Raw genomic sequence first — 57,942 nt, 5'->3', positions numbered from 1 at the left:
TCGAGTCTTTTGTCGAGAGTCATTATGTAACAAAAGCGGCGGAGGCACCTCAAATAAGCCCACTTGGACCACTGGGCGGCAGAGATACGGTTGTTAGTCACGAAATGAATGCTGGCAGGTCAACTCCTTGCGGCCTGACAATCGTGACTCAGTATTCTTGACAAGTGGAGAATTGAAATGTTCTGAGACGTTTCCCGGCATCGAAAAGTCACACTGGAAATACAATTTATCGCCCAAAAGCATTTACGGCAGCAGTTACACCGACAGGAAGTTGAAATGAAAGAAACCGTGTGGGATTTTTTTTTTTCCCCCACACGGTACAGCTCCACTCTTCTGGGAAGACTTCTCACAAAGATTTTGGAAAATCACAGATTTTGAACCTCATCCCGAAGGGGTTTGGTAGGTTTCTTCCACACCAAACCCACCCTAGCACATCTTTATGTAACCCTGGAACACATTCTCTGTCTCTCAATAGGTTTGAGGTCAGGGGATGATAGCGGCCAACCTTTGAGGTTGTTTTCCTTTCGATCCTTTGATTTCCTAAAACCTGGGAACAAGGGACCTCGACAGGTCGCGCAAGACTGAGCTCAGAATGCAAAGGGTTACTGTAATCCGGCTGCAGTATTTGCCAGGAAGGTTGTAAATTGACGCTGAGAATGCTCGTTGGACATCTGCCTGATGCTCGCTCGGTCTTGCAGGAACAGATGTGCCCATCCGAAACTCAGGAATCCACTGTCTCCCTTCTAAAAAGCTTCCTTTCAAAACCAGAAAGATTCTTTGAGTGCGTGCAGTGAGAGACAGATGGTTCTCATTTCTTTGTCGTCGATATAATTATCTCCCTTCATCATCATCATCGTCATTATCATTCCATCCTAATTTTGCACCTCCGCCGCCCGACTGTCACACACGATCCGCACGCACAGCTGGACGGTCCGCGGTCGGGAGTCGGTGGGGCGGGAAGGGTCAAGTGGCTCCCACGGAAGGCCTATCCCGTTACCGGCACCCGGGGGACTCGAACGGCAACCCTTTTTTTCCCCTGCAGAAATAGCCTTGCCCCTTGTCGTTCCTGGATGGACGAGGCCGGCCGTAGCGCACCGAGATGAGGGTGAAGTTCAATGCTGGACTGTGAGGAGAGGATATCCTCTCTGAGTCATGTGAGTGTGTTGATTGTGTTCGTGTGTTGGGGAAGGATCACAGGGGGGAGGGGGGGGGTGCAGTTCCCCTCCTAAATCCCGAGTGGAGGGGTTGTCAGATGACCATGGAGAAAAGGTTCACAAGCATGCGAGTGAATAATTCCTCTATGTGCCAACCAACCACACTTGGAAGCTCACTTGCCCCAAATGAAACCTCAAAAGCACTAACTCCCCAAGATGGGGGCCAAAGAAACCCCAGCGTGTTCACCCTTCCCAAAATGTGAGCCGGCTTTGCTTTGGCAGGCCGGGTTTCACATCCCGTTCTGTTCACAATCAATCTGGCTCGCCGACAGAAGGTCCTGGCCGCGACGCGGCCTTGCGGAGGAACAGGATCCCGCCGGCTCCCTGTCGAAAGGGAACAAAGTGGAAGCCAGGCGGAGAGGCACGCAGCGACGGGCCGCCTCCGTCTCCAACCGGCTCCGCACGTGATCTTTCGAGCTGCACCGTGCGCACGAAAACATTCAGATGCACCTCGTGATGGATTATCATAATAATATAACCATCTCTCTATTTGTTTGGGTTGGGGTGTTATCGATAAGAACTGAAAAACTTTGTGTGGCCTTCTGGTACTTTTAGTGTGAATCGTGTGAATGCTGAATCACTCACATCCCCCATGGGTGTGACACCCCCCACTTTAATTCTTCTTCTTCTTCATCTTCTTTTCCTTTCGGCTTGTCCCGTTAGGGGTTGCCACAGCGTGTCATCTTTTTCCTTCTTAGCCTATCTCGTGGATCCTCCTCTCTAACACCCACTGTCCTCGTGTTGTTGTTGTGATAGCCAGCGTGACAGCGTTGCTGCGTCAACGTAGACAATCGCGCGAAAGCGTTATAGGCGTAGGAAAGCGGCCGTATCGGTCGGTCGCCGCCATAGATCTTCTGCTGTGAGCGTAGTAGGGTGCGCCGGGCAGTTCGACAGGTACTGCGTGTCGCGTGGCCCGGTGCCACAGTCCGGGCAGACGTCGGCAACTGTGTCGTCGAGGCGGTGTTTGTAGCTGTACAGCAGGCGACAGAAGCCCGAGCGCAGTTGGGCGAGGATGGAGCGTGCTTCCCGAGGCAGAGACCGTTCGTCGTCGTGAATTGGAGCCGTCGCTTCCGACCACAGCGTCTCGAAATCCACGACGTCTCTCGTTGGCAAACGGACATAGACCAGTTCGTCGGTACCAACGGACGGCTAGACGACCAACAATACAAGGGCGGACTTACTGAAGTCACACATCGGCCGTCACCGACACCAGGCTGGCCTACAAGCCTAACATCGACTGTCCTCATGTCCTCCCTGACGACATCCATCAACCTTTTCTTTGGTCTTCCTCTCCCTCTTTTGCCTGGGAGCTCCATGCTTAGCACCCTTCGACCAATAGACTCACTCTCTCGCCTCTGGACATGTCCAAACCATCGAAGTCTGCTCTCTCGAACCTTGTCTCCAAAACATCCAACTTTGGCTGTCCCTCTAACTATCTTATTTCTAATCCTATCCATCTTGCTCACTCCGAGCGAGAACCTCAACATCTTCATTTCTGCTCCCTCCAGTTCTACTTCCTGTTGTCTAATCCGGCCTCACCACTGTTTTGTAAACTTTGCCCTTCATGCTAGCGGAGACTCTTCTGTCACATAAGAAACCAGAGACCTTCCTTCTGTTCCAACCTGCTTAGACCCGTTGGACACCCCCACTTTAATCCACCGAGAATATTCCCTGAGTAGCTTTACGGTTGATTGTTATTGCGAAAATTAAATTAATGTCAGAAATGTAAAAAATCCTCCAACTGGTGTTTTGCTCAACTGTTAGCCTGCCGATAGAAGACACATGCTCACAGTCTTCACCCTGCTTCCACTTTATGACAAATGATTCCATCATCCTGAATTTTTTATTGAATAGTATTTTATGAGAGAATTGCTGTTAAGAATTTTACAAGGTCTGACTGTCTGTGAGGCAATGAAGGGTGAAATGCGATTGGACGTTCAACCGTCGGAATGAGATTGGCTGAATGAGTCGGGGGCGGGGCCTGTGCATCAGGGTGGTAGGAAGTGAGTGAGTTTGCGTGTTGGGATAAAAAAAAAGTAAAAAACACACACCTTTGACAATGATGACCGACCAGGTTGTGGGGGAGAGGGTACAAATTCCCACTGACACGCTCTGAAATCTTTTACAAAGTCTTCCAGTAGACGGTTTTCAACTGACGTCACACGCCTTCCGGTTTAGAACGCGATCGCCATTTTGGTGGGGTGAATTTGTGTAAACAAACCGTAACAAAGCAGGAATCATTTCAGAAAGACGTATGAATGGGGGGGCACTGCTTTGTTATCGCTAGCGGGCGTTTGTAAAGCGTCTTTCTTTCGACTCCCAGCTGTGATCGAGAAACCAGTGCGAGAAAACGCAGCAGTTAGCAAACCAAACGGCGACAACGGTGGCTGTCTCGTATCAGCGGAGCCAATCTAGCAGCCAAGCACAATCCTCGAGTGTGAATGAAATGCATGTCTCCAAAATCTGTATTTTCTGTTTTATTATAATAAATTTGCAAAAACGAGTTACCGCACCGCTAGCCGTTTAAGTGAGTTGAGTTAAAAATGTAGCCATGGAAGTGGAGAAAAAGGTGCGGAATCCACTTGGGACTGGTCCCGGTTGAATCTTTCTCTCTCTCCCTCTTGGTGACAAAAATGAAAATAATAATCTACACCACTTTCAATGGTATAATCCACATAATTTAACACAACGCTGACTGTAATCACGCGGTACATATTTCAATTGCATTGTGTGGTACGCTAACCTGAGCGGTGCGCTTCCAATGGATACCACCGCATGACAAACCTAGCCATTGATGAATCGCTTGTAGGCCTCCAGACCTTTGTAATTCTTTAGTTGGTCCACGGTATAAGCGCTTGTCGAGAAGAGGAGATAGTTGACGACGTCTGGATCGGTTACCGACCCCCACAGTTCGAAATTCTTGCTCCATTTGCGTTTCTCTGAGGCATATGGGTCGATATTGTCGATCAAATCGCACTTCTTGTCGTAACGGTTTCTTGAAACAACAGCTAACGAGCCCCGATAACTTTCCAAAAGTCTTTTTTAGCCATCACGCGTCACTTTTAACAGTCGTACGAACATTTGTGTAACTCCGGTCCGTATGCAAAAGCGATAGAGTGAACGGCGCGTCAGTAGAGTGAACCCATCCAACATGGCCGCGTGGCCCGGATGTGGTCACATGGTCGAAGGCAGTCTGTTGGTGTGGAAACTGCCCATCTTCCATTTTCACTTCCTAATAATGCGGTCCATACACGAAGTACTTTCAGGAGGTTCTATGGATTCTCAGGGACCTCGTTTCATGGCAAACGACTTTTCGATTCATTTATTATGTTATAAATTACATTATATTTTGGGAAACATTGACATTATTTGTACCTTAAGAGGCTAATAGCCTTACTGGTGGCAGAATCCACCATCGGTCCCCGCTGGAAATTTAGCACTCTCCATTTCATCAAATCCAAGCTGGGGAGGCCGACAGGAAGTTGAATTTGAAATGCTGACCATCCCAAGGGTTTCCCCCCCCCCCCCCCCCCCGAGCGTTTGAGAAGAAGCGTTCGCACGCATCACAGCAGCGCTGCGTCGAGGCCTCCTCCAGGAAGTGCCGTGCTTGAAATTCACATGCGGGAGCCCCGACCAAATCAAACGAGTGTATCGGGTTATGGATCTGGCACGCATCGAAATGCGCACGAGTGCGCGTTAATGGAGACTCATATTTCTTCTCCTGGGGGAGGGGGGGAACAGGGTTATAATAGGAGGCGGGGCTGGACATTTGACAGTTCTTCATTTCTTCCTACTTTTGATATTTGAGGACTTTCGCACTTTGGTTTCGGCTTTACGAAAAACCCACAGAAACATTTTTTTTGGGAGGGGGCGTCAACTCTAAAAATAAAACATATGTTTCGAGCATGTCTGTGGAAGCAGAGGAGGGGCTCGAGCGTATTGTTTTGGGATATGGGGGGGGGGGGGGGGGGATCTCGTCCAAGAAGATTCTGCCTGCAGAAACTGGGATCGTGTTGGTGTTTTGGGGGAGGGGGTTTATCTTTTGTGCTTTGATGAAGGGAGTCGTAGAAATATTGAATATGGCCGCTGCCGTGCATGTGAAAAATGGGCTTCAGTGTGGGTTATAGCTTAAACTTAGGGGTGAGGGGGGCTGAAAAGGTGCATCAATGAGAATGGATATTGATTCTCCAGCAGCCTCATGGGAGAGGGGGGGGGGCAAAGTGACTAAAGGGTTAAGTGCAGCTTGCTAATGTTAATAATGATATGTGTGTTTTTATAGTGGGTCGGACCTGGTGAGGAAGGAGTTAAAACCAGCTGATCGTGTGTTTCTAGGGAGTTTGCACAGAGCTGGGGAGGGGCGAGGGCGGCTGGGGGGGGGGGTTTGACGGGATATTAAGGGTGGAAATAAGCAAGAGCACTCAGGGGCTGCTTGTATCACGTGTCTGGATTGAGCAGCAGTCTCAACAGGATCCCCCCCCCCACCCCCGCTGCACTGCACACCGTCGACGCCGTCCGTGTTCAAAGAACGCGCCGAGGCATCTTTAAAAATTTGACGCCGTTCGCGTTGCGCGGCGTGCAGACGTCAGCAAAGCAAATTTAACTATGGAAATGGCTCATCCGTAGTCATTTTACTGCGACCGTTGCGCCCTGCTGCTCTCATTTATGATCCAAATATGTTGCAATGTTGAACACGCGTGTGCGATCGACAGCAGACATACCCTTCTGCATGCTTCTTCGCTTACTTTCACGATTTCACTATTATACCAGTGCTATGATACATATTCAGTGTTTATGTAGTTGTGTTATCTGTTCTGATACTTTATAGGGGAAATCCAGTGCTTTGCATGAACAATGTATCCAATAGGTCATGTAATATGTACTCTATTTTGACAATGTGATGTTAAATCATCTGTCATTTAATAGTGTTTTGAGAAGATTTTTAGCGACAATTACGAATTTTCAGGGGCGCTGCCATTTTCGCGCGTCACATGACCTACGTGCGCGGATGTGACGTGTAACGTGCCGCAATAAAGGCACGTTTACCTGGGACCTGCGTGGGTTTTCTCCATGCACTCCGGTTTCCTCCCACATCCCAAAAACACGCAACACGAATTGGACACTCTAAATTGCCCGTAGGTGTGATTGTGAGTGCGGCTGTTTGTCTGTGCGTGCCCTGCGATTGCCTGGCAACCAGTTGAGGGTGTACCCCGCCTCCTGCCCGATGACAGCTGGGATAGGCTGCTGCGCTCCCCGAGACCCTCGTGAGGATAAGCGGCAAAGAAAATGTATTACATTCTGTTTGACTGCAATGTTTTGCAATGTTACCTTGTTTTTTCAAGGGCTTTTATGTATGCATAAAATGAAAATAAGCCACTGAAAAATGTACTGCTCAAAACAGTTCATATGATCATCTTTCTACATTATAATATGCAAGTCTGGGGCCCACGCATCCACGTCACGGTGACGTTCAGGATTTGAAAAGCGCCGTCACTTTTCAGGACACGTGATCCGTTCGCGGGCGGGCGTGTCGCGCGGCCCAGACTGCCCCGGGGAGTGTCCGTTGTCGGCCAATCACGAGCCGCGACGAAGCCAGTGGGCGTGTTTTCCACCTCTGCCATTAGCTCGCTCCGCCGGCGGCACGCGTCACTTGAGCGCAATTGAAGCGGTGGCCGCGTTTGACAGCCAAGCTCTCCCGTGTCACTTATTAACTTTGTCGGCCGGCTTTTACAACCTTTTGGTGACATTCTGAAATAGCAGAAGGAGTTGTATTCGAGCCCCTAGTTCCTCATGCGGGATTAGCTTGACAATTTTGGAGTTTTGCTTTGGGACAAGTGAAAACTTATCGGACGGCCAAGGTGGACTTATTAAATTGACTTTCTAGCGTTTTTTTTTTTTTTTTAAATAATTACTGTGGGCTGCGGCTTCCCATTTTGTGTTTTGTGCCACATTTCCTAAGGGGGAAGAGTCGCACGCTCCCCTCCATCCCCGTCGTCGGGTCTCTAATGGAGTGTTCGCCCCGGCGGAGGCGCGCACGCTGCTCGCGTTCCTACGCCGAGGCCGCCCCCCCCGCCGCCGCCGCCGCTCGTGGATTTCTCGGACCTGGACACGACGAGGCGACACGCTTAACCTCATTTGAATGCCTTTGCAAGGTATCTGCTGGTTGCTGTGCTGCCGCCAGGGCTTCCGTTTGCTGGGGAGGGACTATGGGGAGAAAGAGGAGGAAGAGTCTTTCGAGTTGCGCAATAAGGACGACCTGAGTCCGAATGGGCAGGTAAGGAGTGCCCACCTGCACCCAACACCCGAAAAGCCCTCTGTGCCACTTGTCACTTTTGTATGCTATGCATTGCAATCTCGATCATGCATTTTTTTCATTGCACAAAACACTTTTTTTTTTATATGCACTGCTGTGCTTGTAATTGCTTTAAAATTGCACTTATAATCAAGCAACAGGATTTCAATTTGCTTTGGACCGCAAGTGTTTTTGCAATTGACCCACATTGTGACGCACCGAACTCCCAAGTGTTCACATGTGCTTTGTGGAAATCCACAATTTTGTGATTGGGGGGGGGGGGGAGGGTGGATGCTCGGTTGTGTTTTGTGTGTGCAGCTGCTGAGGTTTGCAATGAGCTTGGGAATCATTGTGCAATCACACACACACACACCGATACAAGCGCCAGTGTGTTGAAGGGATCCTTGTGTGTCGGGCCTCAAATAAGACTGCAGCCTTGTGTCCCCTCTGTAATGTTCGTCATGTGATCGGGGACAGAGAGTCAGTATTGTACGACCCCCCCCCCCCTTATCTTGTGAGGAGGCATTGTTGATGCCCCGTGTTTAGGTGGCGTCTTTTCTGTACGTGCCACCGTATGACGCAAAACCGCCATAAAGTGCATTGGCGACATTTGAGGGATGAAAAAAAGGGGTGGGCAAATTAGTAGGCCTACAGGAACAGGACCACAATGGATTGCAGTGGTGCCTTGAGATATGAGTGACCCGACTTACAAGTTCTTTTTAGATAAGAGCCATTATTTAGCCAATTTTTACTTTTTTTTCCCAAGCATGAATTTGACATGAGCGTTGTATCAATTAATCTTCACAGAAACAATCAGGTTGGCAAATAGTGAACATTTCACCCCAAAAATGATCATTTCACGCTTTTTAATGCCACTCCCTGTTGAAGTGCACTGTCAAACTAAACATCAAACAAAGAGAATTACATCTAGATTTCCAGTAAAACAGCCAAACTATGATGCCGTATGAATGGCCTGTGATCTGAACGATATTTTGGAAAATTAGACTGACATGTTAACCATTAAGGAGTCACTGATGGTATAGTGGTACACACACCCGCCTTTGGTGCGGGCAGCGTGGGAGATCGATTCCCGCTCCCTTATGGTGTCGATATCTGCCCTGCGACTGACTGGCGACCAGTTCAGGGTGTAGTCCCCCTTTACCCTGAAACTAGCTGGGATAAGCTCCAGCTTTCCCGCAATCCTTGTGAGGATAAGCAGCTTGGATAATGACATGACATGACATGTTAACCATTAGTATCCATAGATGTTGTTTTTCATACCTTTAAGCAGCAAATACTTGAACACAAATAGTGAAATAATCAATGCAGACAGATGAGATCACAATATTCACTGGTAAATATTCTTCATTTGAGATGAAAAATGACAAAAAGAATGTACTGTTGCTCTGACGACTTTTCTTTTTGTTATTCGTGACTGTATTATATAGTTCTGCCTCCCGGTGGTCAAGATGCGGCACCGAAAGGAGCAGTACAATGAATTGGATTGCAGCATTAAATCATGATGCGGGAACATTGTTTACATTCTATTTAATCAGATTATTACATAATTGTTTTTTTTATAAAGCACAATATGTTAATGGAATTTGCATTTACTTCAATGGGGAAAGGTTACCTTGAGATATGATTGTTTGAGTTACGGCGCTGATCAATGGCAATTTTTAACCCGTATCTGATTTTTCTTTAGTTGAAAATCTGTTCCATGCACTCACCGAGGAAAAATGTCTGTTTTTACAAGACAACTTCAAATGTGTGGCTGTAGACCACCTCGATGCCTCCCTCCAATTGTTTATGACACTGCGTATGGACAGTGCAGTACAAAATAATAATTTCCCAACAATTACCTGACTGAATGAAATTGGGAACGTTTCTTTCAGTCCTATTGACGCTGTGTGTGTATTTACGCTAAGCGGTTCAATTCGCTTTTGTGTCACAAGTTTGAGATGTGCCATGGCAACATTAATGGCCAAAAAAAAAACCAAAACAAACCATGGACTCGTATATCAGAAGATCTGATGGGCCCGTTCTAATACCGGATACAAATGTGATATGTATCGGATATCTGCCAATGCGACTGCAGCGTTAATCTGCGGATCAGATATACCCAGGTTGACCTTGAAATACACCGAGAGGTGACATGTACAATGGCCTCTGCCAAACCACACAAATACTACTGAACATAACAAAAAAAAACACAATATGCATGCTGCAGAGAAAGAATAGACCAGCAAAAATTCTCTTAAGATATGAAAGTTGTCATCCATCGAGAAAAATGATTGCAGACAGTTGCCACTGGATTAATGTTCAGGTTCCCCTCATTACAATCAATGAGTGTAGGCCAATCAAACCGGAAAATGTTTAATATTTGACATATGTACGCACCGTTTACTTGAATGGAAACACAACCTTGTCTGATATCCATTCATTATCTCCCGCTTTTACGGGTTGGGTCCCGGGGGATGTAGCTTCAGCAAAGATACCCGGACTTCCCTTTCCACAGCCACTTCTTCCCGCTCTTCCGAAGGGATCCAGAGGCGTTCCCAAGCCAGTCGAGAGACTTAATCCCTCCAGTGTGTCCCGGGTCCTCCTCGGTGTCCCTTTCCGGTGGGACATGCCCGGAACACCTCACCAGGGAGGCGTCCAGGGAGGCATCCGAATCAGGATCCGACTGAGGACCATAGTCTCGGATTTGGAGGTGCTGATTCTCATCCCAGCCGCTTCACACTCAGCTGCAAATCGCTCCAGTGAGAGAGAGATCACGGCTTAATGAAGCCAACAGAACAACATCATCTGCAAGGAGCAGAGACAAAATCCCAAGGCCACCAAACTGGACACCCACTACGCCTCGCCTGCACCTAGAAATTCTGTTCGTAAAAGTTATGAACAAACTCGGTGACAAAGGGCAGCCTTGGTGGCGTCCAACTCTCACCGGAAACGAGTCCGACTTATTGCCGGCAATGCCGGCCAGGACGAAAACCACATTGCTCCTCCTGAGTCCAAGACTTGACTTCCCGACGGACCCTCCTCCTGGGGCCCAGTTTGACCTGTAGAGTTGTGTCACTAAAAATGTATTCACCTCTTCAGGGCTGTCAAGTATGAATCAACGATATCCCCCCGGTAGAACACAATAATCGTCATTTTCAGTACATAGTGTACATTGTTCTGGTTATTGTTTTCAATGCCGTGGAACGATACGCCATCATAGCGACAACTCTAAAGTAACCAAATGGGGGAGTCTTGGACTGCAATGAGATGCAAGTGCTCATGAGGTCTACAATAATACCAAGAAACATTAAAACAGTTCTGTTTTTCCCAATCTCTACGTAAGTGTCAAGAATTGCAGGTACTGAAAGTTGTACAACAGTACATAGAACCATTACTTATTGTGGATATATGTATAATAATATCCATCTGTTTTTGACCTCTTGGTGCACTCGCGAAGCAATTTGCATGAAAACGTTGACAACAGATAAGATGTGTAGTGTTATAGCCGCAACTGAAGCAGTGGCCGGCAGATAAGGGCGACATCTGTTACTCGTGGGCGATCAGAAGAGATGCCGCTGTGTCTTCTTGTTCTTGGCAAACGGTGCCCGTCTCGCTCTTAGCAACGTGCCATCTGCTTGGCCGTCCACGCAACGCACATCTGCAATCAATACCGCAGTTCAGACAGCGGTCCTAATTGAGGTGCCTTATGGCTGTTTTAAGAATTTATATCTCTGGGGGTAGCGTTCCCAGATCTGTCAGTAGTAATTTACAGTCTGGATGAAGTTTGGGATTAGAGAGTAACGTCTAAAGGAGCACAATTAGCTCGTCTACCTCTGATTACTTTGGAGTTCGACGTCAAAGGTTCTTCAGTCGTGGTTGACTTGAAGTTCCGTTGCACTGACACGTAATGCTAATGTTTTTGAAATCTCATTTGCAACAAGATTCCTTCTTTTGGTTTTATCAGATTACCTCTCAGTTCCATGAACCATTTGAGTTCCTCTTATATCAGATGGATAATGATACCACCGCAAGATTCTCTTCTGCAAAAATGCAGCAGTTTGTACTTCAAGTTGATCACCGATGAGGATCTTCTCGCGATTGAGTCAATGCACCTCCTCTAATCCACTTTGTCTCACCGTGGATTGCCCCGGATCCCGTATCGGAGTCAATAGTTCACACCGAGCCCTCAATTAAGACCACAGCTGAAGCACTCTGAGCCAATTTCATCAGCTGACCGAGTCTTGGGGCAGCACAATTCGTTGTGCTCCCCGCCGGCCCCTCCCCTCAGAATACACACATCTTAGTTGATAGTGTTTGCCTTTCAATGGTGTCAACGGAGGTGGGGGCGGGGGTGTGTGTTTGCCGGAGGCTCCGGGGCAGGTCCGAGTGACTCTAAGGCACAGTCCCCCGGCCTGTACTCAAGGCTTCATTTCCTGCACAGCTTGACCGCACATTTTTATGCAGCAGGTCGGACCTCCCCGGATTTACTGTATGTATAATGGACCTTGTAATCCTTAAACACTGCAGGGATGACCGCAGCGACCTCGCATTCTGGTGGAGTCTCCCTCTCTCAAAACACCCGAAAAACCCTCACCGCCGTCCGTCTCTGGCCATCTTTGCCAGGGGGATGGCAAGATGTGGAGCAGCGTGTGTACTTTTAAACAAGTCTGACCATAATGAGGCTTGAGCAGCTCGACCCCCGGTTTCTGCATGTTTGCAGTCCTCCTTGAAAGACTCGGCTCTCCGGCAGCTGCCCAAACAGTCACGCTAAGCTCAACACCCACAGTGACGGGGGACAGGAAACGTCTTTTTCCACCACCACTTGCAAAGTGTGACTCTTTTTGCCACTTTCTGAAGCGAATAACTCAAAGACCACTTCACAGAATCCTCATGCTGTCCAGACAGCTTTTGCTTTCTTTCCATTAACATCCGACTTATTACTTGGCACTTACAGGGTACCCTATCCACCCATTTCAGTCTTTATTATTTATCATTATTATTATTATTATTAGGGATTTTTTTTAGGTTTGTTTTGCCTCTGAGTCACTTTATTTTAAGTATCTGCTGATACAGAGTACCTATCTGATACCTTGGCAAGGCACTAAGAAAAAAAAAAAGAGCACATCCCAACAGTTTCTAATGTTTTATTTATTTTTTTTGTTGTGATAAAGGTTTACCAGTACGATACATAATTCTGTGGCTAAAAGTTGAGTTCAGCAATGCCTCAAACTTGCTGTACAAAATGGTGTAAAAAGTGGCAGCTTTAGATGAATAAAAAATCCAATCATAGGATCCTAGAATCATAGCATCTGACCCAATTTCTGATAATGTGATAGGACTGGGACAGCCCTATTGGATGATGACGGTTTTTGTTTATTTTACAGAACCCCAAAAATACAGGTATCCTCCCAAAGTCTAGAACTCCAGTGTACAAAAGTAGAAACTTTGGCGATATCGCCCTAAAAACAATTAACAGTAAACCCGAAATGTACACGGGTGGATTTCTGCCAGAAACGGGTCCAGAGTCCTGCACCCAGGACCTAACAGATCCAATTGGATTGGAAAATTCAAGTGTACAAAATACTTCACATCACTAAACTTTGGTACCCAGCAATAGTGTCCTTTTTGACCCTATGGACAACTGTCTCTCGGTCTCGAGATACCGTGTACTTTTGCCCCCAAGAGTTGTGCAAGCGATACCATTAAAAATGGGCTTCCTGTTGGAACAGGGCCCATTTGGCATGACTGCTGCTGCCCCCTGGCTTCAGCGCTTCTCATCCTGCTCGGCTTTTATATTTGGTTTCCGTCGCGTCTCCGCCTCACCACCTCCAGGCCACACATCTGTTCTTTGGGCCGACACTGGCTGAGCCCAAGCATTTCCTCATGGTTACTCAGCCTCCCAGGAGAGCTGGAAAGAGAGAGCGGGAGAGTAGACTGGAAGGGAAGGAGGAAAGGGTGGGGGTGGGGGGGGGGTACAGTGGAAGCCAGCCATGGGACGAAACACATCACGGCATCTTTCCCTCTCTCCTTCCATGCCCTGCTCTATTCTGGAGTGATTCATCCCCGTCCCGTCCAAGGGCGAGCTTTTGCCAAGGCTCTGCATCGCACGCTATCCTTGTTCCTCATCCCACAGCCCATTTACTCCAGTGACTACATCAAGCATTGTCACGTTCTGTTTGGAGTTCCACACAATAATGAAACCCTTCAACCTGCGACTTCGGTTTTGTTAACGCACGCGTTGGTTTATACTCTGATATTACAGCTTTAAAGTCAGCGTCGTGACTCGCGCTGATTTCTAGTTTTCAGACACGGCTTTTATGCAGGATGGTTTTCTTAACGGCGGTTGTCAGCTTGGCTCAATCTTTTACGGCGAACATGCGTATGGGCAAAGGGAATTTACAGTACACTTAGGTTCAGTTGTTTTTGGCTGTCTGCTTTGACATTTACGGTACTGCTCCATGAGTTAAACATCGATCCAATCTCTTCCTTCAAGATCCCCTTTGCCCCCACAGAGTCCATCAAATTCATAAATGTATTCCATTGTGGCCTATAAATTGACAGTTCTTGTTTAGTCTTAGTTATTTTTGAGCCTCCCACAAAGAAGCAGTGGAGTGTTTTTGCAGGGCAAAGGGCTATACTTAGACTAGTTTGCCCAGTAGTAAAGTGTGGTGTGCGAGCATGTGTATATGAGTGGGCCGAGCGCTGACCTGGATAGTATTTCAGGTAGCCCAGCAACCTCGGATTGAGCCGCGTTGCCCGTGTGAGCCGGCCCAAGGCTGAGGTCCGGGGCTGCGGTTCGGTCGTACAAAGTCAGGCCCTCGGGACAGCGAGCGTGCTGCCCTGCCCACTAGGGAACGGCTCCAAATCGTGAATAAGCCACCACTGATGCCTTGTGGGGTTTTCCAAGGTCACCTTGGGAATTTAGAGGCCTAAACATCGTGAAAAGAAATGTCTGCTTACCAGAATAGTCCTGGGATGAAAAATTTGCTTAGGACGTGAGATCAGAAGCCACGTCAAACTGATGTAAAAAAGTGAGCGTTGGATGTGAAGACTTTTCCGGTAAGTCCTCCCACTAGGATAATTTTGTAATGGGAAGTGTAAAACTGCGCTTGTCAGAGGTATTTTTAGGTAAGCAACCTGTTTAGAGAAATGACCTCAGACGTAGCTCTTTGGAGATTTATTTGGTTTGGACGTGCGCGGCTGTCGCACAAACGCTACCTCTGTTCCCTCGCTACACCCGCTCCCCACATTAATGAGGGTGCTTTGCTTTCGCTAGATTGCCACCCTTGCGAGTGAAAGCCAAGCAATTCATGAGCAGGTTAGAAGAAATGGTCTAGTCCTCCCACTGAACCTAGCTGAGGGAAACCAGTAGCTTTGGCGGTGATTGTCAGGGTTACCTCTGGATCCATTAGCGTGATTGGACGGTACATTCACTTCCGTGAAAGCTACTTGCGGCAAAAACAATGCTATCTGTTATTCAGCTTTAGCAGTGGTCTCGTACACCTATTAAACTTTCCTCTTCCTCTCCTCTTTTGACAGAGTCCAGCCGAGGTGATTCACGTTTCTCAACCGACTTGTACCGCCAACGGGACAAATGGGTAAGTCGCAGAAAAGTGGAAGTAGTTCACCAAACGTGTCCACTTCCTTCCCGAGCGCACGTTATCTCGTGCGGCCTTAAATCGAAGTATCGGCTCATGTGCGTGTATGCGTGGAAACAGTAAATGCACATTTGTACCTCCGTTGGTATCATTTCTCCCTTGTGACGCCCCATTTATTTCCGTTTAAATGCCGGCTTGTCTGTCTGGTCAGCGTCAACGGTATTGTAATAGCACAAGTGTGATGTGTTTAAATGTGAAACTTTTAAACAAATGCCTGTTGCCAGAGCCCGCTGTTTCCTGCATCTAATACAACAGGACAGTGAAGGAAATAAGTATTTGAACACTCTGCGACATTGCAACTTCTCCCACTTAGAAATCATGGAGGTCTCTGAAATTTTCATCGTAGGTGCATGTCCACTGTCACAGAGATAATCTAAAAAGAAAAATCCAGAAATCACAATGTATGATTTTTTTTTTTTTTTTTTTTAACAATTTGTGTGATACAGCTGCAAATACGTATTTGAACGAACACCTGTCTACCAGCTAGAATTCTGACCCTCACAGACCTGTTAGTCCGAGTTTTAAAGGTCCACCTCCACCCCATGTATTATCCTAAATCAGATGCACCTGTGTGAGGTCGTCAGCTGCATCAAGACACCTGTCCAGCCCATACAATCAATAAGACTCAAACTTGTAACATGGCCAAGACCGAAGAGCTATACAAAGACACCAGAGACAAAATTGTACAACTCCACACGGCTGGAAAGTGCTTCAGAGAAATTGCCAAGAAGCTTGGTGAAAAAAAGGTCCACTGTTGGGGAAATCATTAGAAAATGGAAGAAGCTAAACATGACGGTCAATCTCAATCACAGTGGAGTCCCGTGCAAGAAATCACCTCGTGAGGTCTCAATGATCCTTAGAAAGGTGAGGAGTCAGCCCAGGACTTGGTCAATGACCTTGAAAAGAGCTGGGACCACCGTTTCCAAGGTGACTGTTTGTAATCCACTAAGACGTCATGGTTTGAAATCATGCATGGCACGGAAGGTTCCCCTGCTTAAACCAGCACGTCAAGACCTGTCTTAAGTTTGCCAATGATGATTTGGACGATACAGAGGAGTCATGGGAGAAGGTTTTGCGGTCAGATAAGAGCAAAATTGAACTTTTTGGTCATAATTCCACTAACCGTGTTTGGAGGAAGACGAATGATGAGTTCCACCCCAAGAACACCATCCCTACTGTGAAAGATGGGGGTGGTTGCATCATGCTTTGGGGGTGTTTTTCTGCACATGGGACAGGACGACTGCAATCTATTAAGGAGAGGATGACCGCGACCATGTATTGTGAGATTTCGAGTGGGTCTCTTTATTGCACCCGGGACCAAACAGATCCAATCCAGATGCGATCCAGTCAGAGCAATGAAGATGGGTCGTGGGTGGGTCTTTCAACCCGGCAATGACCCGAAGCACACGGCCAGGAAAACCAAGGAGTGAGTCCGTAAGAAGCATATCAAGGTTCTGGCGTGGCCTAGCCAGTCTCCAGACCTAAACCCAATAGAAAAACTTTGGAGGGAGCTGAAACTCTGTGTTTCTCAGCGACAGCCCAGAAACCTGTTTGATCTAGAGAAGATCAGTGTGGAGGAGTGGGCCAAAATCCCTCCTGCAGTGTGTGCAAACTTGGTGAACAACTACAAGAACTGTTTAACCTATGTCATTGCAAACTAAGGCTACTGTATCAGATATAAATGGTCTTCTCAGGTGTTCAAATACTTATTTGCAGCTGTATCACATGCACCGACGATGAAAATTTCAGACCCCTCCATGATTTCCAAGTGGGAGAACTTGCAATACAGCAGGGCGTTCAAATACTTATTTTCTTCACTTCACTTCAGGTAGTGGAGCGACCCAGCCTGCAAGCAATCCGAACATTGCTGGTTTCATTGCCCACTTCGGTTCAGCTTAGCGATGCTGACTCAAAGCCGTCATTGACGGATTTCGCCACCACTGCAGTGAATAAACGTCTGACTAAATGCAACCGCTTTGAAAATGCTCGTAGCGCAAGCGCGGGTGACTCATCGGGATGCGCGAAGGGCGGGTCAGGGAGGGTATCCCGATCTAGACTATTAGCGCCGGGCTGTGATCTCAGACGTCGACGCGACCAAGGCTCTACCGCTGGCATCGTGCCCTAATCTTACACCCCCCACCACCCCACCCCTTAGCCCCCTTATTCCCACCGCCCCACCCACGCATCCCTCATTCACAATCTCAACTGTACATCTGCAGACTCAAACGACGATGAGTCACAAAGCCCAACTTGTGGGGATTATCAAGCTCATCAAACGATAAGAAGAAAGACCATTTTTGGACGCTTTCATGCTGGAAGGGAAGAAAACGGTCTAACTGGTGTGTGTGTGTGTCACTCTTTAAACGTGGCGGCGACAGCCCACGTCATAATTAACTTTTTTAAAGCATTGCGCCGTGTAATCGTGATTAAACAGGCGCCGACGCTCGCGCGCTACCTGGCCAGTGACTGAACGGACTGATAAGTCACCGCGACGCGACGCGCCCATTATCTGCAGTCTCGCAGCGCCCGCGGCGGAGCTCGTGTTGACTTTGGAGTTTGAACTGGATCACGGCGTGGTGTCCGTTTTGCAGCGTTTCCATTTGTTCAGGGAATCGCCCACCCATACCGAAAAAGAAAGTCGGTTACTTTTGCACAAAGTCTATAGTATTCTAGCAATGTTTATTTGTTGATTTCTCTGATTAATAACCCATTAAAAAATTGTTAAAGTGATCATGTTTGGGCGGGTGGTAAAGTGTTGGCCTCTCAGTTCTGAAGTCCCGGGTTCAATCCCGGACCCACCTGTGTGGAGTTTGCATGTTCTCCCCATGCTTGTGTGGGTTTCCTCCGGGCACTCCGGTTTCCTCCCACATCCCCAAAAACATCCAACATTGATTGGACACTCTAAATTGCCCGTAGGTGTGATTGTGAGTGCGGCTGTTTGTCCCGATGTGCGCTGCGATTGTCTGGCGACCAGTTCAGGGTGTACCCCGCCGCCTCCTGCCCGTTGACAGCTGGGATAGGCTCCAGCATTCCTGCGAACCTTGTGAGGATAAGCGGCAAAGAAAATGGATGGGTGGATGTTTCCATTTGGGGCGGCACGGTGGATCAGCTGGGCAGTGTTGGCCTCACAGTTCTTAGGTCCCTGGTTCTGGTTCTGGCCCTGCCTGTGTGGAGTTTGCATGTTCTCCCCGTGCCTGCGTGGGTTTTCTCCAGGTGGGCGCTCTGGTTTCCTCCCAAAAACATGCAACATGAATTGGACCCTCTAAATTGCCCCTAGGTATGATTGTGAGTGCCACTATTGTCTGTCTCATGTGCCCTGCGATTGGCTGGCGACCAGTTCAGGGTGTACCCCGCGTCCTGCCCGTCGACAGCCGGGCTAGGTTTCAGCACTCCCCACGACCCTCGTGAGGATAAGCGGCAAAGCGTCTTGAAGTGTCTAAAAGAAATCTAAAAATAATTCATTGACTTCAGTTTTATTGAAGACTGTAAATTTTCTCCATTCGATTTCATCACTAGTTGTTCGGTTTCTTTTAGATTTTGCCTTTGTAACATGATAATAATATATTCATGCAAGTCACTTCTCATGACTGCAGCAAATTAGTAATAAGTATTTAAAAAAAATAGAAATACAAAGTGTACCGGAGGGGTAGGGGCCACTTCTCCATTGCTCTGAGCGTTTGACCTTCAAAAAGCCTTTTTGTGTGTCAGCTGCCAGGCTGGCTGAAAGAGGCCAGTGTGTGTGTGTGTGTGTGCGTGACACAGCCCCCCCCCCCCCCCCGCTAATTGCCTGTCTGAGTGTCTGTCTGCCTGTCTGTCAGCTATCTAAGTGTCCCAAACATGTTCAGCACATATTTAATTTTTCGATTTTGCTTCTGCTTCCCAATTCCATTTGGACTTCAAATAAAGGCCTCCATCATTTTGCAACCTTTTTTTGTGTGTGTGTGTGTGTGTGTGTGTGTGCGTGACACAGCCCCCCCCCCCCCCCCCCGCTAATTGCCTGTCTGAGTGTCTGTCTGCCTGTCTGTCAGCTATCTAAGTGTCCCAAACATGTTCAGCACATATTTAATTTTTCGATTTTGCTTCTGCTTCCCAATTCCATTTGGACTTCAAATAAAGGCCTCCATCATTTTGCAACCTTTTTTTGTGTGTGTGTGTGTGTGTGTGCTGATCTCTCCCCCGCTGTCCCAAACGCAGACTTCCTGTCACACATCCACCCGCCCTCCCCCCTTTTCAAAACCTGACCCCCCCCCCCCCAGCACCTCTTCCCTGCGTAGAGTCCAGCGATGTCTTGGCTGCGGTCGTGGGTAAACAGTGTATTTTTAGCAGGAAGGTCATATAGGCCCAGTCTTAATCACCACATTCCTCGTTTTCCCACCAGCCCGCTGGACCACTGAGAGTCGGGGGGGGGGGGGGGGGGGGGCAGAAAAGTATTTTCTGCGTAGACAATGTGTAATTATTTCGACTGTATTTACTTTTTCCACCTCCAGCAATGCGGTTATGATCTCATAGCTATTCTCTTTGTTTGTTAGTTATCAGGAATACACACTCAGCTTTTGACCTGAATTTATTTACAGTGAACGTTTTTTTTTTTATTATTATTTTTTATATTGTGGAATAATGTCGTGGACTTCCTTTGCGTGTTGCAAAATGTCAGCATTTCGCAGCGTTGCCAATTCCTTTGAAAAGGAAGGATTTTTTTTTTTTACAACACAGGTGTCCAACTCAAGGCCCGGGGGCCAGATCTGGCACGCCACATGATTTTATGTGGCCCGCGGAGGCAAATCATCAGTGTCCAAATCCTTGTGAAAAGATGTTAAATGGGAGTCGGGACGTACCTGCCACCATTTAAAGTGCCTCTGATTAACCTCTGACGTATTTCTGATATTCTAGTAGGCTTTTCCTGACTTTTTTTCCCCCCTTCCCAGTAGTGTTTCTAACTGCAATTTGGAACTCACATCCACAGCTCTGGTGCACTTCAGCAAGGCACCAAAACCAGAGAACTGTAAAACACACAAAAAAAGAAATAATATAATGGTAATTTCACAGGCGGAGAAGCTGGTAAAGCGTTGGCCTCACAGTTCTGAGGACTCTGGTTCGATCCCGGCCCCCGCCTGTGTGGAGTTTTGCATGTTTTCCCCGTGCCCGCGTGGGTTTTTCTCCGGGCTCTCCGTTTTCCTACAACATTAATTGGACACTCAAAATTGCCCCTCGGTATGATTAGTGAGTGCGGCTGTTTGTCTCAATGTGCCCTGCGATTGGCTGGCAACCAGTACAGGGTGCACCCCGCCTCCTGCCCGTCGACAGCCGGGATAGGCTTCAGCGCTCACTGCGACCCTCGTGAGGATAAGCGGCGAAGAAAATGGATGGCCGGATGGTAATTTCACATCCCCACTTTTTTCAATTTTGTTTCATATTTGTCACAAATTGGGGTCATCACAGCTTGAGTGCAAGGACACCCTTTTTTTTTACATTTCTAACATTAATTAGAGTGTCTGTGTTTTGGTTAAATCTCGACTTAAAATCAATGACTCATTGCCGCAGCAGACAGTCACATGCCAATCGAGTCCGTGCAACCCGCTTAGTTGGCTTCGAGTGTCTCCTTTTATGGTTTATGTCCTCGTTTATTGTAATTGTAACATGGAGAGGAGCCAAAATTTGCACGTTTGTTATGGAAATTCTCCAATTGTGTTTCATATTCTGAAGAGAAGAGTTTTATTTTTGTATGCCAAGAGGAGAGCGATTTGTGTGGCATCCAAACGCTACATGGAGCATACTGAAGCGACAATATGTGTTCTCTTTGTTATTGTGGCATATTATGTCACCTCTATATTATAGTTTATATACTTATGACTATCATATACTTATTTGCTGGAGTTGCATCAAGCTGCACACTAGCCACAACATTACTATCTATCTATCTATCTATCTATCTCTCTATCTCTCTATCTATCTATCTATCTATCTATCTATCTATCTATCTATCTATCTATCTATCTATCTATCTATCTATCTATCTATCTATCTATCTATATCTATCTATCTATCTATCTATCTATCTATCTATCTATCTATCTATTATCTAATTTTTTTTTTTGTAATTTTTTATTTATTTTTTTTTCATTACCAATCCTCGCAGTCTTATCGGATTCAATCCAAACACAGTCTTTGAGGTATTATTATTATTATTATTTTGCTATTTATTGTGTGTAGTTGATTTAAATCATAAACGCAGAGAGTGAGAGTACACGCGAAAAGAGCGAAATTTCCCACCAGTTCCCAAATATGACAATGTGCTCGCGATTTAGCAATGCCTCGCGGTCGCGGTGTTGTAGGGTTGTGCCACGTTCTCGCTCACGTTGCTGCTTCCTCTTCGGTCTCAAGTGTGACCCTTGTCATCGCCTTCCCCTTTTTTTTTTTTCATCCCACCCCGGAGCTCTGCTGCATGGTCATTTTTCAGATGCTCGGAGGGCGTTTAATTTAAGTATGAAAGTCATGTGAGGCAGCGGGAAAAAGTAGGGCATGTGTGCACGAACACACACACACACAACACATAGACACGCACACAGCGGTCGTGGCCCGATTAATAATGAATAGATGATTATTGAGCAGCTTATCTCGTCCCTTCCTCTTTTAAATGACCTTTTTTTTGTGTGTGCGTGTGTGTATTCACATCGCAACTTCCCCTTCGCCTCATTGTGTCTCGGTTCGTGTCGCGTGGGTGTTCCTCATCTTGAATATGAAAGTCATTTATGTGACCTGAGCGGGCCTCATACGGACGTTATGATATGTTTCGGGAAACTGAGATGTCAGAAATGTCCTTTCGGGGTATTTATTTGCGCAGTCATGCAATGGGCGAAATACTCCATTGAGGGATCTTTAAAGTCCTTGTAAACTGATATCACAGGCCCGTCCATGCATTTTCCAAGCTGCTCATCCTCACAAGGCTTGCGGGAGTGTTGGAGCCTATCACAGGGAACTTTGGGCGATAGAACTGAACTAGTCGCCAGTCAGTTTGTCCCTAAATACATTTATCTGAAAGCATGTGCAACTATGTATTAGTGAACTGTGGCGTTATAGGGCTCGTGCACGGGACGCCATATTGCCGGTCAAAATGAGCTGCTCGACATTGCGGGAGACATTGAACCCGAGGGGAATAGTTACAATACCCGAGACCTGTTGTGCTGTTGGTTGTCACAGCAGACGAGACAGATATTCAAAGAGATCATTCTATGAAATACCATCTGAAAATACCAGAAAATATCGATGGATTTTGGCAAACGTAATGGATGGTTCCCGACCAAAATAAACACACGCCTGTGTAGCGATCGCTTCAATTCAGGTAGGAACTCTTCTTCTCAGTCTCAAATTACCAAGAAGTATATGTAATGAGAAATTGGCTCATTTGAGAAAAATGCTTATTAAAAAAATAAATGTCTGTCACGGAGGTTAGGTTTGGCCGCAATCGTTTCCGTGTACGTTCCGTGGAGACGACTCTGTCCTCATTTTTTTCCCCAATCATAGTTAATGAATGAGAGTTTCTGTAAAACCAGGGGTTATTTATTTAAATATTGGTGCTATTTGTATTGAATACTAGCTGAAAAGATCGATGGATTCCGGCAAGGGTTAACGTGTGGCCGAACACGCTTCCGCGTTCACGAGCCGTCAACCCATCACTATGTGGGGTTTATTCCTGATTGAGAACAGATCCAGCAACAAAGTATTTGTATGCGTCCGGACTTTTATACGCTTTCAAACTGCCAAGTAAATCTCAACGACTTACTCACCAGATCCTTGTGTAGATCCAGTTGTCCAAGACAAGCGGAACCGAATTAACATTCCAATTTCTTATCTTGAAACATCGACTTCGGCATTAAATACGGTTCCTCGATGCCGAGTTTATCTAATTTTTTCCACGTACCTTCGTTTATTTTCACCTTCTAAATGTCTTAACGGTGTCGTACAAGACTCTGGGCGTGGTGCTGTAAGACATATTTCCGTGTCGTCTCCGACCGGCTTAGCATTGAACAATGCTTTGTTCGACCGGCAATATGGCCAGTCGCCTGATTTCGGTGACGTAGGTGCACGAGCTCTATAGCATTTTTTTTATTATTTTCTTTTTTTCCTTTTTTGTGGGGAGGTGGTTGCATGGCTAAAAAGACATACTTGGGTGTCCGTCACAGATGAGAAACCAATTGGCAGTTACGTCATGTCCCCTCCAAAGAGTTGCCTCGTGTGCTTATTTTTGATTATAGTCCTAAGGAACTATTCACTTTTGAAGTTGAACCTCCTAACGTGATTTGACACGGCACAGTACGTGTATTTACTGCTATCTGCAGTCGCGGTATTTCATTCGCAGTTGACAGTGGAGTGAACCGCGGTTTCGTCACATTCAGCAAACACGCCTGTGGGGTTTGAACGCAGACGCGACGGATTGATTTCTCACCGTATTCAACGTCATTTTATACACTGACAATTTTTTGTTAATCATTTAAAATTGGCAATTGGTTCTCAACACTCTTTTCTGTGGTGTGCCAAACTTGTAAGATTTTTAATTTTGCTATGCGGGGTCTAAAAAAGAAAAAAATCTATGAGAATGCAGTTCATTGTTGATTAATAGCGCCTTGAAGCATAAATTGTTTTAGTTTCGTTAGTTTGTGGTCTGTCAAGACATTTACTGTGTACTTTGTGACGTTTAAAGTTGTAGAAATTCATCCATCCATCCATTTTCTACTGCTTTTCCGGGTCGGGTCGTGAGGGAAGTAGCTTCAGCAGGGATACTTAGACTTCCCTTTCCCCAGCCACTTCTTCCAGTTATTCCGGAGGGATCCCGAGGCGTTCCCAGTCCAACCGAGAGACAGTCTCTCCAGCGCGTTCGTGTTCGTCCCCGAGGTCTCTTTCCGGTTTGACATGCCCGGAACACCTCACCAGGGAAGCGTCCGGGAGGCTTTCGTGTCAGATGCCCCAGAGTCGTAGTCTCTCCAGTGTGTCCTGGGTCCTGGGTCATCCTCGGGGTCGCTTTCTGGTGGGACTTACCCGGAACACCTCACCAGGGAGGCGTCCGGAAGGCTTTCGAATCAGATGCCCCAGAGACATAGTATCTCCAGCGTGTCCTGGGTCGTCCTCGGGGTTTCATTCCAGTGGGACATGCCCGGAACACCTCACCAGGGAGGCGTCCGGGAGGCATCCGAGTCAGATGCCCCAGCCACCTCATCTTGGTTTCCCTTGCCTGGAGGCGGGTCACCGGGGCCCCCCTCTGGAGCCAGAGCTGGAGGTGGTGCTCGAAGACGACCAGGCACAGCCCGAAAGGGTAACATGGGCTCACCACCTGCGAGAGGGGCGGCGGCCAATGGCGTATACCTTGGCGATCCGATCCCTGGCTACAGAAACTAGCTCTAGAAATGGTAATCAACAAAATAACATTGTCAAGGATATTTGGGCAAATGTCCATCACGATTTTTAATATTTTCCCGTCTGCACGTAAGATTACCAATATCCTGCATTCCTTTACAATTTTGACAGTCGGATGTTGGAAATTTTCTTATTCCCCAATTCATCTCCATTGAAGAAACTATTCCCAAACTTCTCCTACAAGAAAATCGGGTGGAGCCGAGTCTGCTGTTTGATTCCAGAGGCATGTCCCGAGACCTTATAAAAGTACAAAGAGCTTTTCAGGAAATGAATCCATTTACGTCCTCCGTTGATCTGAAAGCCCGGCAGAGCTTTGTTCTCATCTAGTAACAATCAACGTGGCATAAAATCAGCTGAGTCCTCCGAACAAGTTTCCGGCTTTTGTCAAATGCGCTCGGAGTCGCTGGCGCCGACCGACTGGCACCGGCCTTTTATTTTTAAGCTCGCTAACACACCGCAAAGCACATCTTTAAGAAAAAGAAGATGGGGCGTGCTGACAGCCAGCCCGGCCCGCTTGAGGAGCGTTAAAATAAACACAGAAATGCGAGGTCGCCTCTTAGCAGGGATCGTTAATAACCTCGCGTGGACGTAACGGAGACGTGCGCGCAGACCGGTGGAATTAGTCCATACAGTGGCAGGGATTTAGATGTACATGAAAACCGTGTCCAGACAGGACCAGGTCTTCACACTGCTGTGGTTATTTGCAGTGTCTTGGATCATTATGGGCTATATCTGCAACGGGTCTGCATACGAGCGCTAAAAGTACATCAGTGATATAATACAAGTGAGCTGCGTGAGCGATTAGGAATTTAAAGTACCCAAATGTCGAAAGACACTCATTTGGACTTTGCGTTGAACACTTTGTGGATTTAAAGGCGGCCGTGGTCCCTGCAGGAAAAGCTCGCACGCACAGTTTATTTTTAATAGCGGTCCATCTCGGTAATAATATTCTTGGAGTTGAAAAAGCAAACTTGGCTCCGGCGCCGTGCAGTTTTCTAGGAAAATGTGGCCACGCTCCACGCCTGCTAAGTGGAGATGATTCTATTGTTCAAGCCCCGGCGGAGCTTGAAAGAAAAGCGGGTCAACCTCAGCGCCGGCAGGACAACAACCGCACGGTCCCAACCTGGTTTTGACCCTTTTTTTCCAGAAGAGGACACCGGGTTGACCTCCACTGATATCCATCTTGACAACTGTTCCCGCTAAGAGCTCATTTCCCCCAAATCCCTTTAAAATTTCACTCAAGACGACAAAAGTTATGAACTTTTAGTCGGATTTCACACAAAAATGCAACAAAACTTGATGACAGAAATGTATCCAATCCAATTCTTTGACAAAAGGCTCAGATTTCTTTGACTCACAGCGATTTCGATAACATTTTTGCGGTGCTTTGCGCCTTTCTCAAAACAAAACAAACAAAGACTTAAATATGCAAAGTAACTTAAAAAAAATCATGAAGGGCAAATTTGGAGAGACTGAAAAACACAACAGAAAATACATCCCAATAGAATGTATATATTAATTTTATTCTTTCTGGAATCTTATTCAGTGCCGATGCAGGGATCATATTTGTTTTCAATCACTTTTATTTCTTCTTCTTTTTTTAAAACGCATCCTTAAAATGCTTTTCAGCTCAATCTTATCAAATGAAGGAAAAGCTAATGGTTGCTTTACTGTTTAAATCCATTCAACGTTTCTCCGTCACACTCCAATTTCTGTGCGACTAAAGTGAAAGATGGCCGGCAATAATTCTGAAAGCAGACATCTTTTGCAGCTCAGTTCCCCCCACCCCCCACCCCCCAACTCCCCCAACCCAATCCCAAGGGTGACGTGGAGCTTTTTGGATGTGCACAGCTGTCCAACAGCTACATCCACAAAGTCTCCCCCGCCCAACTCCCACCTCTTCATCTTCCATCCAACACACCACGCTACCGCCCCTGCATTCCCAGAAGGCCGGGCCGGCCGGCGGAGGCCGTGCTGGAGGAGGCCCCGCAGCGGGCGATTTCCTGTGGAGAGCAGGAAGCCGTTTGACACGGGGATTAAGACGGCGCAGAGAACAGGGTGGGCGGCGGGTAGCGACGAAGAGGAGCGGCTAGTTAGCCGAGATACGTTGCTTCGTCTCCCAGTCCGCTTACAAATCCTGTCCTTGTTTTTAGAGCTGTTTTGAGACCAAAACCGTTAGGCCCAAGTCAAATTGTCAAATGGTCACGGTACAGTTAAACATTGCCACAAAAAAAAAATTCTGATCATCTTCAAATTTGGTAGACGTAGATGCACGATAAGGCTTACGGCCATGCTAGCCTGAGAACGCTTGATCTCGGAAGCTAAAGCGGGTTTGGGTTTAGTACTTGGATGGGTGACCGCCTGGGAATACCAGGAGCTGTGAGGTTCTCTCCCCGGCTAAATACAGAGGGGTTGCGTCAGGAAGGGCATCCGGCGTAAAACTGTGCCCAACAAATATGCGTTCATCTAAGATGACACGCTGTGGCGAGCCGTAACGGGACAAGCCGAAGGGAAACGAAGAAGGTGGACGATAGGCGCTTAATACTTGGTTCATTTTTTTGGTACCGATTGATCTTCACCTCAAGAGATCGACCCAAGATCACAGCAATGAGGTTAAAAAATAGAAACTGTATCAAGTCACATCTCAAATTAAAGGTCTTGGTAGTAGCTTTTCGGATTCATTATTATTTTGACAATGCACCATCCTATGATGACAAAAAAAATTAAATTGTACGGGTCTGAAATACAACCAGGTTAAAAGTTCGCTGGCCGTCAGCGTAACAGAAGCGCTCCTCAGTCCGCCAACAGATGTTTCTGATGTGTAGCGCTTTAGCTCCTCGCGGCCGCGACCTCTTGAACTTTCCAAAAGCGATACGGCCCGGCTGGCTGGCTGGCTGGCTGGCGGGCTCGGCGTCGCCCTGTCACGTTTATTTTCAGTCACTCTCTCCCGACACGCTAGCGGCGCCGATAAAGTGATGCGAGCCGTCCTCTGTGGCGCAGAGGGGTAATACTTGGGGACGAGATATATACGTGGAACTTCTTCCTCCTAAAAGAAGATCCAAGTCGAGAGTGGTGGGGGGTAGGGCAAAGTGGGGGGGGGGCAGTCTTCAGGCCACTTTGCAGTCCTGCATGTGGGAGTGGTCACAAGTTATTTATTTACATTCTCCTCTCCGACGCAGAGTGGCTGTGTCAGACGCGGCGGATGAGCTGAAGAGCCTTATCTTGGAGAAGAACAAGATGGCCCTGGAAGAAGAACCTGAAATTCTGGTCAAAGGTGAGTCAGACTCGTAAAATAAACCCCGGCGTCAGCGCTCGTCTCGTCCTGCTCGGATGCCGTTCGCGATCGCTTACCGCGCCGCACGTGTCGGCGTTGAGCGACGGCCTTGACCGTATTTACACAACCTGAATCAGCGCAAATAATATCCAGTTTTATGTGACAGTAATCGGTACTTTCAGGAAGCACAGTTGTTAAAAAAAACGCCATGTTTGGTTGTCGGCTGCCAGTAACTGGCTTCAATTAAATGTATTTATATAGCACGAAGGTACTTTGGGAGCTTTAGGAGTATATAAACTCTCTATACTGCATATAAAACAATGTCAACAGTACCCCACATGGCCACATTGTGAACTTGGACAGAACCAAATCTCTTTGTGGGGTGGCCATCTCCCTCAATCATTGGTCATGATACGTTTTTGGTTATAAAAGTGATGAAATAAGAATGAAGAATCAGAATTTTAGATTTTTTACATGTTGTATATCTATGTATCTGCATACTCTGTATATAGTATAAAATAACCTCGAGTTTAAAATAACTTAAGTAATTTTTAACTTAAGATAACGACTTGATTAAATACCGGATTGCTTAGGTTTTTTGGAAATTACAATTTATTCGACATGGACATCACAAAAATATTGGACACATCAGATTAATAGCTTTTTGTTAGCACTTTTCTCAACACTAGTTCAATTCCAACATTTGTGTAGTGAATCTATATTGGCAAGTTAGCTAGTTGTCCAGTTGTTTGGAGAGTAAGTTAGCTAGTTGCTTTATCTAGTTATTTTCAGGTTTCGGTTAGTTATTTGGGTCTTGAGTTATCAAGATAGATGTTTTTTTAGCTAGTTATTTATTGGTTCAGGAGTTAAGTATTTATTACTTAGGTAGTTGGTTATTTCAGTACTTAGTTGAGTAGTTAATTAGCAATCTGCCTAATTCGTAACTAAAAACTACACGTAACTAAATAATCAGCTAACTAATAAACAAACAAGCAAGATAGTTAAGATGGTGGCTATTCAGCTAGCTAGTTCTACTAGCGTGATTACACAGAAAATCATGGTGTAGGATTGCGCTCTACTGAGTGCTATTCTAGTTCAAATTGTGACAGATTTAACCAATCAAATGAACGAAATTAGAACAGTTGTAGTTTAGGTTAGTTTGATCTTGACGACTGACTGAGCGGATCCTGTCCCCCGTTTAATAAGCACTGTGGCAAATTTCCTGCTTCGCTGTCATCCGGCAGCTGCGGGCCACATGCGGCCCCGGCGCCTGCTCGCGCGGGCCCCGTGTAAAGATGGCCGCCGACCTCGCAGGCGCCGTTTTGCCTTGCCCGCGTCGTGCTTTTGAGGAATGAACTCATAGGATATTTTTGCAAAAACATTTTTTTTCTTTTCAAGCCAGCCCACGGATCCCGTTTTGGCGTAGTGGTGGCTGTCACGTTGCCTCGTTCTGACAGCAGTTGCCGTTTTGGCGACGCAGCAGTAAAATCGACTGCAAACCCCGAACCCGCTGACCCTACATACAAAATACACGCTTACGCTTGTAAATGCCCAGTACTGTACGTTTTATTCATCTGTTTACCGCACAAAGAAATATTTTAAAAGCATCTATGAGGCTCTTGTCTATGTGTGCGCATGTGTGTGTGTGAGAGAGCGAGAGATCCCCCCCCCCCCCCCCCCCAGCCATCTGAAATAGGCCATGCTGACAGAACGAGATTGCTTTATTGACATACCTCTGTTGATTTACAGTTCAAATGATCTCACGTGACGGCACCTCCGCTCACGCGCCACTCATCGCTTATCTGTGGGTCCCTTTTTGGTCCACCCGTTAAATGTGGTGCACAACAGCATTTTATGAAGTTTTTTTTCCAGAATTTTGTACTTAAATAAATCATCGTTGGGGCAAAATAGAGGGATATGCCGTAAAGTGTGACTGTCACGAAGGTCCGCTGCCCTCCATTTTTATAGTTTTTCACTGGTTGGGTGTGACGTTGTTGATAAGATTAAATCGGTTGCATTTAGTCACAAGTTTGAGATTGGTTTTGAGGTTTGTGGTCACGAAATGGATCAAAAGTGTGGGTTTTACAGTGGTGTTAAGTAAAAGTTGGTCAGGTGGCTCGCGTTAGCGCACCTGGTTATAAGCCTTGGTACACAGAGTTTAACGCTAGCGCCGCGCTAATGCTACAATTAGGGTTAAACTCTGTGTACCAAGGCTTATTAAAAAAAAAAAATACACGTAACTAAATAACCAGCTAACTAACAAACAAGCAAGCTAGTAAAGAAGCTGGTTATTTAGCTAGCTAGTTCAGTTAGCTAGCGTGATTACGCAGAAACTCAAGGTGTAAGTTTGCACTCTACTGAGCGCTATTGTAGTTCAAATTGTGACAGGGACAAAATCCGCTCAGCCAGCCGTCAAGATTAAACTAACCTAAACTATAAATGTTGTCATTTCGTTCATTTGATTGGTTAAATCTGTCACAATTTGAACTACTAACCTTTAGCGTTAGCGCCTCGCTAGCGTTAAACTCTTTCTGTGTACCGAGGTTTATAACAAGGTGCGCTCTGTAAACCGGGAATTACGGTAAATGTGTGGATTTGAAATGCATTTCTGAGCACATTTTCAGTCAAGTGAAGGTTTGGCGGTGCTTGATGATGCTAAAATAATTAAATGTAGGATTCTCTGCAGATCTTTTTTGTTTTTTGCGTGTATGCAGTAGACGGTTCAAAGTTTTATTTGGCCTGCATTCCAATTGTACAGTAACAATATGAAATACAGAAAAAGCCTAATGAGGAGTTGTCTCCTATTATTTCACGAGGACGGCGCTGCTTAAAATCCAAGCACAGAGAGATATTGTTTGCTTGCTTTCTGCCCGAGGGGGCAGGGATTTGCGGGCTCGGGTTGAAAGGTCACAAATGAAACAAATTAAGGGTGAGCCGTGGCCCCCAGGAGGGAGGCATTAGCCTCAGAGATGGGATCCAGATGGGGAGAGCGTGGGTGAGTTTACGTGGTCCTGAAAGGCCTCCTCCCCTTCCTCCTCCCGTCCTCCCCCTCCTCTCGCTGCTCATCTCTTTTGTGAGTGACAGCAAGCTGATGTGCGACGCGCCATGTCTGACAGAGGCGTCGACGTGTTTTAGGAGGACGCCCCCCCCCATCCCCCGTGTCCCGCACCCGCTCGGCTTGTCTGCATTCCTGATGTGTGCCAAACTCGGCCTCTTTTAGTATGATGCCGTTGGCGTTAAGTAGCGCGAAGGAGGACTATTTCGGTCGCCTCTCGATGACCCGCCATAAAGATCATATAGAAAAATTCTTGAAGTGGAAACATAGCTTGAGAACAACCACCCCCAAACGCTCCATGTGCTCTAATTTTCATTTTGGCCCGGCGGCGTATCGCTGCCTGGGAAAACGTTGTTGGGGGAGCAGAGTAGGAGAGCGGGGGTGTGTAGGGGGGGGGGGGGGGGGGGGACCGCGGTTAAAGGCGTAAAAGCAAAGTGCACGGGAGCAAACGGGCTGACAGGTGGCACGCAGCTAACCCTAACCTCGGAGGAAGCCGGGATCCTGCCGTGGCGTCATCGCCAGATTCGCGGCCTAATTATCGCTTTGAAGCCACGCTCAAAACGTGTGCAAATGGCCGTCGGGGAGACCCGACACGCTGCCGTCGTCGTAGACCTGGGTTGTTGGACTTTTTAGTTACGTGGATGGTAAGCACGACGGTTCCACTACGAGTGGAACAAATATCATTCTTCACCGTATTTCCACAAATAGGATCCGGTGGCCTTTGTTAAGTCGACTGAATGTGGCGCGAGGCCTGTTTGAGTGCATTTATGGAACGATAAACAAATATTGCTGGGATTCTATCTATCTATCTATCTATCTATCTATCTATCTATCTATCTATCTATCTATCTATCTATCTATCTATCTATCTATCTATCTATCTATCTATCTATCTATCTCTATCTCTCTATCTCTCTATCTATCTATCTATCTATCCATTTAGTCACAAGTTTGAGCTAAAGATACTACCGTAATTCTAATCACAGATTACTATAATTTCCGACCTATAAAGCGCACCTGGTTATAAACCTCACCCAGTACATTTGTAAAGGAAATACCATTTGGTACATGCATACTACTGCAGCTATGTAAAAGCCGCAAGTGCCCACATTGAAACACGAGATATTTACAAAGACTGTACACAGAGAGTTTAACGGGAGCGCTAACGCTAGTGCCGTGCTAACGGTAATGCTAGCGCTGCCACGCTAATGGTAGCGCCGCCGTGGTAACGCTAACGCAAGCGCCACGCTTACAGGGTTGGTTTAAAAAAAAAAAAAAAAAAAAAACATACTGGTAAAAATCACACATGGCAGTAACACGGTAGCGCAGCGCTAACAGGACCGGACCGGTAAAAGTCACTTCCTCGGCACATATATTCCACCGGTCTCACTCTTACCTTTTCCGCTCGAGTACCCCCTTGCGGCCGTTAAGAAAAAATGCACAAATTAGCCGCATCACCGCATAAAGCGCAGGGTTATTACGGTAAATGGGTCAAATGTGTGGGTTGAAGGGTGGCTGTATTAAGTTAATGATAGTTAGCAAGCTAGCTAGTTATCTAGTTGTTTGAGTAGTTAGATACAGTAGCTAGTTATTATATTATTATCAGATGGGTAGAGTAGCATCGTACTGTACTCAAGTGAGTGTACTGTCACTTTTGAATAATATGACTCAAGTAGAAGTGAAAAGGAGTCCTCCAAATAAATACTCGAGTCAAAGTAGGAAAGTACCGAGTGGAAAAAAAACTACTCAAGTACTTATTAGTAAATCGTGAGTAACATCTGATATATTTTTTTTAAATCAAAGCATGACCGTAATATAAAATGAAAAAATAAAATATGAACATGAAAATCAGATATGGATGAACAATATCACTTAATGTAAAACAATGAATACAATTTTTACAAAATAAAATTTTTATAAAAATCAGCTCCACTCATATTTTTTTTTCATACTGTATTGTTTCCACGTGTCAAACAGCACAATACAATAGGGTCACCAAGCAGATGACAAAAACACGAACAAGGATGCAGTGGTTATAAAAAGTACACACACCCCTGTTCAAATGCCAGGTTCTTGTGTTGGAAAAAAATCACGACCAATGTTAATCCATTACCATTATCGTGACCTACAATTTGTACAACTCAACAGATTTATTTTTGTATCGTGTATCTCAGAAGTTGTTGTAAATTATCGTTTTGTCGCTAGCGCTGTTTTTTTTTTTGTTTTTTTTTGCCGTTTTAGGCAGAGAAAAATGACGAATGACAATTCAAAAAATGGAGTCACTTCAGGCCCATCTGACACATTCGTTTAACACTGCCAAAATGACTTGAAATGGAATAAAATGGAATAGAAAATTCTTCAGCTTGACTTCTTGTCACCGTTCTTAGAAACACCGACGCGCTCCCTCCGCTTTCTCCTTTGTCTCACTCCACAGCTGTAATTATGCAGGCGTCATGGCGGGCTTTAATGCCTCTCCCATTAGCTGGTTATATTTGTACCCCGCTAGAATTTGCCCCAACAAGGTTGTCCCTTACACAAACTTTATGGACGATTGTTTATCCCGAGTGAAACACAGAGTGCAGCGACGTTTTTGTAGCTGCACGACAAGCTCACCTGCCGGCCAGAGCATTCGGGGTGGGGGGTGGGGGGCCCAGAGCTTTTCTCGGAAGTACCCTGATAACATGGCTGCCAGAATGTGTTCCAAAGTCAAATAAGAATAGCATTTTGGTGTTGGCCCAAAGTAAACGACCAGCCGCAAACCTCTACCCGGGCCCAAGAATAACATTTTTGTGAGAACCCCCATTAAGATTTGTTATATTTCTGCATTATTCACATTATTTCCAGATTCGTTATTTTGCACACTTTTCACATTATTTGCTTATCACGTTAAGTAATTCTCAATTCTCATAAACCGCAGAGTTGAAAGCGTGTGAAAAAAGTCACGGCTTATAGTCCAGAAGTTCCGGTTCTGAAAGCATGTCGGGATTTGCAGTGTCTTTTTTCACAATATTACCTGACCCAAGGACACAAACGAAAAGATTTATCGATCTCTCTCACGTAAGGCTGGCTGCTGCGCGAGGTACGAGGCAACTGGATCAAGCAGCGGCGTTTCTGGTTTGTGCTGAGCCAGGACTCGCTGGACTACTACAGCAGCCCGGAAAAGGGAGGCCGGCGACTGGGGACGCTGGTGCTCACCAGCCTCTGCTCGGTCATCTGGCCAGACAAGCAGACCTTCAAGGAGACCGGTGAGTGGCTGACACGCGGGTTGACTCACGCGGGCCGTCCCCGTCCGGCCTGTAACGCCTTGCGCTGTTCATCCCCCTTGTTCCGTGATTCGGACTTTTCAAGAGATTCCGAGGCAGATGTTTTGCATTTTTTCTGGTGTATGTGTTGTCTTGTGGTTCCTTTTGTGCTTCCTCACACACTGCAATTGGGGAGTATATTTGGGAAGTCCCGGCGCTGCTCGGTCCAAAATGCGGTTGAAAGTTTGTTTAGAAACCTCTCAGCGATCAGTCAGATTTCTCTGAATGGGACTAAACATTTAGAGTGTACCAGGAAACCGGTCTGGATGAGATGATTGTCAATATTTTGGGATTTTACTACTCAGCCTCCTGTTCCAGAAGCAAATATTTTGGACTACCTCATTGCGCATTATGGGGAATTGTCTTGGCAGAAGTGCGGCATCTCGACTGGCTTTGTCGTGACTTCCATTTAGCTGCTGTAAAACATTTTGTTCCTTACACTTGAATTAAAAATGTCGACTTCCTCCGTGGCCTTTCTGCTTCCTTATATGTTAGTTCCCATTAAGTTTTTTTAAGGTATACACTAGACAGAATTTAATATACAACAACATTTGAATTTTAGGTGACAAGATACGTACATACTTCACCTGAACATAGACGGAGAACCTGAAACATCCATCTATTCATTTTCTTTACTGCTTATCCTCACAAGGGTCACACGAGTGTTGGAGCCTATCTCAGCTGTCAACGGGCAGGAGGTGGGGGTACACCCAGAACTGTTTGCCAGCCATGTAATGTTGCATGTTTTTGGGATGTGGAAGGAAACCGGAGTAACCAGAGGAAACCCACGCAGGCACGGGGAGAACACGCAAACAGGCGGGTCTGTGATCAAACCCGGGACCTAAGAACTGTGAGGCCAACACTGTCCAGCTGAGCCGCCGAACCTGAAACAATTTTAGACAATTGAAGTTCGGACTCACACTTGAATTTCTGCCAATTAAAAAAAAGAAAAATCATAAGCAGCTCTTCAGAAAATATCTCAGTTTCCTCTTTTGGTGCCGTTCTGGAGGTGGTCTGTACCGTTGGTACTCACCTCCGCCGACAATAACCCTCCAACTGTTCCTTGAAGGTAACTTCCTGCAATGGTATCGCATGAGTGCCTTTTTGGCATCTTTTGAGCGGATGTGGGGGATTTCGGTAGCACCAAGCTGTTAGATTTCATTGTTTTAGGGGGTTAGGAGAGCAAGACTGGAGGACGCCGCGCCAAGTCACGTAGCAGGAAGGCCTGATAAGAGCCGCGCAGCTCAGGCGGGCCTCAGTGGCTCGTACGAGGAGTTCTGGTTTTCCACAAAAGAGACTTTGGAACATCGGTGGCCCAGTTTCGCCGTTTGATTTGGTGTGGTCCAAGTTCAAGAGTGCGCTGATTGATCATCATCATAATCAGTCGGGTTGGCCTTTGTTTGAATTTCGACAATTGCAGTTCTGATTCCAGTCGCTTGCTTTTGAGTCATTTTCCAAGTGATTGTGATAGGAGACAGAACAGGGGCCAGAAGGGTTGCACGTTTTAAATTAAAGGGTGTCCAAACTACGGTTCTCCATTTTTTTCAGTGTCCCGCAGCCTATATTAAAGTGAACATTTGACACGGCTTGTGTCGTTTGCCCGCATTGTACTTCCAGAACTTACTTTTTTACTTTTACAGGAGAAGGGAAGAAAAAGTTTCTAATTATGTCTCACTCTCATTTTCAACCAAGCTCACATCATTCGGTAGCGACGCTGTCTGCCCTCAAATCCTGAAAAATAATTATTTTGCTTTACTACCCAGCTCTTTTTTTTAACTATACAGCAATATAGCTATACACGTGTGTGCATTAATGGGTTGCTTTAGTGTTACAGATATTAAAGATGTCAAAGTTACCGTAATTTCCGGCCTACAGGGCTCACCTGATTATAAGCCTCACCCAGTACATTTGTAAAGGAAATAACATTTGGTACAAACATAAGCCGCACTTGTGTAAAAGCTGCAAGTGCCCGCATTGAAACACGAGATATTTACAAAGAAAGTTTTAATAGTTTTAATACCTTAGCTTAGCTTAACATAGCAACAACACGATAGCACGAAAAAGGCTGGTTAAAAAAAAAAACATACCGGTAAAAAAACAGCCGCTGCATCTACACAGTAGCAACTCGGTAGCACAGCACTAACAGGGGGAGTTAAAAAAAAAAAAAAAACATACCAGTAAAAATCACTGAGACACAGCAGCAACACACTAGCACAGCGCTAACGCTAGCGCAGGAATAACAGGGCCGGTAAAACACTAACGCTAGCGCTAGCGCCACCACATTAACAGGGCCGGTATAAAAAAACCATATCAGTAAAAATCACTGAGACATGGCAGTAACACGCTAGCGCAGCGTAAACAGGGCTGGACTGATAAAAGTCACTTCCTCGGCACATATATTCCACCAGTCTCTCTCTTACATTTTTCGCTCAAGTGTCCTCTTGCGGCCGTGAGAAAAAACGCACAAATTTGGCGAATCACTGCGTAAACCTCAGGGTTGAAAGCGTGTGGGGGGGGAAAAAGTCGCGGCTTATAGGCCGGAAATTAATTAATATAATAATTAAAATAATTGGTTATTTGTAGATTCCATTTTCTGAACTTCTCCCCAAATATGAATTCTATGAACCTTTTACATCTTATAAATAGTATCGACATTTAAAATAGGAGCAGAAATGTTAATATTTGAATAAATCTTGGGGAATCGGAATGTTAGTGCCGGTTCCAATCGATTCTGGAAACTCGATGTCAGACCCTTTATGTATCATATCAGTGATATAATGTGATATTTCCGTGCCCTTCTTTAAGGTTACTGGGGCATCACGGTGTACGGGCGCAAGCACTGCTACAGGCTGTACACCAAGCACTTCAACGAGGCCGTGCACTGGGCCTGCGCCATCCAGAAAATCATCGACACCAAAGCGCCCGTCGAAACGCCCACGCAGCTCCTGATCAAAGACATCGAGGTAAGGTGGGAAAAAAAAAAAAAAAAAAAAACGCTCACGCCACCCAGCGTAAGTCGCCACCGGGCCCACGCGTTACTTTCCCCTGCCCGGTTGGCATGGAAACGGCACAAAAGACCAGAAGTCCAAAGTTTCCAAAGATGATGTCATCGTTGTTCCTCCGGAGCACACAAACACTGAGGCAGAAAGTGAAGATAAAAGTCGCTGTTTGGTGCTGAGTCACCGTGCGTGAGCAAACAAGGCCGAAGTGGGCCGACGGGGGGGGGGGGGGGGGGGTGTTATTTTTAGAAGCGGGGTTGCTGGAGAGAAGAGCTCGCGGGAATTTCATTGAGCAGACTGTCGAACCGTCTCGTCTCGGGCCGTTCGACTGAGATAAACCGGAGTGTCTAATCTTAAAGCTCTAAATCTAAATCTCTGGCTGCTTCACCTGGAGGGGCCGAGCACTCCGGGGGGGCATTTAAGGGCACTGTGTGTATTTTTGAACATGTTCCTCTTAATAATGCACAATTCCTCTCGACAGATGTCGGGCATATGCACGAGGTGGCGTTCGGTCCTGTCACATTATTTCCAAGAACCATAAAAACGGAATCATGCATATTTTTTTTTTTTCATGATTTAAAACAGACACAGTTACCCCGGTGTATTAATAACATACGCCAAAATACCTCAAGGATCAAGAACTGATCTGTAAGCCTTTGCCCACAGCTTTGCAGCCAACACTGCGTTTGTTACCGTGACGACCGAGGGCAAAGCTAGAGGCTTGCGACGAGGTACGCGGTTTTTGCTAGCCTAGACTGTGTCGAAAAAAAAGCGAGCCCTGGTACGACGGTGAACAGTTCTTGCCAATAATAGCATCTCTTTTATTCGTTTGATTATCGTGTCTTTATGCGAAAAGTTGTCAAAAACTCGCCGCACCATCACCACGTCACCCAATTATTGTCGCCAATCCTCGCATGTGGCGCCGACCCGACCCGTCCGTCCCAAGCCCCCGTCCATGCTCTTAGCACACAACACTTCCCGGTTACTATTTACGGCGATGCGCGCGTGCAACCCCCACTGCCCCACCCCTGCCGCCGGTCGATCGCGAGAGGCTGGCTTCTTGAAAAGTAGAACATGGGGTTAAAAAAAAAAAAAAAGTCTGGCCACGCCTGCTGTATATTCTCTACATCTAAACCAACTCCCTCAGAAAAGCATCAGACAAATCTCCGCGGTCCATATTATGGGATTATTGTTCGTCTTTAGTGCCGCCTCTCCAACACGTCAAGTTCCGCCTGCGCGTATTCTGGCTCAAGCGCACAGGCTTGAACATTGTACATCAAGCTATTTTTGTTTTGTTTGTAATCATTTTTCACAAAAATCGGCCGCAGAATGCCAGATAGCGTGGAACAAGAAGCACCGCAGGCGTGGCGAACGCCGATTGGCTGTCAGTTTTTCCAGCCAGGGTCATTGGAATGTCTGAGCGAGAGAGGAATTTCGATAATACTTTTCCAATTTTGAGATGTTTCTTGGTAAAATCTGTGGATAACTCGAGCATTCATAGAAACACTGAACCCTCATCTGTTAACTTTTAATGTGTGCTCCCATCCCTATAAATTTCGGGAGAGTCTTCCTTGAAGTGCTATTTGCTAACGCGCGCCAATCTCAAATCGAGGCAACCCGACTCTTTGTTGCCGATTACAGTTTGAATCCGAAAGTTTTCTCCACTTGTGGGTGTCTCCCCTGCTCACAAACGGCCCATTTATTAGCCACTTTATCTTGCGTCTGAGAGGATTTTTGTGGGAAGAGATGTTAGCGAACGTTAATCTATGCTTTCTCGCTTAGACTTTAGCTCCGCCTAGTTTGTGACTTCGATGTGAAGGTGGTTCTGTCTCAAAATCGTGACGTTTTCACCCAAACGTGGGCATCCTCATGTAAGTCAGCCCCGCTATGACTTCACATTCCGGCGGACAAAAACAAGACGTTTTGGGAAATATGCGCCGCCCTCCCCGGAGGTTGACTTTGTTGTGTAATTTCACACTTGATGATCGAGCAGGCACCCCAGAGACGGAGCTATTTCTATCCCGAGCAATTGTCTTGAATATGGACTTAATAACGGAAAGAAGAAAAAAAAAGGACTGTTGCGTAAAACTGTCAACCGTTCTCCACTGTAAACAGTTTTTTTGTTTGTTTGCTCCGATGCCACACGCTTGGTGTGGTTTGGATCACGTGTGACGAGCGGCACGTCGTGGCTGATCTGACACCGACGAGGCTGTTGTCGAAGTAGAACGACGCTCCGGCCGAAGTCCTGAGCGAAATTGTCCAATTGTCGCGCTGAAAAGCGTCCGCCTTTCATTCCCGCCCTTCAAAGAGACGAGGCTGTCACCAGCCGCCACGGAACACCGCGGAGGAATGTGTCGACTTGGGCGGGGGGCTCGGCGAGTACGCTCGAATGGAAGGCGGCTTCGGGTTTGACAGGCCCGGCAAGAGTCCAGAGAACGGCGGTGGCAGCGTTACTAATGAGCAACAGGTGCCGCTCGGGCATATAGCGTGCGAGCAAACTCTTGCCGCTGGAAGGCGTCCCGAGCGTGCGGGCCGTGGAGAGCTGAAACATTTTGACCCGGCTGACACGGGCGGATAAAATATAACATGTTTGTCGCGCTGCGGCGGTTTGCCGGGTCATCACTCGACCTAGCCGGCGCTTTGAAGGTTGCCGGAGTGGAGCTCCGTTCCGCCCGCAGACGCACTCGATGACCCCGCTCAGCCGCACGCGCGGTTGTGGGGATGTGAACTTACTCTGCAAGTTTTTGTTTCACCTGTGTCGTCCAGGAGAACAAGTTCAACCCCGAGGCGGTGGAGCACATCTACCAGCACAACCCCATCCTCAAGTACACCCAGGGCCCGCTCTACGCCCCGCTGCTGCCCTTCCCCTACGGCAGCCTCGAGCACACATGTGAGTCTTTTTACATACACATGGAGGACGGCAGTGGGTACAATTTGAAAGGTTGCACGATATTTAAGAGCAAACTCAAAACAAAAGGTTAACAGAGGGAAAATCACCTTTAAGTAAAATAAATAAAACAGATGACCGTAATTTCTGGCCTATAGAGCGCACCTGGTTATAAGCCTCACCCAGTACGTTTGTAAAGGAAATACCATTTGGTACATACGTAAGCCGCCCCCTGTGTAAAAGCTCTGCAACACGAGATATTTACAAAGAAAGACGGTAAACAGAAAGCGTTTTCAAAGTTTTAATACCTTATCTTAGTTTAACATCGCAACAACACAGTAGCACGAACAGGGCTGGTAACAAAAAATAAAAATAAAAACGGCTGCGGCAGCAACACAGTAGCAAAATGGTAGCACAGCACTAACAGAGCCGATTAAAAAAAAAAAAAAAAACATACCTAAATCACTGAGACGTGGCAGTAACACAATACCAACACGCTAGCGTGGCGCTAACGCAAGCGCCCCGCTAACAGGGCCGGTTAAAAAAAAAAACATAATGGTAAAAATCACTAACACACGGCAGTAACACAGCAGAAACACGTTAGCGTTATGCTAACCGCTAGCGCGGCGCTAAACACGCTAACTGCTAGCGACACACGCTTACACAAAAAGCAAGATATCTGTGTTAACGCGCACACACTATTAAGTTTGAGAGTGACACGCGGACAATATGGGCGAACAAAAGGGGGATGGGGTGCCAGCCTGGCGCTAACCACTAGCGACACACGTACACAAAAAGCAAGATATCTGTGTTAATGCACACACCGTTGAGTTTGAGAGTGACACGCAGACAATATGGGGGAAGAAAAGGGGAATGGGGCGCTAGTGTGGCGCTAACCGCTAGCGCTAAACATCCTTGTTGAGGCTGCTAGGTATCACAACAACAACAAAAAACAAGCTAGTAATCCTTTACATTTAAGGTGTATTTTATCGAAATGTTGCGTCGCGCTCCCGTTTGTAAACAATTCGGATCGTTCGCAGACCACCACGGCAAGGGCTACGGCTCGTTGTGCGAGGAGGCCGTCAAGCTCTTCAACAGCCTGCAGCAGCTGGAGTCTGTCCACGACGTGGTGCCCATCATCCAGGGCGTGCTCCAGACCTGCCTGGACCTGCGGCCCCTGCGCGACGAGGTCTACTGCCAGCTCGTAAAGCAGACCAGCCACACGCCCGTCCCCTACACCGTTGCCCACCTGCGCTACTGGCAGCTGCTCACCTGCATGAGTTGCACCTTCCTCCCCGGAGCCGCCGTCCTCAAGTACCTGCGCTTCCACCTCAAAAGGTCATTTTCTTTATATGATAATATTTGATGCAGATGCACAACATTGATTGCCTTTGACACTCAGCAACCGGGGAATCTGACTGTTCAGTGCCATTGACGAGTATATACGTCATTTATGTTTTTCAGCGGTTAGGCTTGTAAATTTACTCATTTCACACTCAACCAAAGTATGTTTATGTATGATATTAACTGCAGCAGTTAGAAAGTGTGTGTTGCGATCATCAGAATAGATGTCGCGGTTCACGGAGGGAACGATGAATGCCTTTTAACGAAACCCGCCGAGGTCCGACACAAGCCGTGCGGCGGGTCAGCTCGCCTCACGGCATTTTTTCACAGTTTTTTGTAAATAAGTTACTCGTTTGCCGTCATAGCCTCTTCGCAGTCTGGTTTTTGTTTTATAGTTCGAGGTATAAGAACTATGCAGCCCCTTACATAGAACACTAAACAATGTAATGTGTTTTATGGAGGGTTTTTTTTTTAAAGCGAATTTTTTTTTTTGCGAGGAGTCAAACAATATAGTATTTGATCACAGTTCTTTACAGGAGGCTGTTTGACCTTTGAAGTATTTTCCCCCCTGAGGAATAGCTGGAATTAGCTAATTATGAAATTAAGTTCCCCATAAGATAAAATGGAATGTTGTGTTGAAAAATTGCAGAACGCTACATGGAGCTTTTTAAAGGTCAAGTGTCATCCCTATAAACGTTTGAAAATAGATATTGAAATGAAAAATACATATTACATTATTCACTTCAATGTCTATATGGAAAAATAAATATGAGCGGAGAGCGCGTCATGCATGCGCAAAGTTGCGGAAGCGTTATCGACATTCCAAGTGGTCGCCATATTGGCTGCATCTCCTGCCCATGACATCACCCTGGACATTCGCCAATGAAAACACGCGGTGCACCCTACTATGGGAGACGAACACGCCCCTTGGGACACGGAAGCTCTTTTCGAAGAAGAGAACATCTCACAATCGAGGGAAGTGTCCGGGGCAATATTACCCCATCGTTTCGAGCCATATTTAGATGATATGCGGATCACGGCCAAACCACCTCCCCGCCCGATCCACCTACGCGATGCGGTGATTAAAAACAACACCCACCGCGAGCGACGACGACGCCTCGGCCCAACCGCCTCCCCGTCCGATCCACTTCCGGCTGCCGGCTCGGCCTTGTAGACAACTGCTACTGCCCCCGACGTCACTTCCTGCTTCTTGTCGAAAACAAATCCCGCGAGAGGATTTTCATGGCATACTTACAAAAAGCCATACATGTAAAAATCATGTTTTGTGGTGGGGAAAAAAAAAACCGGATGGGTCCACACCAGCTGCTGTTTTTTCATTAATAACATACTAAAAATCATCCATTTCATGACACTTGACCTTTAAGTAGCATTTTAGCATTGTCGTCGGTATGCAAGTGCACAAAGATGCTAACTGTTATCGCCAACCGCTGTGCATCGCATCTTTGTCCAATTTGGATTCCTGGATTCTTATTAGAAGTTTCAGACCATATTTTCATTTGACATTTTAGGTCAAATCAAATCAAATTTTGCTGTTGGGTAACGATAATCACATTATAATAATAAGCAGGCGCCAGCGTCTCAGCACGCCATTTCAGCTACGGATTTGCAGTTCTGAATTAACCCCTCTGTGGCGCACGCTAAGTTATGCTTTTAGCCCGCTAATCTCCCTCCTCGGCGTTTTTCCCCCCCCCCCCCCCCCCGGCAAACGGCAGCGGTGTCCTCGTCCGTAGGAGAGTCAAATAACTTGACGCCTCTTTTTTTTTTTTTTTTTTTTTTTTTTGCTCTCACGCACTTTTCCTCGCCGCTCCCTTTGGAAAGCTGCAGCTGGGCAGCGCCAAGGTTGAAACTGGGCATGACGCCCAGAAAAGCTTCCACACGCCCCCCCCCTCCTCCCACCATGTAGTGCCCCCCTAGAGAATGCGTGGGAGGGAAGAGAAGTGGCAGCAAAAAAAAAAAAAAAAAAAAATTGTTGGGGCGGGGGGCATTTGAGGGGATCCCACAGCCTTGCTGGAACATTCCTAATTATGTTTAAGGAGCGGGACAAATTCCCAGCCCTGTGGCAGTGTTGTCATTAAAAATTCCCGGCGGGCATGAACGCCTCTTTTTTAATGAATTCTGAACCCCGGCGTCGTGTAACGTAATTGTTTCCTTCCTATTCCGTCCCTGCTTTGTGTTTAGACAAGGCTGAGGTCATATTAACCAGGGATTGACTTGTTTTTATACGTACATGATTGGTGCAAACTTTTAAATGTTTTATTTGGACGATGACGGTTTCAAAAAAATTGCTTGCAAAACTAAATGAATCCACAAAAACCTCCAGTGGTTCTCAAAGGGTAGGAAGAGTACCACGAGTGGTTTGCGGGTTCGTTCGAGTACTGGGTGAAACAATCGCCGAGTTAAATGTTCATGTTAAAAGGCTGTCAAGACAATGCATTTAATCTTTTAAAAGTTTGATTTCAAGAATTTATTTAAGTGCGATTCATTTATTTGAATCGCTGAGCACATTTTTAAAAATCTCCCTTAATTTAAGAGCTGTGTTGACGTTCAAACTGCATAATGTTATACAGTGGTGCCTCGGTTCTCGACCGCAATCAGTTCCAGAAGGCCGGTTGAAAAGTGAAACGTTCGAAAACCGAAGCGCGTTTTGTCATTGCAATGAATGCAAAATGAAATAATGCGTTCCAAGCCTAAAAAAAAAAAAAAAAATTAAAGCATTTTTTTCAGCTTTTCCTGATAATAAACTGCATAGTAGAAATACATTTATAGTTTAAATACTTTAAATAGTTAAATCATTAAAGAAATATATTTATTTTTTTGCTTAAAATGTATGCTAGGCTGGGAGTGCATTGCTGTATCTCCAGCGACTCGGCCCCCAGCCTTGTAAACCTTAACTTTAATAACTGTAAACAAGCAATAATGAGGGGAAAAAAACCAGACAATTTTTTTATTTGCACAAAAAGTATGTAACGTACAAAAAATAATTAACTTGCAACTAGAGGTAGGGTTAAAGGAACAAAAGAAAAAAAGCTATGCAAAACAACTTTCAAATGTCTTCGGTGGGGGTGCCCCTTTTTAACAAAGAAAGCTGAACAAGGAATCAAATTTATGCCTGTTTTTGAGATGAATACTTGCGTCTAGTACTTTATTGTTGGTTATTTTGTTCATACTTTGGAGGGCTAAGTATTTTTTTAAGGTGTTACTTGCTGTAAAACATATTTTGAACTACTGGGACATTAACACACCTTGAATCCGGTTGCATTTGCGACACATGAACAAATGAAAATTAGCTAAATGTGTGTGAAGGGCATTTCCATCTGCAAAATCACAGTTTTAAGCACATTACACAGTATCCATCCTTCCATTTTGTTAGCCGCTTATCCTCACGAGGGTTGCAGAAGTGTCAGAACTGCGAGGGCAACGCTCTACAGCTGCTCCACTGTTTTTTTGTGACTTCATCAGGAGTTTGTGTGGATATCTTGATATATATTTATTTTTTTTTTGTGTGTGTGTGTTTCGGCACCTTCCAACTTCGCCGCATTTCATTTTACACCTTTCACAGTCAAAGGGAAGCATTATAAGACGCAGCTGCACGCTCGCTCGCGGGCACGCACTCCCCCTGGCACGCTCATCAGGGCCCCCGCACAGGAAACGGCTCCTCAAGTGCTTCACAGGAGAGGAAACACCTTTTCCTGTTTGGTGCGCTGAACCCAAAGTCAAACGTGTGCTCGAAGTGGTTTTTCACATCCCCGAGAGCGACAAAAACGTTGTCACGTTTGCTTGTTCCGGCAGTCCAAAGGAAATCCAAGTTCAAAAGGGGGATGATCCACTAGATTGGCCCCGTCGCACTCGTAAAAAGGGTGTGGCCCACTTTCGGCGCGGCACGTTTGAACCGTTTTTGGCGTTACCTCTGCCAAGGTGGTTACGTTTTCGTTTTGGGTGGGTTTTTATAGGCTGAAAATTGAAACCAGATTTAGCTACTTCAATTCAAGACGGGTGTTGCGTGTTTTCCCAGCCCCGTCGGCGGTTAAAATGGTGGAAGTACATTTTGCTATTATATCGTTAAGAAGAAGCAGGAAAGAAATATGTAAAAAAAAAAAAAAAAAAAATTCATAACCCTCAAATTCTCTGTACTGCTGATTTTCATTCGGGTCACAACGTTTTGTTTTCCTTTTTAAGGCCTTCATGTTCATACTTTGTTTCATTGGACCAATACAAAAAGTCCCAAAATTGTGTTTTTACTTTTTATAGTGTCAAGGTTAAAAGCAATGCGTAAACAATCTACAGTCAATATAAAAAGTCTCCACACCCCAGTTCAATTATTGTGATATAAAAAAAAAAATGACCAAAATAGCGTAATTTCCAGCCGATAAGCCGCGGCTTTTTTCACACGTTTGCGGTTTATGCGGTGATTAATTTATGTATTTACGGCTGCAAGGGGGCACTCGCGCGGAAAAGGTAAGAGTGAGACAAGTGGAATATAGGTGCCGAGGAAGTGACTTTTACCGGTCCGGTCCCTGATCGGGAAAAAAAAAAAAAAAGACTGGAAAGGTCATTGGCTACCAAAACTAAAGTCTTTGTAGAAGGTTTTTTCTATGTTCTGATGAGCTTAATTCACTTGAACAAAGTTTTGTTTACGGTTGTTGTTGTTCACTGTTCACTCTCTGTTTCCCCTTTCTAGGCTGACGTTTTTTCGCAAAAAAAAGCCACGTAAATATTTTTACAAACTTCATCAGTGGATAAGCAAAAAACACATTTTCTGCGAAATTTAAAAAAAAATGTTGTAATACATAACTCTGCAAATTGAATTTGATTTTCAAATGCGAGGAAAGAAGTTGAAATTTTCTGTCTGAAATAGGACGTCGCAGAGACAACAAATGAACAATGCGTTTAGCGTGTATTTTCCCATTGCGAGTCCTTGTTTCTAAAAACACATCTAACTAATTCACAAAAAATGTCATTATTTTATGACAAAAAATGCTTAGTTTTTTGCAATGTTATGATGATAGCGCTTCACAGCGTATTTTGGGAAAAGTTAACATTTCACGGAAATCGGGCCCTAGGTAATATGCAAGGTTTCTTGCTAGTCACGGTGTTCTATGTCTTTCCTTTGCACTTTGCCTTTTTTGGCTTGCCAAGTCTCAATAAAAATCCTTCATGTCACCAAAACTGAGAAAATGTCAAGCTCACATGACCAGTTTTAATTGTACATCCCAAACTTTGAGGAAAAAAACTCCACCGCTAGCGTTTTATTGCCGTGTCTCAGTGATTTTTACCAGTATGTTTTTGTAACCCTGTTAGCGCGGCGCTAGCACTAGCGTTAGTGCGGCACTAGTGCTAGCGTTTAACTCTCTGTGTACCACCTTTTCTTTGTGAATATCTCGTGTTTCAAAGTGGGTTTCGATGTGGGCGCTTGCGGCTTTTACACAACTGCAGCGTATGTTTGTACTAAATGGTATTTCCTTTACAAATGTACTGGGTGAGGCTTATAACCAGGTGCGGTTTGTAGGCCGGTAATTACGGTAAATCATTCGTCAACTCTTTCTAACTCATAACGTGACCTACAATTTCCCACGTCTGTTTCAGGATCCAGAACCAGAGTCCTGAATCGGAGATGGACAACTACGCGTCCTTCATCAGCGAGGCTCTGGAGAAGACCAAGTGCCGCGAGTGCGTGCCGTCCTGGGAGGAGATCCAGATGCTGATGAGCCGGCAGGAGATGCTGTGCACGGTGCACTACCCCGGATCCGGGTGTTGCCAGCTTTACATCAGCTCACACACCACCGCCAATGAGGTTTGGGCCCTCGCCGGAATATTCCTGCAAATCTGTCGACTGAAAATTCTGGAACGCGTTCACCTGAGTGCGTCAAAACGCCTCGTCAACCGCTCCAAAATGTTACGGCTGGTTCTTTGATCCGTCCCTTTCTGTACTTTTCCACCAAGGTCCGGTGCAAAATTACAGCTAAACTATTGCGACATTGAGAAAATGGTGGAAAAAAAAAAAAAAAAAAAAAACTTTTTTCCTTGGCCGGCGTGCAAGGTTTTGAAAGTATGCGGTCCGCCGGGAAATGTCGAGGAAAAACTTTGGTCAAAAGATCCGTGCAAAAATAAATAAATACATAAAATAGCTTGACCTATGTGTCGCCTTTTTTTATTTTAGAATTTTCAGTGAACATCTTATCTTAATGGAACATAAAAGCAGCCGCTCTCTCTCTCCGTAGGTGGTGCAGAGGATGCAGCAGCGGTTAGGCCTGAAGGACAGCAAGAACACGTTCGCGCTGTACGAGCAGAACGCGCTGTGGGAGCAGCCGGTGACGGGCGGCGCGCTCATCGCAGACATCCTCACCAGGTCAGACGCTGTCGCAGCGTTTTGATGCGCGCTGGGCGGGTGCTCGCTTGTTAGTCAGCGCACGGGAACTTGGCCGTTATCTCCTGCGATTCGCTTCCACGGCTGAAAATTATGCATGCAGCAGTTTGATGACAAGTGGCCGTGTCTTGGTGGGGAGGAAACTTTAATTTTTTTTAATATTATAGTTTCCGGTTTGCTTTCTCCAGTTAGCTGCAATGCAAGAATCTAGTATTTAGCAATTCTAGGGAGAAACTATCAGAATAAATAAGCTACATTCACAGCAAATTACGATATAGTTGTGCCCAGACTGAAGACTCGATGTCACAACGCCACCTGTATTGGTTTTGGGAGATATAATAAGCAAACAGTCTTAAAAAAAAAAAGGGTTTTGTCACACTGAGCTGAAGCTTACCGTCAAAGTAAACATTAAGCAAGGAGAATTACACGCTGTCTATTTAAAGCAAACCTCCTGAAACGACTGGGAAACTACTTAGGCACGTGGGCTAACAATTAGCATCTATACAACGGTGTCGTTTCCAATCAAGCACCGGAAAGCTAAATAGTGCTTCAGTTTTATCATTATTTATGGTGCGTTTGAGGAACTGCTGCCAAAATGCTTCTCTTTAGTTTCAAATGGCTCACCGTAATTTTCGGCCTAGCGATCGCACCTGTATATAAGCCTCACCCAGTACATTTGTAAAGGAAATACCATTTGGTACATACATACGAGATATTTACACAGAAAGACGGTACACAGAAAGAGTTTTCAAAGTTTTAATAGTTTAGCTTAACATAGCAACAACATTGTAGCATGAACAGAGCTGGTAAAAAAAAAAAAAAAAAAAAACAGCCACAGCAGCAGGGTCGGTTAAACAAAAAACATACCTAAATTGCTGAGACACAGCAGCAACACGCTAGCTCGGCGTGAACAGGGCTGGTTTTAAAAAAAAAAAAAAAAAAAAACGGTAAAAATCACTGAGACACGGCAGTAACACAGCACCAGTTCGTTAGCACGGCGCTAAGAGGGCCGGTTTAAAAGACAAACACACTGGTAAAAATCACAAAGACACAGCAGCAACTCGCTAACATAGCGCTAGCGCAGCGCTAACAGGGCCAGTTAAAAAAAAAACATACCGGTATAAATCACTGAGACGTGGCAGTAATACAGCAGCAACTCGCTAACAGTGCTAGCGCAGCGGAAACAGGGCCGGTTAAAAAAAAAAAACATACTGGTAAAAATCACTGAGACACAGCAGTAACACAGCAGCAACACGCTAGCGTGGCGCTAACAAGGCTGGTTAAAAAAAACAAAACATACCGGTAAAAATCAGAGACATGGCAGTAACACAGCACCAACACGTTAGCGCGGCGCTAACGCTAGCGTGGGGAAAAAAAACAACATACCGGTAAAAGCCACTTCCTCTGCACATATATTCCACCAGTCTCACTCTTGCCTTTTCTGCTCGAGTGCCCCCTTGTGGCCATTAGAAAAAAAATGCACAAATGATCAGTTAATTTGTACACCGCGTATGAGTTTGTTTGCGTGGTGACTTTGTGTGCAGCTCCAGCAAAGAGTGCGAGTCCAAAGGCCAGCGCAAGTTGTGCTTCAAGCTCTACTGCCTGCTGGACGCAGACAGCATTTCAGCGGACAGCATCGAGTACCTCTTCCTCTTCGAACAGGTAGCGCGTCCGACACTTTCCGGACACTTCATCAGGTACGCCGGCCCAGCCGGACGGTCCTTTTCCAACGGCGTGTTTGAAACCCGCAGTGCCACGAGATGGTGATACGCGGCCAGCTCCCCGCCCGCGAGGACGACCTCCAGACGTTGGCGGCGCTCTGGCTTCAGGCCGTCATGGGGGACTTCAGCACGCACGCGCCCTGCCCCCCCCTGGACGAACTCTTCCCCAGCCACGTGCTGGAAGCCCGCGTGCTCGTGGGCCAGGCGCCGGCGGGCTGCCCCGTGGCGCAGCGCTTCCCCACGGGCCTCCTGGCGGGGGCGCTGTGGAGCCACGCGGCGGCGGCGGCGCACAAGCAGAAGGCGGAGAAGGACCTGCGGCTGCGCAGCCGCGTGAAGGAGGAGGCGGCGGCCGTCATGGCGGCCATCTTGGAGCGCTGGAGGGGCCTGGCGGGCTCCAACTGTAGAGACAGCATGGCCGCCTACCTGGCCATAGCGCGCCAGTGGTCGGGCTTCGGGTGCACGCTGTACGAAGTCGACTTCTACATTGTGAGTAGTCGCCCGGGATCAAATCTGAGGCCTTTTGGTCACAGGCCACATTCCTAAGCATTCTCCACCGCTTGATTCATTATGGAGCTATTTCATGAAAGAATATTAGCAGGACCGTGATAGCTGTTGTGTATATTTTGAGTTGAAAACAGGAGTACCGTATTTCCCGGCCTACAGAGCGCACCTGGTTATAAGCCTCACCGAGTACATTTGTAAAGGAAATACCATTTGGTACATACATAAGCCGCAAGTGCCCACATTGAAACCCACATTGAAACACGAGATATTTACAAAGAAAAACGGTACACGGAGAGTTTAACGCTAGTGCTAGCGCCGCGCTAACAGGGCTAGTTAGAAAAAAAACAAAACATACTGGTAAAAATCACTGAGACACGGTAATAACACGCTAGCTCGGCGCTAACAGGGCAATACCGGTAAAAGTCACTTCCTCGCCACATATATTCCACCGGTTTCACTCTTACTTTTTCCGCTTGAGTGCCCCCTTGCGCCCGTTAGATAAAATGCACAAATTAGCCGCATCCCCGCATAAACCACAGGGTTGAAAGCGTGTGGAGAAAAGTCGCAGTTTATAGGCTGGAAATTACGGTATAGTTTTCGGAATATTTAATACGTTACTTTTGCATAGATGTAGTGTTTGCACTGTTTGAACGGCTCAATGAGGTTTATTTTGTAGTATTTGTTTGATAGTTTCGATGAACATAGTCAGGACATTAGTGCACCTAATAATTATGAATAATATTTATTTTTATTGTTACATTTACATTAAAATGTCCTGTATGACATTTGTGTTATTTTTCAATATGTTGCAATTCCAATTTTTAGTTTGTATTTTTAATAATAATTGCTCTCTTTATGAGCATGATATATTAATAAACTGATTTAAAAAAAAAAAAATATATATATATATATATATATATATATATATATATATATATTTTTTTTAAAGAATTTTTTTTTTTAAATGAAATCATAATACAAATGTTATTTTTCACCACACCCCCCCAAAAAAAAAAAAATGACTTCAAGTACTCACAGTACCGTAATTCCCGGCCTACAGAGCACAAGTGCCCACATTGAAACCAACGTTGAAACACAAAATATTTACAAAGGTACACAGAAAGAGTTTCACCCTAGCTAGCTAACGCGAGCGCTAACGCTTGCAGGGCCGCTTAAAATAAAATTTACCGGTAAATATCACCGAGACACGCCAGAAACACAGCAGCAACGTGCTAGCACAGCGCTAACGCTAGTGCAGCGCAAACAAGGCCTTTAGAAAAAATGCACAAATAAGCCGCATCACAACATAAACTGCAGGGATGAAAGCCTGTGAAAAGAGTCGCGCCTTGTAGGCTGGAAATTACCTTATTTAAATGGTTCAAGCACAAAAACAGGGTCAGCTATGATCGGCCTCATTTAGTTCATATTAGCTGAGCATCGGCGAAGCGTCGCTTAGACGATACGCGGATGTTGCGCTCGAGGTCACGCTGACTTTTTGAGTGTCCCCTTCAGAGTTCGACGGAGAGCTTTTCCCAGAAGTTGTGGTTGGGCGTAGCGGCCGGCAGCGTGTCTCTGTATCGCCAAGGGGAGGCCGAGGCCCTCGAGTCCTTCCCTTACGGACAAATCTGCTCGTACGGCGTCTCCGACAGCAACACCTTCAAGATCAACGCCGGCGGCCGCGACATGCTCTTCGAAACCGACAAGGTAACCCGCGGATGAGCGCTCGGAAAATGGCCACGCTGATTGCTACTTTCAAGATATTACTACATATTGCAAAATATGGCAGGAATTTGGAGGACGAGTCAAAAAAATTATGTGCAAAACATCAACAACAACAACAACAAAAAAAAAAAGACAACGGAAAAATTGGATGAGCAATTCTTAAGGAGAAAAAAACCCCCACATTTTTCTAATAGAAATGCAAAAAAATATTACTGCATACATATCAGGAAAAAAACGCCAACAACCAAAATGTTACACAAAATATTTAAAAAATGGTAAGAACTACACATTTTCTAATAGAAATAAAAAAAAATATTACTGCAAAAATATTAGGAAATAACACCAACAAACAAAATTTTACACAAATAATATTAAAAATGTCAAAAAATAGAATATTAAAAAATACACTGTAGACGAAATATTTGCAAGGAGAAAAATATTATGTGAATTTGTAGGACGAATAAAAAAAAAAATAAAGACAGCCAAAAGAAATTATGCGCAAAACATCCCAAAAAAGGATGACGGAGAAATTGGATGAGCATTTCAAAAGTAGTAAAAAAAATAGATTTTTTTAAAATAGAAATGCAAAAAAATAGTACTGCAAAAAATATTAGGAAATAACACCAACAACCAACATTTCATTTAAAATAATATTTAAAAAATTGACAAAAATACACATTTCCTAATACAAATCCCCCAAAATATTATTGCAAAAATATTAGGAAATAACACCAACAACCAAAATTTTACACAAAATAATATAAAAAAAGGCTCAAATAGAATATTAAAAAATACACAATGTCAACTAAATATTTGCAAGTAGAAAAATAGTGGGTGAATTTGTCGGACGAGTAAAAAAAAAAAAATAATAATGACAGCCAAAAGAAATTATGCGCAAAACATGACGGAGAAATTGGATGAGCAGTTCAAAAGTAGAAAAAAATACACATTTTTCTAATAGAAATGCAAAAAAATATTGTTATCAAAATATCAGGAAACAACACCAACAACCAAAATGTTACAAAAAATAAAATAAAAAAATACACATTTTCTAATAGAAATCCCCAAAAATATTACTACAAAAATATTAGGAAATGACACCAACAACCACAATGTTACACAAAATAAATTAACGCTAGCGCTGCGCTAAGTGCTAACGCTAACAAGGCCGGTTAAATTGAAATCGTAGAAATCCCCAAAAAATATTATGGCAAAAATATTAGGGAATAAAACCAACAACCGCAATGTTACATGAAATAATCTTAAAAAAATGGTAAAAATACACATTTTCTAATAGAAATCCATAAAAATATGACTGCAAAAATATTAGAAAATAACAGCAACAACCACAATGTTAAACAAAATATAATTTTTTTAAAATGGCAAAAATTTGAATATTAAAAAATACACAGTGTCAACTAAATATAGGCAAGAAAAAATGTTGGGTGAAAGTACATTTGCAATTTGAAAAATGTCTAAACAAAAACATTACAAAGTAACAAGAATTATGCAAATGTTTATCAAGTATTGACACGAGAAAAAAAAATAGACAAAGGTATTGGAAAAAACATAATGATGAGAGAAAAAACGAGAACATTTTAAAAGTACAAATATCAAAGAAAGTACAGAAAAAGAAATTCAGTGTGCAAAAGGTAGAAATAAAATAAGCGAAATGAATTTTATTTATTGTCCACGTGGTCCGACTTTGTGTCATGTTTGTGTCCCCGTGGCAGCTGAGCGAGATCACGCAGCTGATGAACGCGTACTTCAACGCCACCCGCCTGCAGCGAGGCAAGAGCGACGCCGTCAAAATCCACGACGGCACGCCGGTGGGCTTCCGCCACCCCCCGGCCCTCCTGGAGCTGCCCTCGCACCCCGTCTGAGTTCTCGAACACGAACCCTCAGAGGTGGACCACGAAAGAACTTCCACATGTGCTTTCTGCCTTTCGCCTACTTGGCTGGACTTTCCTCGAAGGCGACTGTCGTCGTCGTCCCCCCCCCCCAAAAAAAATTCCCGTGAACGTCGTCATGGACCTTTCACGAGGTCCCGGATCAGGCTTCCGTTACTGCACAAGTGCCGATCCGGCCAACCATCTGAACTTGGAACTGGAAACAGATGTCGCGCAAGTCACGATGGTTGCGTGCGGAACTCTTGACGGGAGGTTCGCCATCGCCGCTTCTTCTTCTTCTGCTGCGGTTTTGGCGCTCGCTCGTTCTGCCTTGACTGACGTCGTCACGACGCAGCTCAACTCTGTTAACGTCGATAATTTGATTCTGGATGTCCCACGTTACGGGCCATCGCTCGTACGTTTTTACTTTTTTTTTTTTTTTTTTCCCCTTCGGACAAATTGCGTCCCACTGATAATTGAGCCGATGAGAACTTGAGTGGACTAACTCCAAATTTTGTCATCTTACCTGGAAGCCATTCAAACTTTTACGACAAAGCGATGATCAGGGTTTTTTTTTTTTTTTCAGTAATTGTATTCGTTTCTTTAATTAACGTAATTTCCGGACTATAGCGCGCACCTGATTTAAGCCTTACCGAGTACATTTTTAAAGGAAAAAGCATTTTGTATATACACAAGCCGCATCTGCCCACTTTCAAACAGGAGATATTTACAAAGAAACACAATACACAGAAAGAGTTTTCAAAAGTTTTGATAACATACCTTTGCTTTCCAGACGGTGCCTGTGACACTGCAGTAACACGCTAGCACGGTGCTAACAGGGCCGGTTAAAAAAGACATACCGGTAAAAGTCACTGAGATGTGGCAGCAACACGCTGACACAGTGCTAACGCTAGCACAGGGCTAACAGGGCTAGTTAAAAAAAAAAAAAAAAACATACCGGTAAGTCACTGAAATGCGTAACAGCAGCAACATGCTAGCATAGCGCTATCGCTAGCACAGCGCTAACAGGGCCGGTTAAAAAACACATACTGGTAAAAGTCACTGAGACGCAGCAGCCACACAGTGCTAATGCTAGCACAGCACTAACAAGTCCGGTTAAAAAAAAAAAAAACATACCGGTAAAAATCACTGGGATGCAGTAGCAACAATACCATCTAGCAACAACACGCTAGCACAGCGCTAACCCTAGCACAGCGCTAGCAGAGCCGGTTTAAAAAAAACATACTGGTAAAAGTCACTTCCTCAGCACATATATTCCACCGGTCTCACTCTTACCTTTTCCGCTCGAGTTCCCCCTTGTAGCCGTTAGCAAAAATGCACAAATTAGCCGCATCACCGTATAAGTTGCACGGTTAAAAGCGTGTGAAAAAAGCCGCGGCTAATAGTCCGGAAATTACGGTAAATTAAAAACAAAAAGGATTAAAAAAAAAAAGCCTACTCTAGTTCTCGGTGGCTCGAGTTTATATGATTACTTTTGCAAAGAAGTCGGACAACTCAACATGGTGACAAGGCGGCTCGGCGGGGTTTCTGGTCCTGAAGGTCGATTCTCAAAACCTCCACGGGTGCAAATGATTTCGATAACAGACGCGTACGGAAATAAAACGACACGGCCTCGGTCATGGAGCAAATTCAAGATCAAGGAAGGAGGCTCAGCTGGTAAAGCGTTGGCCTCACAGTTCTGAGGTGCCGGGTTCAGGTTTTCTCTCTGGACTCCGGTTTCCTCCCACATCCCCAAAACATGCAACATTAATTGGACACTCTAAATTGCCCCTAGGTGTGATTGTCTCCACGTGCACTGCGATTTTCTGGCAACCACTTCAGGGTGTACCCCGCCTCCTGCCAGTTGACAGCTGTGATAGGCTCCAGCGCTCCCCGCGACGCTCGTGAGGATAAGCGGCAAAGATGGATGAAGGTGCCTCATTTCAGTTTCCCCAGATCCGCCATGACAGGTCCACTTGCACAGTCCCACCGTGACCTTCTCCCTTCACAAAGATCATTTTGCTCCATATTGATCGGTTAACGATGTTTCATAATTGTCGACGATTGCACTGAATGCATCATAACGAGAGCCGTCGCCCCTCGCAATTGAGCATTTTTCATTTTCATACAGAATCACGCGGGTGTTCCTGACGAAGCGAGTTCTGAATCAGGCCCAGGATGCTTTTGTAGTCGTTGAAACTTTTTATTTTTGTACAACGTCTTAAGCACCAGGGCCCCCCCCCCCCCGTTAGCGTTGCGTTTGAGCGACGGCACCTCAGGTCTGACGTCCGCTTCTCAGGTTGTGTGGAAATCGACTTTTAGGGCATATTTATTCACTTGTGCTCATAAGTTTTTGTTCTCTGGCGGAATTTACGTGTGGCGCTAACGCTCGCGCTAATGCTAACACTAGCGCCCCACATAAGTTTACGTTCTCAGGCGGGATTTACGTGTTCCATTTTTTTAAACAAAACATGAGCGAAAAGGCAAAACATTTTTCTTGCATTCCTGGGAAACAAAACAAAAAAAATTTGCTTGTGCGTTGAAGTGCTTTTTTTTTTTTTTTTTAACCTTCAAGGTATTCAAAGCGCGTTGACTGTCATTCATCTACTGATGATGAAAGTGGGGCTTTAGTATTTTGATCATGAAAAACAGAAAAATCCACAAACTGGACCTTTCCGATGGCGATCTTAAGCTCCGCCCCCTTAGCCACGTCCCACAAGCTTCCAAAATGGCGACTGAACAAAACAAATTTGAAGTGGATTCTCTTGTCGCGTATTCCAGATAACATTGCGGTATGTTTTTTGCCAAATGCGTCAGACTTGTCCAAGAGAGTTTTAAAGAGAGGTCTCAACTATTTCACGCAAGGATTTGTACACGGAATTAAGATTTTGAATGGAGCAGGACGCAACGTCAGAGTTGCAGCAAAAGTTCTCCTGCGATGTATAAAGTACTGATAATAATGAAATTAAACTCAGAGAAGATACTTCTCAGTCACTTACCTTCGTGTTTTAGGCTTTGGAATATGAATCAAGCGGGCCCCTTGTAACCTAGCAGGATATCTTTCATCAGAATTGGACGTTCCCCGAGTCCATCTGAGGACCATTTTCTTCGTGACGTTAACTTTTCCAAGCGCCTGCTACTGACAACCAGCATTGCTTGTGGAACATGGCGGCAGGAGCGTGTCAAGACAATGCGGCTATCTGATTGGCTATCATTGTTGGAGTGATTGACAGGTCGGAAAGGTCCATTGACAAATTCTCCCAGGGTACAGAAATTTATGAGCACAACTGCAATGGACGTGTTTGCAGACATTTTGTGCAAATAAGAACAACAAGTGTTGGGAAATCCTCCATGGTGAGATTTTTTTTTTTTTGGTAACCTCACGTGCACGCACACAAACTCAGGCATCCAAAAATACACACAAAAACTCAGAAAAGATGCACGCAAAAAAAACATACAGAAAAAAGACAGCACATGCACAGATGAACAATAACAAGACACAAAAATTAGGCTCAGGAATGGCAAATCCAGACCCCCCCCCCCAACAAATTGGCCCAAAAGGCTGCCTGGGGGGTTTCTCTCAAAGTTTAGTGTCATCAGGATTTGAATTTGAAATGAAAAGTGATCACATTTTCAATACTCGTATTTCGCTGATGGTGTAGTGGTCCACACGTGGGATCGATTCCCCGCTCAGTGATGGTATTGATACTTGCCCTGTGACTTGACTGGCAACCAGTTCAGGGTGTACCCCGCCTCCTGCCCGTTGACAGCTGGGTTGGCTCTCGCACTACTTGTGAGGATAAGCGGCTAAAAAAATGGATGGATGGGTATTTCAGTGTAACTTTTCAATGTTAATTACTTAGCCTGTGATGTCACATGACGAAGAAAAAGTAACTGCGATTGGCTGGCTGTTCGGTTCTGACCTGAAGTAACCCCGCCCGGTGGCACAGCGGGTGAATTTCCGACAGCGAATTGTAGCAACTATTGAAAAATGTGATTACATTTCAAAATCAAATCCTGGTGGAACTTATTGACTTCCATATGAAAGCACTTCATATTGCTATTGCTAAAGAACAGAAAAAGCTCGAAACATAAGGAAGTAGATTATTACCAAACAGCCAGCCAATCCAGTTACGCTTTCTTCGCATGTGACGTCAGGTGACTAAGAAAGCATAACTGCGATTGGCTGAGTGCTGGGTTCTGACCTGAAGTAACCCCACCTGGCGGCACAGGCGAATTGTAGCAACTATTGAAAATGTGATCACTTTACATTTCATATTCAAGTCCC

The 57,942-nt window shown here is 45.5% G+C and overlaps 1 protein-coding gene across 2 annotated transcripts; it reads left to right on the top strand.

The window, feature by feature from the left end:
• Positions 1 to 6,877: 6,877 nt before the first annotated feature.
• Positions 6,878 to 56,285, top strand: plekhh3 (pleckstrin homology, MyTH4 and FERM domain containing H3). 2 transcript variants are annotated; one of them, XM_061845430.1, is made up of 14 exons: positions 6,878 to 7,069; positions 7,364 to 7,485; positions 15,046 to 15,104; positions 27,752 to 27,846; positions 33,964 to 34,146; positions 37,009 to 37,166; positions 39,969 to 40,092; positions 41,130 to 41,427; positions 47,038 to 47,245; positions 47,673 to 47,800; positions 49,363 to 49,480; positions 49,570 to 50,025; positions 51,556 to 51,747; positions 53,499 to 56,285. In XM_061845430.1, the coding sequence occupies exons 4-14, from the start codon at positions 27,810 to 27,812 to the stop codon at positions 53,646 to 53,648; spliced, it is 2,052 nt and encodes a 683-aa protein (XP_061701414.1). In that variant the 5' UTR covers positions 6,878 to 7,069; positions 7,364 to 7,485; positions 15,046 to 15,104; positions 27,752 to 27,809; the 3' UTR covers positions 53,649 to 56,285. The 2 variants fall into 2 exon arrangements, with proteins under 2 accessions (XP_061701414.1, XP_061701413.1); XM_061845429.1 differs by having other exon boundaries at positions 7,171 to 7,485.
• The last annotated feature ends 1,657 nt before the right edge of the window (positions 56,286 to 57,942 follow it).

This window comes from Syngnathoides biaculeatus, chromosome 16 (genome assembly GCF_019802595.1).
Source record: "Syngnathoides biaculeatus isolate LvHL_M chromosome 16, ASM1980259v1, whole genome shotgun sequence".
NCBI lineage: Eukaryota > Metazoa > Chordata > Actinopteri > Syngnathiformes > Syngnathidae > Syngnathoides > Syngnathoides biaculeatus.
This window is presented reverse-complemented; position numbering and strand designations above follow the sequence as displayed.

Coding starts and splice junctions, on each gene's coding strand:
- plekhh3 (XM_061845429.1), top strand. CDS start 7,351: ATGCCTTTGCAAGGTATCTGCTGGTTGCTGTGCTGCCGCCAGGGCTTC. Junction 15,105..27,751: donor ACCGCCAACGGGACAAATGG/GTAAGTCGCAGA, acceptor TCTCCGACGCAG/AGTGGCTGTGTCAGACGCGG. Junction 40,093..41,129: donor CGGCAGCCTCGAGCACACAT/GTGAGTCTTTTT, acceptor GATCGTTCGCAG/ACCACCACGGCAAGGGCTAC.